This window comes from Eumetopias jubatus, unplaced genomic scaffold, assembly GCF_037043125.1.
Source record: "Eumetopias jubatus isolate StellerSeaLion01/CBP00866 unplaced genomic scaffold, mEumJub1_p1.0 scaffold_6, whole genome shotgun sequence".
Classification (NCBI taxonomy): domain Eukaryota; kingdom Metazoa; phylum Chordata; class Mammalia; order Carnivora; family Otariidae; genus Eumetopias; species Eumetopias jubatus.
Window position 1 is genome coordinate 119,742,162 of NW_028274812.1, and position 72,089 is coordinate 119,814,250.

Here is a 72,089-nt window from a genome sequence, read left to right on the forward strand (position 1 = left end):
AGATGAAAATATAAGAAAGTTACAAAAAGAAGTGACAGAACTGAAAAATACAATACCTGAACTGAAAAATACACTAGAGGGGTTCAAAAGCAGACTAGGTGAAGCAGAATAAAGAATCAGTGTCTCAAAGACAGGGCAGTGGAATTCATCCCATCACGGCATTAAAAAGAAAAAAAGAATGAAAAAAAAATATATATATATATTTGGATTTAATTTCTTAATCTAGTCTGAAAATACTTTCATTTAATAAGAATATTTAGACCATTTGCATCCAGTGTAATTGCTCATATATTTGTATTTTTAAAAATAATGTTACTAATCGGGACGCCTGTGTGGCTCAGTTGGTTAAGCGACTGCCTTCGGCTCAGGTCATGATCCTGGAGTCCCGGGATCGAGTCCCACATCGGGCTTCCTGCTCTGCAGGGAGTCTGCTTCTCCCTCTGACCCTCTTCCCTCTCGTGCTTTCTCTCTCTCATTCTCTCTCTCAAATAAATAAATAAAATCTTTAAAAAATAAATAAATAAATAATAAAAAATAAAAAAATAATGTTACTAATCAGTTTGCTAATTCTTATCTTTTTATGTCTTCTGCATGTGGCTGTCCAATTTTCCAACACCATTTGTTGAAGAGGCTGTCTTTTTTCCATTGGACATTCTTTCCTGCTTTGTCAAAGATGAGTTGACCGGACAGTTGAGGGTCCATTTCTGGGTTCTCGATTCTGTTCCATTGATCTATGTGTCTGTTATTCTGCCAGTACCATACTGTCTTGATGATGACAGCTTTGTAATAGAGCTGGGAGTCCGGAATTGTGATGCCACCAGCTTTGCTTTTCTTTTACAACATTCCTCTGGCTATTCGGGGTCTTTTCTGGTTCCATACAAATTTTAGGATTATTTGTTCCATTTCTTTGAAAAAAGTGGTTGGTATTTTGATGGGGATTGCATTGAATGTGTAGATTGCTCTAGGTAGCACTGACATCTTCACAATGTTTGTTCTTCCAATCCATGAGCATGGAAATTTTTTCCATTTCTTTCTGTCTTCTTCAATTTCTTTCATGAGTATTTTATAGTTTTCTGAGTACAGATCTTTTGCCTCTTTGGTTAAATTTATTCCTAGGTATCTTATGGTTTTGGGTGCAGTTGTAAATGGGATCGACTCCTTGATTTGTCTCACTTCTGTCTTGTTGTTGGTGTATAGGAATGCCACTGATTTCTGTGCATTGATGTTATATCCTGCCACTTTACTGAATGCCTGTATGAGTTCTAGCAGTTTTGGGGTAGAGTCTTTTGGGTTTCCCACATACAGTATCATATCATCTGCAAAGAGTGAGAGTTTGACTTCCGCTTTGCCGATTTGGATGCCTTTGATTTCTTTTTATTGTCTGATTGCTGTGGCTAGGACTTCTAATACTATGTTGAATAGCAGCGGTGAGAGTGGACATCCCTGCCGCGTTCCTGACCTTAGGGGAAAAGCTCTCAGCTATTTCCCATTGAGAATGATATTTGCTGTAGGTTTTTCATCAATGGCTTTTATGATTTTGAGGTATGTACCCTCTATCCCTATACTCTGAAGAGTTTTGATCAAGAAAGGATGCTGAACTTTGTCAAATGCTTTTTCTGCATCTATTGAGAGGATCATATGATTCTTGTTCTTTCTTTTGTTAATGTATTGTATCACGTTGATTGATTTGCAGATGTTGAACCTAGGGATAAATTCCACTTGGTCGTGGTGAATAATCCTTTCAATCTACTGTTGGATCCTATTGGCTAGTATTTTGGTGAGAATTTTTGCATCCATGTTCATCAAGGATATTGGTCTGTCATTCTCCTCTTTGATGGGGTCTTTGTCTGGTTTGGGGATCAAGGTAATGGTGGCTTCATAAAATGAGTTTGGAACTTTCCCTTCCATTTCTATTTTTTGGAACAGTTTCAGGAGAATAGGTATTAATTCTTGTTGAAATGTCTGATAGAATTCCCCTGGGAAGCCATCTGGCCCCGGGCTTTTGTTTCTTGGGAGATTTTTGATGACTGCTTCAATTTCCTTAGTGGTTATAGGTCTATTCAGGTTTTCTATTTCTTCCTGGTTCAATTTTGGTAGTTGTACATCTCTAGAAATGCACCCATTTCTTCCAGGTTATCTAATGTGCTGGCATAGAGTTGCTCATAATATGTTCTTATAATTGTTTGTATTTCTTTGGTGTTGTTTGTGATCTCTCCTCTTTCATTCATGATTTTGTTGATTTGGGTCATTTCTCTTTTCTTTTGGATAAGTCTGGCCGGGGGTTTATCAATCTTGTTAATTCTTTCAAAGAACCAGCTCCTAGTTTCATTGATCTGTTCTACTGTTCTTTTGGTTTCTAGTTCATTGATTTCTGCTCTGATCTTTATTATTTCTCTTCTCCTGCTGGGTTTAGGCTTTATTTGCTGTTCTTTCTCCTGCTCCTTTAGGAGTAGGGTTAGGTTGTGTATTTGGGACCTTTCTTGTTTCTTGAGAAAGGCTTGTATTGCTATATACTTTCCTCTCAGGACTGCCTTTGCTGTATCCCAAAGATTTTGAACAGTTGTGTTTTCATTTTCATTGGTTTCCATGATTTGTGACCTAGGACGTGATCAATTCTGGAGAATATTCCATGGGCACTAGAGAAGAATGTGTATTCCGTTGCTTTGGGATGGAATGTTCTGAATATGTCTGTGAAGTCCATTTGGTCCAGTGTGTTATTTAAAGTCTTTATTTCCTTGGTGATCTTTTGCTTTGATGATCTGTCCAATTCCATCAGGGGGGTATTAAAGTCCCCCACTATTATTGTATTCTTGTCAATGTGTTTCTTTGCTTTTGTTATTAATTGCCTTATATAATTGGCTGCTCCCATGTTAGGAGCATAGATATTTACAATTGTTAGATCTTCTTGTTGGATAGACCCTTTAAGTAGGATATAGTGTCCTTCCTCATCTCTTATTACAGTCTTTGTTTTAAAATCTAATTTGTCTGATATAAGGATTGCCACCCCAGCTTTCTTTTGGTGTCCATTAGCATGGTAAATGGTTTTCCACCCCCTCACTTTCAATCTGGGGTGTCTTTGGGTCTAAAATGAGTCTCTTGCAGACAGCATATTGATGGGTCTTGTTTTTTAATCCAATCTGATAGCCTGTGTCTTTTGATTGGGGCATTGAGCCCATTTACATTCAGGGTAACTATTGAAAGATAGGAATTTAGTGCCATTGTATTGCCTGTAAGGTGACTGTTACTGTATATTGTCTGTGTTCCTTTCTGATCTATGCTGCTTTTAGGCTCTCTCTTTGCTTAGAGGACCCCTTTCAATATTTCTTGGAGGGCTGGTTTCATGTTTGCAAATTCCTTTAGTTTTTGTTTGTCCTGGAAGCTTTTAATCTCTCCTTCTATTTTCAATGACAGCCTAGCTGGATATAGTATTCTTGGCTGCATATTTTTCTCGTTTAGTGCTCTGAAGATATCATGCCAGTCCTTTCTGGCCTGCCAGGTCTCTGTGGATAGGTCTGTTGCCAATCTAATGTTTCTACCATTGTAGGTTACATATCTCTTCTCCCGAGCTGCTTTCAGGATTTTCTCTTTGTCTCTGAGACTCATAAGTTTTACCATTAGATGTCAGGGTGTTGACCTATTTTTATTGATTTTGAGAGGGGTTCTCTGTGCCTCCTGGATTTTGATGCCTGTTTCCTTCTCCACATTAGGGAAGTTCTCTGCTATAATTTGCTCCAATATACCTTCTGCCCCTCTCTCTCTTTCTTCTTCTTCTGGGATCCCAATTATTCTAATGTTGTTTTATCTTATCATATCGCTTATCTCTTGAATTCTGCCCTCATGATCCTGTAGTTGTTTATCTCTCTTTTTCTCAGCCTCTTTATTTTCCATCATTTGGTCTTCTATATTGCTGATTCTCTCTTCTGCCTCATTTATCCTAGCAGTTAGTGCCCCCATTTTTATTGCACCTCACTAATAGCCTTTTTGATTTTGACTTGGTTAGATTTTAGTTCTTTTAGTTCTCCAGAAAAGGTGTCTCTAATAACTTCCATGTTTTTTTCAAGCCCAGCTAGTATCTTTAAAGTCATGATTCTGAACTCTAGGTCTGACATCGTACTAATGTCCATAGTGAGTAGGTCCCTGGCAGACGGTACTACCTCTTGTTCTTTTTGCTGAGGTGATTTTTTTCATCTTGTCATTTTGTCCAGAGGAGAATAGATGAATGAGAGAACAAAATGCTAACAAGTTAACAACGTCTACAGCAAATATACTATACAAATCAGAAAAAAACCTGAAACCAGGGGAAAAGAAAGGGAGAGAAAGAAAAAAGAAATAGAAAAAGAAAAAATAGAAAAAAAGATAAAAACAAACAAAAACAGAACAAAACAAAAAAACCCAGAATATGATCAAATATGATCAGACTAGTGTATAGATCAGGGCCACACACTAGATTTTGGGCGTATTTTGGTCTTTTAGAAGAAAGTGCCTCCTAATATTTTAAAGGAAGAAAGACTTATATATGTACAAAATAAGGGTTGATAGAATGAAGGGATGGAAGATGACTGTAAAGATGAAAATTATAAAAGATTTTATAAAAGGAATTGATAAGAAGTTGTTTGAAAAAGGAAAGAAGAAGATTAAAAAGCAAAGAAGAAAAGAAAAAAAGAAAAGGGAGAGAATGTGATCAGGCAGGAGACTAGAACAAACCCATACACTAGTGATTTAGGGTATATTTTGATCTGTTAGAAGAAACTGTATCTCAAAATTTTAAAGAGAGAACAACTTATATATATATATATATGTCAAAAATAAGGGTAACTACTATGAAGGGATAAAATATGACTCTAAAAAATGAAAAATAAAAAAAATTTTTTAAAAAAGGGATTGATAAGATGTTGGTTGAAAAAGGGAAAAAGAAAAATTCAAAAAAGGAAAAAACAGTTAAAAAATCAACTTTGAAAAACTAATGAATCATGGTAAAAAAGCCATGAATTCTATGTGCAGTATTCCCCTAGCGCTGGAGTTCTCCCGTTCTCCTTGATCGGTAAACTTGGCCTTGGCTGGCTGTTCGTGCTGATCTTCTGGAGGAGGGGCCTGTTGCCGTGGTTCCCAAATGTCTTTGCCAGAGGCGGAATTGCCCCGCCCTTGTCGGTCCAGGCTAAGCAGTCTGCTCAGGTTTGCTCTCCAGTGCTTTGGTTCCCTCCAAGCTCTCGGTACAACTTTGGAGGACCAGAGTGAAAATGGTGGCCTCCCAATCTCCGCCCACAGGAGCTGAGAACTTGGGGCCCCGCTCCTCAGTGCGCCCCCAGAGAAAAGCAGTCACACCCGTGTGCCCGGTCTCCGGCCGCACTCCATGCTCACCCAGCCTGTGACCGAAAGTTTCTATCTCCGGCACCGGACCCCGTGTGGAGTCTCCAAACCAAGCAGATCCCTGCAGTGCGCTCCCGCGCCGCTCCTCCTGGGGAAGGAAGGGGAGTCTCCCCAGCTCTGCCGCTTGTTGGGTCACTGTTGGAGGAGCAATGGCCCGACTGGGCTGCAGATCACAGTTTATGGCAACCCGGAGCTGAGAGCCCGCACCTCCGGTCCATCTCTGCAGCTGGCTTCCCGGGTCCGATACCTGGGAGCTCCACCTCACTCAGGCACCCCCGGTCTTTCTGTGACCCCGAGGGTCCTGAGACCACACTGTCCCGCGAGGGTTCCACCTCCCGCTTAGCCCCTGGAGTGATGTCCTTCAGTGGAGCCAACTTCTAAAAGTTCCGATTTTGTGCTCGCGGCTCTATCACTTGCCAGAAGCCGCCGACGAAGGCCCCCTCCCCCGCCGTCTATCCTCCTGAATATCGCCTCGGATTCACTTCTCCCCACCTTCCAGTAAGGGGTTGCTTTTCTGATCAGAGAGTTGTTGCCATTCTTCTCTTCGATCTCATGTTGAGTTCGTAGGTGTTCAGAATGGTTTGATCCCTATTCAGCTGAATTCCTGAGACCAGAGGAAACCCAGGTCTCCTACTCCTCCGCCATCTTCAGTTTCCCCTTTTTTAATATTGTCTCTGCTCTAGGTGTTTATTCTCAGATACCATGAGGGTTATACAAACTGTCTCTTAGATTAAATAGTACTATTTCTGCTGTTGCCAACATATCATTATTTGCCTACAGAGCTGCTATCCATTTCCTACTCCTTTTTTATATTTTTGCTGTCACAAATTATCTCTTTTCTTGGTGTGGGTTTGTTACCAATTGTATTAGCTAGAGTTATTTTTAATAACTTTAACCTCATGATATCACGAAGTGCTTAACACCTTTTCTAAAATAGAGTTACAGTTTCTGACTCTTTCAGCTTACTCAGCGTTCTCTGTATGTTCCTCTTTTCATTTCAGTATAAAAGCTCCTTTCAACATGTCTTGTAAGGCAGAATTAGTGCTAGGGAAATCATTCAACTTTTGTTTCTCTGGGAAAGCCCTTCTTTCTCCTTATATCTGAAAGGTAACTCCTGGATACAGTATTCTTGACTGGCAATTTTTATTTTTCAATGCTATGACTATGTTATTCCACTCTCTCCTGGCCTGCAGAGTTTCTGCTGAGAAATCTGCTGATGGTCTTTCTCATGGGGTCTCATTTGTAGATTACTTTCATTTTCCCTGGCTGCCTTTAAGATTCTTTATCATTCACTTTTGACAGTTTCTTTGTAATGTGTCTTGAAGGTCTTTCTGTATTAAGATAATAAGGTGATCTATTAACTTCACAGACTGCTATGTCCAATTCTTTCCCCAAGATTGGGAAGTTCTCATCTAATATCTTGTTAATAATGACTGTGTTCCCTCTCCTCTTCTCCTGGTATACCCATTCTTATGTGGGCTCTCCTAATGAGGACTGGTAGCTCTCACAGGGTTCTTCACATTTTCTAAGCACTTTTGAAGTAAACTCTACACCCAAGGTGGGGCTTGAACGCACGACCCAGAGATCAAGAGTCAGATGCTCCACTGACTGAAACAGCCATGTGCCCCAGGGTTTCTTCACTTAAAAAAAAAAAAATCTTACTTCTCTCCACTTCCACCTGAATCGCTTCTTGATTCCATAGTTCAGATCATGTATTCTCTCTTCCACCTGATCTGCTCTCTTTCCAGTACATTCTTCTTGAGTTCTTCAGCTCCAGAATTTCTGTCTAGGGGTTTTTGTTTGTTTGTTTGATTGTTTGTTACTGTTTGTTTGTTTGTTAGAACTTCAGTCTCTTTGGTAAAGTACTCCTTACATCCATTAATTTTATTTCCGAGTTCACTGAATTGCCCAATTTTCTTATATCTTGTTGAATTCTGTCATGACAGCTATTTTGAATTCTCTATTAGTTAGACCATAATTTTCTGTATATTTAGGTTTGGTTGCTAGAGAATCATCATTTTATTTTAGCAAAACCATGTTACCATGATTTTTCATGCTCTTTAATGAGATTTTCCTCTGCCAGATCATTTGAAGTAGTAAACACTTTTTGCATGTACGTAAAGACATGTTAACTTTAACAGTTCACAAGTGGGCAATTAGAGGCCCTTCTTTTGTATTATAGCAGGTAGCAGAATAGCACAAGTTTTTGGTTTCTCTTGCCAGAGCTGCTTTGGTGGCTATTTAAGACCAGGCTCAACAGGAAAGTGGGAGGCTGGCAACCAAGTACAGGCACGATGTACTAATCCCTTGGGCTTTGGGGGTGCCCCACAGTCCAAGAGGGGGATCCTCAAGTTCAGGAGTCCTGGTGGGGCTGGGTGTTCTCTTGCTGAATTCCCATGGCAGATGGGGCATAAACTGTTTCATCTTGTCTGCCTCCTTCTGTTGAATTTTCCTTCCGTACACCACCCCTACCCAGTCACAGATGCTTTGCCTCAGAGGACCTGCTCTGCAGGTTAACAGCTCTGGAGTCTTCCAGATGGAGCCCACAGGGTCAGGTAGCTCTTCACTCACCCCTTTCCACCCCCACCCTCTCTGCCAAAGGGTCACAGATGTTGCCACCAGTGTAGAACTCAGGGTAATAGGCCCCACCGCTGCTGCCTGGGCTCTGGTCTCCATGAGGCCCAATCCACACCCCTTCAGATGTAAACATGGATGGATCTCTTTGGCATCTGGGTGTGCTACGCAGATGAACCTCTGTTGGGGTTTGGATGTCCTACTAATTGTAAATCAAAGGGGAGAAGCAAATGGAAGGACTCATGCTGCCATGATGCTGACCCCACTCCTCACAAGAGTGATGATTTTAATTATTCTTTCTGGAATTACATGGACAGTTTGTCCACTTGTTTCAAAAGATTCCTCTTATGTGTGTGGATAATTCATATCACATCCATACTCTCTTCCCTCTCCATTTCAAGGAAAATGTGCCCATACCCATCCAAAAATAATCAGTGTCATAAAGCCACAAGGTATATGGAAGGGGAAGAAAACATGTCAGATAATGTATTAACATATAGAGTATTTAAAATATATTTAAAAAGGTCCCACAGAGTACATCTATGACTTTATTGTTGGGGTGAACCATTTTAAGAAATTTGAAAATTCCTCCACTACCCTCCCCACATACTGCAAGCAGTCCGGTGCCCTCCTCCAAGATACAGTTCAGTTTAGATGTTCGTATCAGTCAGTGTCCAGTCAGGAGGCAGAAATCACATCAGTCATTTTGACAGGGAAAATCTGATATAAAGAATTATTAACTAGCAAAACGTGTTTAACTATGAAGAGGTAAAAGAAAGCTCTAAAGAAACCAGAAATGGGAGATACAGGAAGCAGACACTACATCTAAGGCTGAGGTAGAGCACCCAAAGAAGGAAGACATTTGGAAGAGGTAAGACAGAGATTCTGTTTATTGGAGAAGGTGGGACCAGGGTCCCCAGGAAGGGAAAGGAGTTTGCCATCATGCCACAGGTCAAGCCTGTTTGGCAGGAAAAATCCCACTAGCGAATTGGCAAGACTCCCCGGGAAGCAGCCTCCTCTAGTATACAGCCTGTTCCAATGCCATACTCATTCACCAAAAGGTGAGAGAAGCTAGGTCTTCTCCAGGCCACTAGCAGTAGTATTGTAGCATCAAGAAAAAAAGCTCCAGAACAAGAAGAGCTTTTTCCTCTGCTATTTCTTGCTGTGTCCTTCTGGTGCACTGTACTGACAATGGCTAACATTCTTCTGAATAGCAAGAAAGAAACTATTCTGGGTTTCTGCTTCATGATCAGTAAGTTGGGCAAATACAGGGTAGATATGAACCCAAAGGCAATAAACTGATAATGGGCACAGACCACAACTTTAGTTACTCAGCTTCCATATACACCAATTTGCCCACATTGGAAGTTCCATTTAACAACACACCTCCATATTTTCACCCATCTACAAAGCTACATTTACACATGAAGTTCTCAGTCTTTCCCCAAAATGAAATACACAGGCAGTCCCAGCCATTGAATCCAACAATTTTATATTATTTAATCCTCAAGCTTAGTCACAATCCCCTTGGCTATTCTGTTACCTAGAGACTATTTTTTATCTCCTTTCAGTTGAGCTGTTCACTTTATTCAATAATTAGTTTAATAAAGAAGAACAGGACCTAGCAATGCCCAGAGATTTTCTCCATTCCCTCCCACAATACACTCAAGCAATCCTAAAGTAGTTTTTAAAGTAAAAACAAGTATTGCTTCAGGAATATTGAAATCCATGTTAACAAAATTACAAGATACATTTATTTACCTTATTGAAGAATTTCTTCTCCAACCTAAATTCTATTTAGTTGACATACAGTTCAAAATTGGTTTTAGGAGTAGTGTTCAGTGGTTTATCATTTACGTATAATGCCCAGTGCTCATCACAACAAGTGCCCTCCTTAAAAGCCATCACCAATCTATCCCATTCCCCACCCACCTCCCTCCATCAACCCTCAGCTTCTTTTCTATAGTTAAGAGTCTCTCATTGAGATGGCGGGGGGGGGGGGATCCCTAGGTGGCTCAGTCAGTTAAGTTTCAGCCTTCGGCTCAGGTCATGTTCCCAGGTTCCTGGGATCCAGCCCCATGTCCTCCTGCTCCCTGCTCAACAGGGAGTCTGTTTCTCCTTCTCCCACTGCCTCTCTCCACTCCACTCATGTTCTCTGTCTCTCTCTCTCTCAAATAAATAGATGAAATCTTTAACAAAAATAAGTCTGTCATCATTTGTTTCCCTCTCTCTTTTACCCCTTCTGAATGTTCACCCGTTTTGTTTCTCACATTCCACATATGAGTGAAATCATATGGAATTTGTCTTTCTCTGATTGCCTTCTTTTAATTACCATAATACACTCTAGCTCCATCCATGTCATTGCAAAAGGCAGGGTTTCATTCTTTTGGATGGCTGAATAGTACTCCATTGTGTGTGTGTGTGTGTGTGTGTCTGTGTATGCATGTGTGTGTATACCACTTTTTTTTTAATTCATTCAACATTCCAAGGGCATTTGGGCTCTTCCCATAGTAGACTACCGTTGATAATGCTGCTATAAACATAGGTGTGCATGTACTCCTTCAAATGTGTATTTCTGTGTGCTTTGGGTAAATACCTAGTACTGTAATTGCTGGATCATGCAGTAGATCCATTTTTCCTTTTTTGGAACTACCATACTTTTCTCCAGAGTGGCTGTATCAGTTTGCATTCCCACCAACAGTGCAAGAGAATTCGCCTTCCTGCACATCCTCACCAACACCTATTGTCTCCGGTGTCATTAATTTTAGCCATTCTGAACTATGTGAGGTGGTATCTCATTGTGGTTTTGATTTGTATTTCCCTGATGTGAATGATGTTGAGCACCTTTTCATGTGTCTGTTAGCCATCTGGATGTCTTTTTGAAAAAAATGTCTAACTTCTACCCCTTTCTTACCTGGATTGTTTGGTTTGTGGTTGTTGAGTTTAATATGTTCTTTATAGATTTTGGATAGCACCCTTTAGTAAGTATATCATTTCCAAATAGCTTCTCCCATTCTGTACCCTGCTTTTTAGTCTTGTTGATTGTTTCCTTTGCTGTGCCAAAACTTCTTATCTGGGTGAAGTCCCAATAGTTCATTTTTGCTTTTGTTCCCCTTGCTTCTGAGACATGTCTAGTACCAAGTTGCTGTGGCCAAGGTCAAAGACTATTCTGCCTGTGTTCTCCTCTAGAATTTTGATGGTTTCCTATAGAGGCTCTATTTTAAATATAACCATCAACAACTTGAATAAAATCATAAAGGTTAGAAGAGAGAGGAAGAAAATAGATCATAAATACAAATAAACACATCTATATGACAAGAAAGAAAAAATATGCAAAGCTACTACAGTCCTTTTTCTCTGCCTGGTCACAGGCAGGAACTGATATCCGTGACTCCCTTCTTCCATTTCCAATTCTGTGTCTTCTCATCTCTCCCAGAAGCACAGCAGGTCAGAATTCTCTACCTGTGGAGTGAATACACCTTCATGCCTGAAGGTCTGAGCCCTAAATAGTCTGGTGTCTTTTTATTTTCTGTGGTTGATACCTTATTCATTGGACTTGGAAGTACTGAGAGGCAGTACATAGATCCTGGAACTGTGCTCATGATCAATGCTTTCTTCAATTCACCGGGCATCTGAAAACTCTCTTCACCATTCACATCTTTGTTCTGGTAGCAATTCTGTTCTTTCCAACTGGTGTTGACACAAAAGGGGAACCCAGATCCTCATCCTTAATTCCCTGATTTAACACAGCATTAGTTTTTCAAATAACAGAAATTTACTAAGATATCATAAGTGTGTTTCATCCATTGCAGAATAGGAAATTTATACAATAGAATATTAGACTCATCTCTTCTTAAAGTCCATCAGCCATCCATTTCTCCAGAAATTTTTGGATGGCCAATGTCTCTGGTCAGAGTGTAGATTTCCCAAAATAGAGCTGATGACCCACCTGTAGCCTCTGGGTTTATCTGCACAACTCAAGCTAGATAAAACAAACACCATGTAATCCCGCAGAGTCATTCAGCCCTCATCTCCTTTCATATCCAAAGAATATAAAGACTCCATGAAATAATTTTCATTACCAAAAGAAACATAACTTCCAATAGTAAAATTCAGCCTGCTCCAAACCAGCACAAACAGTCAACTTTTAACTTTTCTCACCTGAGCATAAGGCGTGAACTGACTGTTCTCATAACCACACCCTAGGAAGTCTTCATCCAGAGCAGGAAGGCAAGACACCAGGTCATCCAGGGCTAACCCCAGAGGCTTTTGCCCCAGGGAGTCTGCAGCTCCAGGAAGAGCCATCATGAGGAGTCTGGGACAGTGTTGGGGCTCTATGGGGACATAGCCTCAGGGCTGCAGGGGAGTAATGGACATTCAGCACCATCAACACCAGAGACTGAGTTGAACCCCACCCCTGAGAGGCTCACAGGCTCCTCCAAAGAAGAAGGAAGATTGTTAAGGGTCACTGGGGTCTCTGCAGGCCCACCCACCACAGAGCAGATGGTCAGGGACACATCTCCTGACCTCAACATGAAATATGGAAACAGAGCCCCAGAGGAGGAAGCTAGAGGGAAGGAGAACATGTGGGAGCCATCAGTCATGTTGTAGAAGGAGACATCCCCTTCCTTGAGGTCCAAGAAAACCCCAACCCTGTGGGGAGCTTGCCTACAGGATAGTGGAATCACAGAGTTGGAATATGCACAATAATTTTGCAAATATACTCCCACAGCCCAGAACCCCCTTTCTGGGCACTCTTGGTAGCAGTATGTCCTCTCCACATCTCTTCTACAGATACCCAGACACCACTCACTTCTGTCTCCATTCCTGATCTCCACCACCCAGTAACAGTGTCCTGATGTGACGCCCTCCTGACCTAAGATGCTACAGTGTTTTCCTGGGTCCTTAGTTGTATTCTTCCAGGTCACACTAGACTTTTCATCAGAAACAGCAAGGTTTGGATGTGCAGACTCTAGATCCAGAGTAACAGACACTGCAGAGAGAGTTGCCAATTATTTGAGGTCTCCCCTTGACCCATAACAAGGCACACATCAACCACCCCCTCTCCCAGACATCTAGATGCATGTGGGTAGGGCTAAGCCTCCTGAGATGAGTCTTGTGACTCAAGTACAGACCTTTCCAACCAGGATAAGTAACCAAGAGACTGATCTGGGGGTTTGACATGTCACAGGCATTTGAGGAGCAGACTGGACTCCAACACTGAAGGGTATCTCTTTAGCATCTGCTATCATCCACACCCACCAATCCAAGCTATGTGACTTTCACCGCCCCATCTGAACCCACCACCATTGATGGGGCCAACATCTATTCACCACAGCAGGCTGAGGAGATGTCAGCAGCCATGGGGGGGGGCAGAAAGAACTCAAAGTAACTCACAGGGCTGGAACTTCTCCTTCCGCCAATCTACAAAAGAACCATATGTTTCATGTTAAGGCTTTGAGAAGTCTGAACACATTGGTGTTTATATCTAGTCTTCTAAAATACAGTGATGCAAGAGTTACAGGGAAATATCTTTTGCAAACATTCCCTGATGCATTTATTTCTTACATACACACAGACACACACACAGCCATCATGCTACAGCCTTCCCATGAGAGCCACACCATAAAGCTTCACACTACTGAGAGGCTGGAAAACAACCTGAAAAGAAGAATCTATGCCCAGATTTCACTTTCAAATTATGTTTTCTCAATTCCTAACCACATATCCATCATGAAAGCTAGGTTTTCTTGAAAAGAATGGGGGAGATCAAAATACTAGTACACAAGGCATACTTGTGTCTGCACTCTAGTGGCACATGGATGGCTCAGTCAGTTAAGCATCTGGCTCTTGATTTTCGCTCAGGTCATGATCTCAGGGTGGTTGGATCCAGCCCCCCATCAGGCTCCACACTCAGCATGGAATCTGCTTGAGATTCTCTCTCTCCTGCTGCCCTTCCACCCACTCCAATGGCTCTCAAATAAATAAATAAACAAATAAAATCTTTTTTTAAGATTTGATTTTTTTGAGAGAGAGAGACAGAGATAGGGAGAGAGAGCAAGAGCAGGGAGAAGAAGGAGAAGCAGGTTCTGATGTGGAGCTCAATCCCAGGAGTCTGGGATCATGACCTGACCCAAAGGCAGCCGCCTAACCAACTGAGCCACCCGGGTGCCCCTAAAATCTTTTTTTTTTATTAAAAAAATAGCCGAACTGTGGAAGGAGCCAAGACACCCTTCAACAGATGAATGGATAAAGAAGATGTGGTCCATATATACAATGGAATATTACTCAGCCATCAGAAAGGATGAATACCCACCATTTATATCGACATGAATGGAACTGGAGGGGATTATGCTAAGTGAAATAAGTCAAACAGAGAAAGTCATTTATCATATGGTTTCACTCATATTTGGAACATAAGGAATAGCACAGTAGACATCAGGGGCAGGAATGGAAAACTGAAGGGGGGGGGAATCAGAAGTGGAGACGAACCATGAGAGACTATGGACTCCAGGAAAAAATCTGAGGGTTTCAGAGGGGAGGGCGTGGGGGGATGGGGTAGCCTGGTGATGAGTATTAAGGAGAGCACATGTTGTGATGAGCACTGGGTTTTTTTAAATTTTTTATTGTTATGTTAATCACCATACAGTACATCATTAGTTTTGTTGTACTGTATGGTGACTAACATAATATAATAAAAATATATTTTTAAAATAATGAGTAAATAGGGCACCTGGGTGGCTCAGTTGGTTAAGCAACTGCCTTCAGCTCAGGTCATGATCCTGGAGTCCCGGGATCAAGTCCCACATCAGGCTCCCTGCTCAGCAGGGAGTCTGCTTCTCCCTCTGACCCTCTTCCCTCTCATGCTCTCTAGCTCTCATTCTCTCTCTCTCTCAAATAAATAAATAAAATCTTTAAAAAAATAAAATAATCAATAAATAATCAATAAACAAATAAATCATGCACATCAATTCAGCAGGGAAGGGGGAGATGCTAAAGATGATTATTTCATCATCATTTTTCACATAAATCCCAATAATCACTGAGGTTCTCTAAGGAGACTCACACATCTGGACCCCCAGCCTCCTTCACCTCTGGCTTCCCCTTCTCTGCTCTCACAGTCTATATCCCTGATCATAAATAGAAACAGCCAAAAAGAAAAAGCACATATTACACAGGTTCAAAGGGCACAGACTCTTAACTCCTCCAAGTACTAAGGATCCCTTGGATAACTTTTCATTGCTTTAGGATCCCCCAGACCACACTTCCATCCCAATGCTGCTAGAAGATCAAGATGATCTCATTATCAGAGGCAAACTTGGTTACATGATTACTTCCAAACTGCTTAAAATAAATATAAGTCCTTTCAGAAATCTCTCAAACAGGTGTCAGGAGTTTATTACCTTTCATACATGCAAATAACTTGCACACCCTCTGTGTATGTCCCACTCAAACCAACACGGCTATGATTTGTGGTGTCTCTTCTACCACTCTTATCTGCCCAAAATCTCTCCAAAGGAATCTCAGGCTCTCTACTTTCCTTCTCATCCCCTGCTCTTCTCCTAACACATTTTTTCTTTCCTGATTTGAACCTCACTTTTTCTGGTAAAGAATTTAACTCCTCTAGGTTTCTCCTTTTGCAATCTTCACGCATTGCCTCTAATAAACCTGACCAAGTTCAAGCCCATCAGGTAAGTGCAATGTTCTCCTAAAAGGAAGGATAATATTTGTGAAAAAATATTAGTAGCTGTTTTTAAAAATACATATATATCATAAATCATGTTAAATATTTAATATACAATACATATTAAATAATATATGATTATAATATATATGTTATTGCTCTTGTTACACAAAAATATACAAAAGATGTTGTATATAATTGCAGGTGGCTCACAGACCCCACCCCCCAGAAATCCATAAATTTTCTGGTGGCTCTGGATCTCAGATTCAGAACACCTGCTCTAAAGTATTTAATTCCTCAGCAACTAAGCACATTTAAAGGAAGAAACCCAGTTTGGACAGGGAGTCAGAGTATGAGGAAGCAAAATGAAGACCAACATGCCAGAGGTTTGCAAGAAACAGGAAAACCAAAACCACAGCCAAAAAAGTAGGAATTTCAGGGAGAAATGGATTCAGAACCAAAGACCCACTTATGAAGACCTGAGTCCCAAGCAGGAAAGCTTGATTTCTGAAATCCTCTACAAACAACAGTTTCTGAATTATACAGTCACTATCCTGTTCCAGACTCTTCTTATAAATGACCTCTCTGTTGTCAACGCACCAATTAAAATTATGAGTTGAACAAAGTATGTTCAGAGTTCAGTGTTGCTAACCCTAACAGTGACCTGCAGTAAAGGATGGGTCAGAATGGAGGCAGATCTGTGTTCCCAAGGACAGTCTTTGCAGTCTTCAGAGGAAGAAGACAAAAGTGGCAAGGGGAGCAGGGACACCAACCCCAACCTGGTGTGGGGTCCATGACATAGAAGGGGGCTGAGTTGAGCCAGGGGAGGTAAGGTAACGGGAAACTGAGTAACATACCTGCATACAGCTGTGCCTTGCTCCAGGCTGAAAAGGAACACACCCTGGTGAGACCTCAGTCAGAGCAAGCCTGCTCAGCATTGATCTACTGACCCTTGCCTGCCCTCTGGAATATAGGTGACACTAGCTGCAGAGTGGGGAGAGGCTGGAGAGGAGAAGACCTCCTGCCATGTGCTGATATATATTGTATGAAAAGATTATATGGATTAAATATATAAAATTCCATAACTATAAAAAAAATCATTAGTACACCCAGTGATTTTGAGCACAGAGATATTTGAGAAATAACCCAAAAGGAGAGGTGATTTCAGGCAGGGGTGTGAGATGAACTCTAGGGTAAAAGTGGCCAATCTTTCTGAGATAACACAATCGTTATTTGGGCACACTGACAGCTCATTCCACCACATTCTCATACATAGTCTGTCCAGACCTCTACCCATCACTTCGTGATCACAACTTCCAGGAACTGGAGAGAACACACTCTCCCTAGTTGGTATTATATAGCTGAGGTCACACTCTTAACCTTAATGACCACATTAATTTATATAATTCCTTTACTAAAATCTCAGAGCAGCTGGCTTTTGGATTCCAAGTGCTGACAGAACTAGTTGCACTGAAGGCTAAAAAGTTAGCAATATGGCAGGTAGGTCAGCACTGGAATAAACCCAAGATGCACGGCAGACTCCAGGGACCACCATCACCCCCAGGTTCTCAAGCACTGGGTGGGAAACAGTGGCCCAGATTGAGGAAAGCTCAAGCAACAGGGTTCTGCTTCCCACCAGCTTCCACTTCTGCCCCAGGGAAGGGTCTTCAGTCCCTGCCTGAAACAAGGAGAGGGGACGCCTTGACTTAGGTAGAACAAGAGACCCAAGGACATCTGGATAGTCACTCACCAGCCAGGTAAACAGATTTCCTCCAGTCTGAAAGGCAACACAGGAAACAGGTGAGCTAAGAACCAGAATTCTCCTACAAAGAAGACACAGAAAGTTCTAGAGGAAAAGCAGAACTTACCAAGATCTGCTTGGAGTTCATCTGAAAGAGAGTGAGAAGTAAACATGAACTCCCATCTCTAAGAACAGCCAAGATTGCACATGACAAACACACAAATGCGCATCTCAGTACCCTAGAAGTTATAGCTCCAGATCCATCGAGCCTCCACAGCTCCAGCTGTCCTCTCTGGACCTCATCAGCCACCCAGTCCAGGGCAAGGGCCCTCTGTCCACTTTTCCTCTGCACCAGCTGCCACACTCACAGGCCTTGGCCACTGTCCTGCCTTACCTCTGGCCTTCAGTGCCTCCTCCTTTGCCCACTGGTCCTCCTCCTTTTCCCTGTGGAGTTTCTCCCATTCCTGCATCTCCTGGCACTTTGCAGTATGTTCTCTCTTGGTGTAGTAGGCAGTCCCAAGGAGTAAGAGCATCATCAAGGTCAGGATCCCCATGAAAGCTGACATCCAGGGAGAAGTCTGGGGAAAGAAGTCCTCTGTGTCTGGTCAAACACACAGTCAGGGTCACAGCCCAGGACAGCACACCCAGCACACCCAGGGACTCCTACCCCCTCCCTATGGCCCTACTGGGAGAGGGAAACAGCACAGACCTGGGATGAAAATGGCCATCGCCTTCTCCTGGCTCAGGATTGGGTTGAGGAAGGAGCAGGTCACAGTCCTTGAAGACCTGTGTTTCACCACCAGAGCAGCCTCCACACTGAACAGCCCTTCAGCATTTTGGACATGGGTCTCAGAGAACATCAGGAACTTCTCTTCACTGAGGGCTCTCCACTGCACCTGGGGCTTTGGGAACCACCCTGATGCCTTACACACCACTCGGACCCCGTCCTCCTCTGGCCCTGTGATGTGCATTTCAGGGCCAGAGCCCACACCTGCAAGAGAGAAGCTAGGGAGCACAGGGAGGCCGCCCAGAACCCAGGGATGCAAGCAGAGCCTTCCCATGCACAACTCCAAGGGCAGCATTGCTTTCTGGAGGCCTCATTGAGGAGTGAGGAGTGAGGAGTGAACACAGCAGGGAGCAAAACATGGGTCCTGCCACAGAAAATAGAAGGAAGGAGCATGGGGACCTGAGCAGATACAGAGGGCAGGACTCTTCTCCCCAACCATGAGGGTGGGAAATCCATCCCCCAGAGTGACAGAAAGAGGAATTTGGTCTCAGGATCCATCCTTCTCTGCTCTTCTCACCTCACACACTCTCCAGGGCATTTGCTTGTGCACACACTGCCACTTGGTACATCACTTCCACCTTCACCAACCCCACCTACATCCTGAGCTCCCTCCCTAATATCCACATCCCTGGGTTAGCTCTGCCAGAGTTGCTCACGGATGTTCCAAACTCAAATCCTGAACTAATTCATGTTTGGCCCCATCTGTGATAGGCTGATGATGAAAATATTCCCAAATCCTTCAGCCTTTTTTACATCCAGCTCACCCTCTGCCACATATTCTTAGTGACTTCACACTCTGCTTCTGGGCTCCATCCCGTCACTTGACTCAGCCACTGCTAGTTCAGGGAATGTGACTCTAGGAGAGGTTGGAAACTGCTTGTGCCATTGCCTCACCTTCTGCCATGGGAGGGACATGCTCAGGCTAGCACAGCCTTTCCAGGTGCAGCTGTCCTAGCCCAGCCAACAGCCAGATGAACAACAGCTCTGTGAGCAAACCCAGCCAAGGTCCACTGTCAGAGCAAAATATATTAAAAGTAAGGGGCTTATTGTCCCTGTTGAAAATAAGGAAAGAGAGCCCCTTCCTATCCTTTTCTTTTAGCATTTACTTGAGGAAACATGTGATTGTGGGTGCTTTCTCCCCCTCTTTGAAATGTATATAAATCCATTGAAAAACACAGATAGGCCCTTAGCCAGCTTTGTGATCCAAGAATGTATTTCCCAAGGACCTGGGAATCTTCCCTTTGAACTGCTCACACCAAGGAAGACAGCACACCTCTCTCCCCCTTCCTGTGCCAGGGTAGGAGCCTAACCTCAGTGGGCACCAGGATCCACATGTAAGACCACCTCCTGTCATGAAGACTGGAAAATGCATTTTTTTCAGGATGAAGCCAATTAGCTAACATGTATTGTCACCCAAATTACCAAGTAAATTGAGGGTGATCTGTTTGTGACAGTTGATGCTGTCATGTTCACTTACTTGAGAGCTAGTAACTGTCTACCCTGAGAACACGTGTGTTCAGTTGTGTCTGCATGGCTATGAAAAAGGGTGATTTTCTTTGTCTTTGCATCTCTTCAAAGATTGTCTATGATACACATCACATTATGGTAAATCTTATTCTATAATAAAAGAGTTTTCTTTCCTGTTATTTTTGTGAAGAAGATTTCTCAGAGATTTCCTTTTAATTATATTTCCCCAACATGACCAAAGATGTATGAGCAAACCCAGGTAAGAGTAGCCAAATACTGCTATCAATGGCTAACAGACACATGAAAAAATGTTCAACATCTTTAGCCATCAGGGAAATTCAAATCAAAACCACATTGAGATACCACTTTACACTGGTTAGAATGGCAAAGATTAGCAAGGCAAGAAACAACAAATGTTGGTAAGGATGTGGAGAAAGGGGAACCCTCTTACACTGTTGGTGGGATTGCAAGCTGGTACAGCCCCTTTGGAAAACAGTATAGAGGTTCCTCAAGACATTAAAAATAGAGCTACCCTATGACCCAGCAATTGCCCTACTGGGTATTTACCCCAAAGATACAGATGTTGTGGAAAGAAGGGGCACATGCATCCCAATGCTCATAGCAGCAATGTCCACAATAGCCAAACTGCAGAAGAAGCCAAGATACTCTTCAATAGATGAATGCATAAAGATGTGGTTCATATATACAATGGAATATTACTCAGCCATCAGAAAGGATGAATACCCACCATTTACACTGACATGGATGGAACTGGAGGGGATTATGCTAAGTGAAATAAGTCAAGCAGAGAAAGTCAATTATCATATAGTTTCACTCATATTTGGAACATAAGGAATAGCACGGAGGACATTAGGAGAAGGAAGAGAAAACTGAAGGGGGGGAATCAGAGGTGGAGACAAACCATGAGAGACTATGGACTCCAGGAAACAATCTGAGGGTTTCAGAGGGGAGGGGGTGGGAGGATGGGGTAGCCCAGTGATGGGTATTAAGGAGAGCATGTGTTGTGATGAGCACTGGGTGTTTTTTATATGCAAATAATGAATCATCAAATACTACATCAAAACTAATGATGTACTATATATGGTGACTAACAACATAACATAAGGAATAGTATGGAGGACATTAGGAGAAGGAAGGGAAAAAGTGAAGAGGAGGGGGAATCGGAGGGAGAGATGAACCATGAGAGACTATGGACTCTGAGAAACAAACAGGGTTTTAAAGGGGAAGGGGGGTGAGGGATGGGTTAGCCCAGTGATGGGTATTAAGGAGGGCACGTATTGCATGGAGCACTGGGTGTTATACAAAAACAATGAATCATGGATCACTACATCAAAAACTAATGATGTATGGTGACTAACATAAAAAAATTAAATTTAATTTAAAAAAAAGAATAGCCAACTACATGATCACTGGGTGTTATTTACAATTGATGAATTATTGAACTCTACATCTGCAATTAATGATGTGCTATATGTTAGCTAATTGAATTTAAATAAAAAAATAAAACTGGAAAAATGAAGAAAAAAAGAAGAGTAGCCAAATATAGCCTAGATTAGCTAAATTCCCTTAATGCCCAAATTAAATAAATGGCTATATGCCACTGAGATTTCTTACAGTGTGTTACACAGCATCATGACAACTGGGAAATAACATATAATTATCAATATTTCTACTACAATTAAACAAATGGCAAAAGAGAAACCCTAGGACTCTCCGTAGTCCCCACTTCCCCCTTCACACTGTCCCCAAATCTACTGACTCATTTGTGTCTAGTTTCTAAACCTCTCTGAAGCCAAATGTCTCCCACCTCACAGCCCCCACATGAAGTCAGACAGCCAAACTTCCTCTGTGTAACTACATTCATGCCTTCAGTCTCCTCTCCTTCTATCCATCCTCCCTCACACTGTCAAAGCAAACCCCCCATCCTACACCATTCTGTTTAAAATTTCCTCACCTCTACATCCAAACTCCGTTACCCAGCTCAAAAAGCCTTCTATACTGTCCCATCTGTCTCTCCACCACAAAGCAGCTGTCCATTCCTCCCCAATTCCCACTCCTGCACACCCCTGGGTACACACATTCTAGCCCCAGGACTATTTGGTTAACTGCTCATAATCACAATCACCATGTTCTCTGTGCCCCTCATGGTCCAGAACACAAACCAGAAAGGCCCTTTGGAAGAGTCTGGTGATCCCAAGTACCTGCTCAAGTGTGTGCTACTCATGAACTTTTCCTGATCAATATCTTCTCTGTGGACCTGGTCCAGGAAAACCTCTGTATTCCAGGATTCTCACCTCTCACCACCCTACTATTCACCTCTCTCACCAACCATGTGGCCTGTCTGTGTGCCCAAACACACCTGCCACACTCCTACCTCAATTACTTCACATGGGTATTCTGCTTGGAACTCTCACCCCAAGATAGCCACTTCTCTCAATGCCTACTCATCACCATCTAACATCCTCTATAACCCATCTGTTTACATCTGTATTGCTTTTTAGAGAATAAACTCTGGTCTGGGACGAGCAAGATGTCAGAGGAGCAGGAGACCTAAATTTCGTCTGGTCCCAGGAATTCAGCTGGATAGGGATCAAACCACTCTGAACACCTACAAATTCAACAGGAGATCAAAGAAAAGAATAGCAGCAACTCTCTGAAAAGAAAAGCGACCACTTTCTGGAAGGTAGGACGTGAGGAGAAGTGAATCCAAGGTGATATTTGGGAAGATAGACAGTGGGGGAGGAGGCCTCCGTCAGCCATTACCGGCAAGTGATAGAGAGCGGAGCACAAAATCGGAACTTTTAAAAGTGGGCTCTGCTGACGGATGTCGCTCCAGTGGCTAAGCGGGGGGTGGAACCCTCGCGGGACAGTGTGGTCTCAGGAACCTCGGGAGCACAGAAAGACTGGGGATGCCTGAGTGTGGCACAGCTCCCAGGTGTTGGAGCAGGGAAGCTGGCTGCAGAGATGGAGCTGAGGAGAGGGCTCTCATCTCGGGGTTGCCATAAACTGTGACCCACCGCACAGTTGGACAACTGCTCCTCCAGCAGGGACCCAACAAGAGGCAGATCCGGGGAGACTCCCCTTCCTCCCCTAGGAGGAGAGGTATGGGAGCGCACCGCAGGGATCTGCTGGGTTTGCAGACTCCACATGGGGTCACGTGCCAGAGTTAGAAATGCTCGGTCACAGGCCGGGTGAGCATGGAGTGCAGCCAAAGACAGGGGAGATGGGAGTGATTGACTGCTTTTCTCTGGGGGCTCGCTGAGGAGTGGGGCCCCAAGTTCTTGGCTCCTCTGGGGCGGAGAGTGGGAGGCCGCCATTTTCACTCTCATCCTCCAAAGCTGTATGGAAAGCTTGTCGGGAACAAAAGCTCCCAAGAGCAAACCCGAGCAGATTACTTAGCCAGACCTGGCAAGGGCAGGGCAATTCCGCCTCCGGCAGACATTTGGGAACCACAGCAACAGGCCCCTCCTCCAGAAGATCAGCAAGAACAGCCAGCCAAGACCAAGTTTACCGATCAATTAGAACAGCAGAACTCCATCGCTAGGGGAATACTGCACATAGAATTCATGGCTTTTTTCCCTAGATTCTTTAGTCTTTCAAAGTTAATTTTTTTAAACTTTATTTTTCTTTTCTTTTTTTCTTAATTTTAGTTTTTCCCTTTTCAACCAACATCTTATCAAACCGTTTTTTAAAAATTATTTTTTATTTTTATTTTTAGAGTCATATTCTATCCCCTCAGAGTAGCAAACCTTATTTTTGGTATATATATAAGTTGTTCCCTCTTTAAAATTTTGGGGTACAATTTCGTCTAAAAGATCAAAATATACCCTATCTCTAGTGTATGGCTTTGTTCTAGTCCCCTGCCTGATCACATTCTCTCCCTTTTTTTTTAAATCCTCTTCCTTCTTTTTTCAACCAACTTTTATCTTATCAATTCCTCTTATAAAATCTTTTATACTTTCCATCTTTACAGTCATATTCCATCCCTTCATCATATTTACCCTTATTTTTGTACATATATAAGTTTTTCTTTCTTTAAAATTTTGGGAGGCACTTTCTTCTAAGAGACCAAAATACGCCCAAAATCTAGTGTGTGGCACTGATCTATGCACCTGCCTGATCATATTTGATCATATTCTGTATTTTTTTGTTTTGTTCTGTTTTTGTTTGTTTTTATCTTTTTCTTTTTTTTCTCTCTCTTTCTTTTTTCTTTCTTTCCCTTTCTTTTCCCCTGGTTTCAGGTCTTTTCTGATTTGATTAGAGTATATTTTCTGGGGACATTGTTAACCTGTTAGCATTTTGTTCTCTCATTCATCTATTCTCCTCTGGACAAAATGATAAGATGAAAAAAATCACCTCAGCAAAAAGAACAAGAGGTAGTACCGTCTGCCAGGGACCTACTCCATATGGACAGTAGTGCGATGTCAGACCTAGAGTTCAGAATCATGACTTTAAAGATACTAGCTGGGCTTGAAAAAAGCGTGGAAGTTATTAGAGAAACCCTTTCTGGAGAAATAAAAGAACTAAAATCTAACCAAGTTGAAATCAAAAAGGCTATTAATGAGGTGCAATCAAAAATGGGGGCACTAACTGCTAGGTTAAATGAGGCAGAAGAGAGAATCAGCGATACAGAAGACCAAATGATGGAAAATAAAGAAGCTGAGAAAAAGAGAGATAAACAACTACTGGATCATGAAGGCAGAATTCGAGAGATAAGCGATACCATAAGACGAAACAACATTAGAATAATTGGGATCCCAGAAGAAGAAAAAAGAGAGAGAGGGGCAGAAGGTATATTCAATCAAATTATAGCAGAGAACTTCCCTAATGTGGGGAAGGAAACAGGCATCAAAATCCAGGAGGCACAGAGAACCCCTCTCAAAATCAATAAAAATAGGTCAACACCTCGACATCTAATAGTAAAACTTACAAGTCTCAGAGACAAAGAGAAAATCCTGAAAGCAGCTCGGGAGAAGAGATACGTAAACTACAATGGTAGAAATATTAGATTGGCAACAGACCTATCCACAGAGACCTGGCAGGCCAAAAAGGACTGGCAAGATATCTTCAGAGCACTAAACGAGAAAAATATGCAGCCAAGAATACTATATCCAGCTAGGCTGTCATTGAAAATAGAAGGAGAGATTAAAAGCTTCCAGGACAAACAAAAACTAAAGGAATTTGCAAACATGAAACCAGCCCTCCAAGAAATATTGAAAGGGGTCCTCTAAGCAAAGAGAGAGCCTAAAAGCAGCATAGACCAGAAAGGAATACAGACGATATACAGTAACAGTCACTTTACAGGCAATACAATGGCACTAAATTCATATCTTTCAACAGTTACCCTGAATGTAAATGGGCTCAATGCCCCAATCAAAAGACACAGGCTATCAGATTGGATTAAAAAACAAGACCCATCAATATGCTGCCTGCAAGAGATTGATTTTAGAACCAAAGACACCCCCGCATTGAAAGTGAAGGGGTGGAAAATCATTTACCATGGTAAAGGACACCAAAAAAAAGCTGGGGTGGCAATCCTTATATCAGACAAATTAGATTTTAAAACAAAGACTGTAATAAGTGATGAGGAAGGAGACTATATCCTACTTAAAGGGTCTATCCAACAAGAAGATCTAACAATTGTAAATATCTATACCCCTAACATGGGAGCAGCCAATTTTATAAGGCAATTAATAACAAAAGCAAAGAAACACATTGACAACAATACAATAATAGTGGGGGACTTTAACACCCCCCTGACTGAAATGGACAGATCATCTAAGCAAAAGATCAACAAGGAAATAAAGACTTTAAATGACACACTGGACCAAATGGACTTCACAGATATATTCACAACATCCCAACCCAAAGCAATGGAATACACATTCTTCTCTAGTGCCCATGAACAGTCTCCAGAATAGATCACATCCTAGGTCAAAAATCAGGGCTCAACCGGTACCAAAGGATTGGGATTATTCCCTGTATATTTTCAGACCACAGTGCTTGGAAACTAGAACTCAATCACAAGAGGAAAGTCAGAAAGAACTCAAATACATGGAGGCTAAAGAGCATCCTACTAAAGAATGAATGGGTCAACCAGGAAATTAAAGAAGAATTAAAAAAATTCATGGAAACCAATGAAAATTAAAACACAACTGTTCAAAATCTTTGGGATACAGCAAAGGCAGTCCTGAGAGGAAAGGATATAGCAATACAAGCCTTTCTCAAGAAACAAGGAAGGTCTCAAATACGCAACCTAACCCTACACCTAAAGGAGCTAGAGAAAAAAACAGCAAATAAAGCCTAAACCCAGCAGGAGAAGAGAAATCATAAAGATCAGAGCAGAAATCAATGAAATAGAAACCAAAAGAACAGTAGAACAGATCAACGAAACTAGGAGTTGGTTCTTTGAAAGAATTAGCAAGATTGATAAACCCCTGGGCAGACTTATCAAAAAGAAAAGAGAAATGACCCAAATCAACAAAATCATGAATGAAAGAGGAGAGATCACAACCAACACCAAAGACATACAAACAATTATAAGAACATATTATGAGCAACCCTATGCCACCAAATTAGAAAACCTGGAAGAAATGGATGCATTCCTAGAGATATATGAACTACCAAAATTGACCCAGGAAGAAATAGAAAACCTGAACAGACTTATAACCACTAAGGAAATTGAAGCAGTCATCAAAAATCTCCCAACACACAAAAGCCCAGGGCCAGATGGCTTCCCAGGGGAATTCTACCAAACATTTAAAGAAGAATTAATACCTATTCTCCTGAAACTGTTCCAAAAAACAGAAATGGAAGGAAAACTTCCAAACTCATTTTATGAGGCCACTATTACCTTGATCCCAAAACCAGACAAAGATCCCATCAAAAAGGAGAATGACAGACCAATATCCTTGATGAACATGGATGCAAAAATTCTCACCAAAATACTAGCCAATAGGATCCAACAGTACATTAAAAGGATTATTCACCACAACCAAGTGGGATTTATCCCTGGCCTGCAAGGTTGGTTCAACATCCACGAATCAATCAACATGATACAATATATTAACAAAAGAAAGAACAACAATCATATGATCCTCTCAATAGCTGCAGAGAAAGCATTTGACAAAGTACAGCATCCTTTCTTGATCAAAACTCTTCAGAGTATAGGGATAGAGGGTACATACCTCAATATCATAAAAGCCATCTATGAAAAACCTACAGTGAATATCATTCTCAATGGGGAAAAGCTGAGAGCTTTCCCCTTAAGGTCAGGAATGCGGCAGGGATGCCCACTATGACCACTGCTATTCAACATAGTATTAGAAGTCCTAGCCATAGCAATCAGACAACAAAAAGAAATCAAAGGCATCCAAATCGGCAAGGAAGAAGTCAAACTCTCACTCTTCGCAGATGATATGATACTGTATGTGGAAAATTCAAAAGACTCCACCCTAAAACTGCTAGAACTCATACAGGAATTCAGTAAAGAGGCAGGATATAAAATCAGTGCACAGAAATCAGTGGCATTCTTATACACCAACAACAAGACAGAAGAGAGACAAATTAAGGAGTTGATCCCATTTACAATTGCACCCAAAACCATAAGATAGCTAGGAATAAATCGAACCAAAGAGGCAAAGGATCTGGACTCAGAAAACTATAAAATACTCATGAAAGAAATTGAGGAAGACACAAAAAAATGGAAAAACGTTCCACGCTCATGGATTGGAAGAACAAACACTGTGAAGATGTCAATGCTACCTAGAGCAATCTACACATTCAATGCAATCCCCATCAAAATACCATACACTTTTTTCCAAGAAATAGAACAAATAATCCTAAAATTTGTATGGAACCAGAAAAGACCCCGAATAGCCAGAGGAATGTTGAAAAAGAAAAGCAAAGCTGGCGGCATCACAATTTCGGACTTCTAGCACTATTACAAAGCTGTCATCATCAAGACAGTAAGGTACTGGCACAAAAACAGACACATAGATCAATGGAACAGAATAGAGAGCCCAGAAATGGACCCTCAACTCTACGGTCAATTCATCTTTGACAAAGCAGGAAAGAAAGTCCAATGGAAAAAAGACAGTCTCTTCAACAAATGGTGTTGGGAAAATTGGACAGCCACATGCAGAAGAATGAAACTGGACCATTTCCTTACACCACACACAAAAATAGATTCCAAATGGTTGAAAGACCTCAACGTGAGATAGGAGTCCATCAACATCCTAAAGGAGCACACAGGCAGCAACTTCTTCGACCTCAGCCGCAGCAACTTCTTCCTAGAAACATCACCAAAGGCAAGGGAAGCCAGGGCAAAAATGAACTATTGGGATTTCATCAAGATAAAAAGCTTTTGCACAGCAAAAGAAACAGTCCACAAAACTGAAAGACAACCGACAAAATGGGAGAAAATATTTGCAAATGACATATCAGATAAAGGGCTAGTATCCAAAATCTATAAAGTTATCAAACTCAACACCTAAAGAACAAATAATCCAATCAAGAAATGGGCAGAAGACCTGAGCAGACATTTTTCCAAAGAAGACATCCAAATGGCCAACAGACACATGAAAAAGTGCTCAACCATCACTCGGCATCAGGGAAATCCAAATCAAAACCTCAGTGAGATACCACCTCACACCAGTCAGAATGGCAAAAATTAACAAGTCAGGAAATGACAGATGTTGGCGGGGATGCAGAGAAAGGGGAACCCTTCTACACTGTTAGTGGGAATGCAAGCCCGTGCAACCACTCTGGAAAACAGTATGGAGGTTCCTCAAAAAGTTGAAAATAGAGCTACCATACAATCCAGCAATGGCACTACTGGGTATTTACCCCAAAGATTCAAATGTAGGGATCTGAAGGGGGTACATGCACCCCAATGTTTATAGCAGCAATGTCCACAATAGCCAAACTGGAAAGAGCCAAGATGTCCATCAACAGGTGAATGGATAAAGATGTGGTATATATACACAATGGAATATTATGCAGCCATCAAAAGGAATGAGATCTTGCCATTTGCAACGACGTGGATGGAACTGGAGGGTGTTATGCTGAGTGAAATAAATCAATCTGAGAAAGACATGTGTCCTATGACCTCACTGATATGAGGAATTCTTAATCTCAGGAAACAAACTGAGGGTTGCTGGAGTGGGGGGGGAGGGATGGGGTGGCTGGATGATAGACATTGGGTAGGGTATGTACTATGGTGAGTGCTGTGAATTGTGCAAGACTGTTGAATCACAGATCTGTATCTCTGAAACAAATAATGCAATATATGTTAAGAAAAAAAAAAAGAAGAAGATAGCAGGAGAGGAAGAATGAAGGGGGGGAAATCAGAGGGGAAATGAACCATGAGAAATGATGGACTCTGAGAAACAAACTGAGAGTTCTAGAGGGGAGGGGCTGGGGGGATGGGTTAGCCCGGTGATGGGTATTAAAGAGGGCACGTTCTGCATGGAGCACTGGGTATTATGCACAAACAATGAATCATGGAACACTACATTAAAAACTAATGATGTAATGTATGGTGATTAACATAACAATAAAAATTTAAAAAAATAATAAAGTGAAGGGGTAGAAAACAATTTATCTTGCTAATGGACATCAAAATAAAGCTGGGGTGGCAATCTTTATATCAGACAAATTAGATTTTAAAACAAAGACTGTAATAAGAGATGAGGAAGGACACTATATCCTACTAAAAGGGTCTATCCAACAAAAAGATCTAACAATTGTAAATATCTATACCCCTAACATGGGAGCAGCCAATTATATAAGCCAATTAATAACAAAAGCAAAGAAACACATCGACAACAATACAATAATAGTGAGGGACTTTAACACCCCCCTCACTGAAATCCAAATCAAAACCTCAATGAGATACCACCTCACACCTCTCAGAATGGTGAAAATTAAGACGTCAGGAAATGACAGATGTTGGTGGGGATGCGGAGAGAGGGGAACCCTCCTACACTGTTGGTGGGAATGCAAGCTGGTGCAACCACTCTGGAAAACAGTATGGAGGTTCCTCAAACAATTGAAAATAGAGCTACCATACGACCTAGAAATTGCACTACTGGGTGCAGTAAGATACAAATGGAGTGATCCGAAGGGGACATGCACCCCGATGTTTATAGCAGCAATGTCCACAATAGCCAAACTGTGGAAAGAGTCAAGATGTCCATCGACAGATGAATGGATAAAGATGTGGTATATATATGTATGTATGTGTATACACACACACACACACACACACACAATGGAATATTATGCAGCCATCAAAAGGAATGAAATCTTGCCATTTGCAACAACGTGGATGGAACTGGAGGGTATTATGCCGAGTGAAATAAGTCAATCAGAGAAAGACATGTATCATATGACCCACTGATGAGGAATTCTTTTTTTTTAATTTTTTTAATTTTTTATTGTTATGTTAATCACCATATATTACATCATTAGTTCTTGATGTAGTGTTCCATGATTCATTGTTTGTGCATAACACCCAGTGCTCCATGCAGAATGTGCCCTCTTTAATACCCATCACCAGGCTAACCCATCCCCCTACCCTCCTCCCCTCTAGAACCCTCAGTTCGTTTTTCAGGGTCCATCGTCTCTCATGGTTCGTCTCCCCCCCCGTCCGACTTACTCCCCTTCATTCTACCAATAGACATTGGGTAGGGTATGTGCTATGGTGAGCGCTGTGATTTGTGTAAGACTGTTGAATCACAGACCTGTACCTCTGAAACAAATAATACATTATATGTTAAAAAAAAAAAAAAAAAGAAGAAGAAGATAGCAGGAAGGGAAAAATGAAGGGGAGGAAATCAGAGGGGGAGAGGAACCATTAGAGACTATGGACTCTGAGAACAAACTGAGGGTTCTAGAGGGGAGAGGGGTGGGGGGATGTGTTAGCCTGGTGATGGGTATTAAAGAGGGCATGTACTGCATGGAGCACTGGGTGTTATACACAAACAATGAATCATGGAACACTACATCAAAAACTAATGATGTAATGTATGGTGAAAACATAACATAATAAATTTTTTTAAAAATTAACCACCAAGAAAAAAAAGAAGAAGAAAAGAAACTCTGCATGGCAAGGCTCATGTTTTGATTCAATGATGTCTCCAGGTGCCCAGAGGGGATCTTGTACTTAGTAGCAATTCTATATATTCACACTGAATTAATGAATAAGGGAAGACCCTCCTTTCCCTAATCTGTAAAATGAGGGGCTGATTTACTTGGCCCTGAGTTTGTTCCCAACTCCAATACTACAGCACCCTAAATAGAGTTCAACAACCCACCTGCCACCTTCAGTTCCAAACTGGCAGATTCATAGAAGCTTCCCTTTCTGAAGAAACAGGTATATAGGCCATTGTCAAAAGCCTGGACATTGTGGATGTGCAGGATGGCCTCCCCCCAGGTGAGGAATTCCTTCACCAGTGAGGTGCGCCCTGTGTACTGGGCCAACTGCTCCTCTCTCTGCTCCTGCTGGTTTTGATAGATGAACACTGCTTCTGAGAAATTGGAGTGGAACCACCGCAGCTCCATGTTCTCCACATTCATGGCCGGAAACACACGACATGGCAGCGTGATGTTCCCACCCAGCACTGCCACAATGGGGTCCGAGGAGCCAATCACCACGAACTCCTCTGTGGACACAGACATAGGAGTGAGAAAGCTGGAGAGATGAAGGACAGGGGCAGGGAACACACTGTCAGGTGGGAGGCCCTGATCTGAGGGACTCAGCTGTGACCACTCTGAATCAGGGCAAGTTTGTGCTTTAACAACTTAGAGACCCAGCAATGATGTCAAAGAGACTCCCTCAGCAGCCTGTGCTCCTGGCTCCAGGTCTTCCATGGAGGACTCTCTAACTCAGTGGTTCTAACCTTCCACAGGCATCACAATCACCAGGAAGGCTTGAGAAACACAGATTTCTGGGCTCCACCCCCAGAGCATCTGGTTCAGCAGTTTTGGGGTGGGTCTAAGAATGTGTATTTCTAGGGGTGATAGGGATTCTGTTACAAATATTCCAGGGACCACACTCTGACATCCACAGCTCTGACCTGCCTCCTCTTAGGACAAGACTGAAAACTGACCAAAAAGAACCTGTGGCCTAGGTGGGACTCTGCTTCTTCAGCCACACTCAGGAACTTACCCAGAGCTGCTCCTAAGTTAAATATTTGTCCCCATATCTTAGTACTTTGCTGAATTACGTGTGCACTAATAACTAGAGCCCACAGCTATTTCTGTTAAAACCTGCCCCCACTCCATCAATCACAGGACCCAAATCACTACTTGTTACAAAGGAAGGTTCACTTCAGTGTCACACCCCTCACAGGCCTTGGTCTTCTGAGAACTGATGGACATGTCACGACAGGACACTTCTGCAGAAAGACCCCAGCTGGACCTCAGAAGAGTGACTTCTCACCTCCTGTGCTACTCAACTTCGGCTGAGTCACTGTATGTCTCACCTGCGGGATGTCAGTGACTAGGCTCCCTGTGACTATTCTCTCCCCAACTATTCTTTTTCAACCTGTAAGCAAAACCATGTCCCTCCTCTGCTCAAAGCCCTACAATGGCTCCACAGTTCTCCCACGTGGCCCACAGGCCCTATAGGGATGACCCCCCCCACTGCTCTCTGACCCCCAATGCTTGCTTCTCTCCCTCTCGCTCACCCTGCTCCAGCCAACACTTACCTCCTTGGCTCCTTGAACACCCAAGCACACTGCCGGCTTTGCTCTGGCTGCTCCACGTGATAGAAAGCCTCAATCCAGGGGGATCCTCACAGGATGACACACCACCTCCACCAAGTTTCATTCCCATCTCACTGCCTACACTGACCACCTTATGAAGCACCTTGTGGAGCCTGCCTACAGCCCTCCTGCACCCCTCACTTCCACACCCTGCTCTACTTCCTCGTCCCATGCTCTCCACTCCTCTAACAGACGTAGATCGTATGGGGTTGTGGTATTTACTGCTCCCTGTCTCCTGCCAAAATGAGCTGTGTGAAGACAGATACTCTCTCATTTTGTACATAGAGTAGCACCTAACACGCATTGGACACCCTGTCAGTATCTGTGGGTGTAATGAAATAATCACAGTATAAGTGGTTAGATACCAATAGAGCCAGGAAACAAGAAATGAGGGGAAATTCATTTTCACACTTTTCATAGTTTTTACTTTATAAGACATAAACTCATTGTTAGACAACTGTTATGATCCCATGTCTTTATTTTATGGCTTAGGAACTCTTCTTAAATGTTTAATTATAATTAGCAGTTGGAGGATCACCAGAATCTCTCTAGAGCCACGGCCTCCACCAAAAGCCATCCATCCTGATGGAGACACCAGCAGAGCTCCCCGGGGGCTCTCACCCACCCCAGGGAGACCCAGGAAGGGGGAGGGGACACACTCACCTGCAGAACCCCCAGTGGGCAGCTGGAAGAGGAGAAGCAGGGAGGGGAGATGAAAGAGCAAAGAGCCCCTGCAGCAATCCTTCATTTCCTCACAGCTGGGGAGACACAGGGCAGGAGGCAGGTGAACATCAATGGAAAGGAGGCAGGACCAGCCCACAGCTCTGGGCCTCAGAGCAGACAGCGAGGCTCAAGGCTGGCAACAGTCCCCAGCAGGAGCAGAGCCTTTCTTACTGCCCATTATGCTGGTGGGGTGGGGGCCTCCACAGCCCTGATACCAAGAAATCCTTCCCAGCCCTTTGGAAATTTTCCCAGCCTGCTCTGCCGACAGGACCAGAACCTTCCTGCCTCAGCACAGGGGCCTCCTCCATGTCTGCATGAGTCACAGGCCACCACAGGGACACAGGGCCCAGACTCAGGGCCCTCCCCATGAAGGACACACCAGCTCCTGCGTGCTGTTCCTCTGCTGCCCCCTAATTATGACCAGGGAATGACTGAGAAGCATGAGAGTCAGACTTGGTCCACCTCAAGGACACCGTGGCTCTACCACAGGCACCCTGTCCTCGGGTCTTTTGCTTGTTGAGTTCACCTGAATTTCATGCCCCTCCCCCCAGCCCTTTGCTGCTTGGGACAAAGGACCTGGCCTTCCACACAGCCAATGCCCAGTCAGTACCCCATGATAAGATAATAATCTTCATCTTCTCTATCTCTGAGGAGTTTCTGCCTCAGGAAAAAGGGTCCCAGAGAGACAGAGTGGCAGAGGATAAAATGAGTCCTGGTCAGAAAAAGGGCTTCAAACTACTTATACATGGGGGGCAGCCAATGGTCCTGGGAAGGAAAGAAACTGAGGTTGACTGCTGACGTCTCCTCCACACTCAGCCACTTTCTGTGTGACTTTCTTAGGCAAGTTTCTTGACCTGCTCTGCCTCAGTTCCTCATGTGCAAAACGGGGATAGTAAGAGCATAAGTTATACCCCAAGGTATAAGGAGAATCTTACGAATTTATGTATGGAGAGTCACTGCCTGTCATTAGAACAGTGCCTGGTCCTAGGATTGCTACAGAAATGTCATTAAATAAGTGAAAAAAGTGCAGCCCTCACTGTAATTATCCTGGGTCTTCTCAGAACCTCATTATTATCCAGCACCACCACCCCAGCCCCACCACGATCTCAGCCTCCTCCTCCCAGCCAGCTGCTCCCAGCTTTCCTCCTCTTGTCCAACAAGTGTCTTCAGAACCCACTCACCTACTTGAAAATCCGGGACTTCATAAATATCTCTAACTTAGCAGTGCAAGATCTCAGCCGACCCCAAATCTGTTTTCAGAAATTGCGTCTGCAGTTCACTGCCCGAGTCCCACACCCTGACTCCAGATCCAACCCTGGTGCTACAGGCTCCTCTTGTCTGAGAGGCAAGTGGTTCCCAGGAGAGCAGAGAAGCAGAGCCTGGGACAGGTTGCAGGGGCCTGTTCTGAAACAAGGAGCTGGGGCACTCAGCACTCCCAGAGAGAAGACTCCACCTTGTGCTGACTTCTTCCACCATTTGAAAGTGAAAGCTTACAACAAGAAATTGCAGCAGACTCTGCCCTGCCCTCTGGATGGTGCACCCTAGTTATCAGGAAGGAAACAGCATGATCAGAGCCATGAAACAGGGCAGGGACAGGTACACTGACCCACTCCGCAGGAGGACACACAAGACACAGACTCAGCAACAATTTACTGAACAACTACTACTCTTCAGGTTGCCCGACTGTTCACTACTAAGATGATACCATGTCTGTGGGTGTCTCTCAGGCACAAGAGCCTTTGTGGAGCCACCAGCATAGCTGCTTTGCTTTTCTTCAGCAGGAGACCAACCACATCATCCCACAACCTGGAATGGACAGTTTAATACTGGGCATCAGGATCTTTCAGGACCAGCTCCAGGAACCTGTCCCTGCAGAAGCAAATGCACAGTGCTGTGTGGCTTCTTAATACTTTACTATCACCCCCGCATGGCCTGGGTACACCTTTCAGCCCCTCCCTTCCAGGCCACAGTGTGCACCAGGAAATGTGGACTCTATGGTCTCTGAAGGAAAAACATGGAGCACTAGGGCTTCTCTAGCCCTTCCCTTCCTGCAGTTCCCCATCTCAGTAAAGGACACCTGCGTTCACCCAGTTATGTCTGCCAGAAACTTGAAGCACATTCCTCACACTCCACATTCTTAGTCTACTTCCAATGTAGTAGAAAGTTTGAGTTTCTCAAATCCATATTCACTGTCAGCTTCTACCTACAATACATCCTTAACATAACAAAAAATTAAAAAATAATAACAAAAAATAAAAAACAAAAAAACTCTGGGCAGAACCAGGACTTCTTTTTTTTTTCATTTTTTATTGTTATGTTAATCACCATACATTACATCATTAGTTCTTGATGTAGTGTTCCATGATTCATTGTTTGTGCATAACACCCAGTGCTCCATGCAGAATGTGCCGTCTTTAATACCCATCACCAGGCTAACCCATCCCCCCACCCTCGTCCCCTCTAGAACCCTCAGTTTGTTTTTCAGAGTCCATCATCTCTCATGGTTCGTCTCCCCCTCCGACTTACTCCCCTTCATTCTTCCCCTCCTGCTATCTTCTTCTTTTTCTTTTTTCTTAACATATGTTGCATTATTTGTTTCAGAAGTACAGATCTGTGATTCAACAGTCTTGCACAATTCACAGCGCTCACCATAGCACATACCCTCCCCAATGTCTATCACCCAGCCACCCCATCCCTCCCACCCCCCACCACTCCAGCAACACTCAGTTTGTTTCCTGAGATTAAGAATTCCTCATATCAGTGAGGTCATAGGATACATGTCTTTCTCTGATTGACTTATTTCACTCAGCATAACACCCTCCAGTTCCATCCACGTCGTTGCAAATGGCAAGATCTCATTCCTTTTGATGGCTGCATAATATTCTATTGTGTATATATACCACCTCTTCTTTATCCAGTCATCTGTCGATGGACATCTTGGCTCTTTCCACAGTTTGGCTATTGTGGACATTGCTGCTATAAACTTTGAGGTGCACGTACCCCTTCGGATCCCTACATTTGTATCTTTGTGGTAAACACCCAATAGTGCAATTGCTGGATTGTATGGGAGCTCTATTTTCAACTGTTTGAGGAACCTCCATACTGTTTTCCAGAGTGGTTGCACCAGCTTGCATTTCCACCAACAGTGTAGGAGGGTTCCCCTTTCTCCGCATCCCCGCCAACATCTGTCGTTTCCTGACTTGTTAATTTTAGCCATTCTGACTGGTGTAAGGTGGTATCTCATTGAGGTTTTGATTTGGATTTCCCTGATGCCGAGCAATGTTGAGCACTTTTTCATGTGTCTGTTGGCCATTTGGATGTCTTCTTTGGAAAAATGTCTAGAACCAGGACTTCTGGAAATATCTGAACACATCCCATGTTGTCATCCCCAAACATCCATTCTGCCAATATCCACTTAGACTCAGGAATATTGGGGGAATCCAGATCCATCCCCCACTGCCCCACCACACCCTGCCCCACAGGGAGACTCCTCAAGGCCTGAGAGACATTAGGGGAATATTTTAAAAGACACAGGGAATGGGCGCCTGGGTGGCTCAGTTGGTTAAGTGTCTGCCTTCAGCTCAGGTCATGATCCCAGGGTCCTGGGACCAAGTCCCACATCAGGCTCCCTGCTCAGCAGAAAGCCTGCTTCTCCCTCTCCCTCTGCCTGCCTCTCTGCCTACTTGAGCTCTCTGTCAATTAAATAAATAAAATCTTTTTTAAAAAAAATTCTCCTATATATAAAAAAAGACAGGGAACAAAGTCAAATTTTATTGAGTATCTCCTAAGTGCCAGGAACTAAGCTACACAAGTTGTATTCATGAATCATCATTCTCACACATGCAAACAGAAATGAAGATGTGAGCCCTGCCATCTAGTAACCTTTCATCAAGGAACTTCCTAGAAGAGGGACACCTGGAGCTGCAGGTGTCCCGCACATCCAAGTCCTCAAGCCCCCACATCCCGCACACCCCAGTCCTCAAGCCCAGCCCAGCCCCCAACTCCACACAACTCAGGGTGAAAGAGGACCAGGAAGGGGACCTTGGACCCAGCAATGATGCAGATGACATGGCCCGAAAGCTTATCTCCCCTAAATGTCAGCCCTTGGATCCCATGTTGAGAAGGGAGAGGAAGGAATGACAAAGCACAGGGAAGATTTTCCTGAAGGACACTGGAAGGACATCTGAAGACACTGACAGACTCATTGCAAACAGCAAACTTCACTGCATTCCCCAGCTCATCAGGCTCACGTTCCGGCTGCTATATCTACAAACACTTGTTCACTGACCATGAATGACTTTTCTTGCTTGAAATATATTTATTCTGATGCTAATCGAGTTAATATTCTACTTTCTACTTTAACAGACATATAATACCTCTTTATTTTAATTCAATTATTGACATATGGTGTATTATTAATTTCAGAGGTAGTTTAGTGATTCATCAATTGCATATAACCCCCAGTGCTCATTACTTCAAGTGCTACCCTTAATGCCCATCACCCTCTTACCTCTTCCCCCCATTCTTCTCCCCTCCAGCAACCTTCAGTTTGTTTCCCTTAGTTAAGAGTCTCTTATGGTTTGTCCCCCTCTCTGATATTTAGTTGCTTCAAGTGCTTTTGAAGCAGCTCCAGAGAAATATGAAAGCCATAAAACTAGGGCTAAGATAAAATGAATTGTGATTTTATAATGTGCCAGTTGGTGGAAAGGATTAAACCCACTTATTGAAAACATTAAATAAAGCTTAATTTATTTTAAATTTTTTGTGAATTTTTTTATTTGAGTATACTTGACAATGATACATTTGTTTCAGGTGTACAACATAGTGATTCCACAAGTTAAACATTATGCTATGCCCACCACACATGCACCTACCATCTAACTGGGAGCCTATCTCCCACACTCTTCATCCATTTTGCCCCCCCACCCCACCTCCCTTCTGGCAACCATGGGTTTGTTTTCTGTGTTTATAGATCTGATTCTGCTTTTTGTTTCTTGTTTATTCATTTGTTTGGTGTTTTGGATGCCACATATGAGTAAAATCGTATGATATTTGTCTTCCCCAGTCTGACTTCTTTCACTTAGCCTAATACCTTCTAGGTCCATCCATGTTGTCACAAACAGCAGGATCTCATCCTTTTTCCTGGTTGCATACATAATATTCCATTGGATATATACCTCCTCCTCCTTATCCATTCATCTATCAGTGGACTCCTAGGTTGCTTCCACATCTTGGCTATTGTAAATAATGCTGCAGTACACATAGGGGTGCATATGTCTTTTCAAATTAGTGTTATCATCTCCTTTGGGTAAATACCTGATGAGAGAAAACAGAACAAAGGCTGGACTTTGCTGCAACCTGTAGTCTCCAGGCTTACAGATGGTAACACTCCTACAGCTCCCTCAAGGACTTCCTTTCATGTTTTACCACTATAGCTTTGTTCTTGTTAGTGTTGTTTCCCTATGATAACCGAAAACACTCCCGCAAGATATATGCTAGCAATCATCCTTCAAACATATGGCCCACTGATATACATCTGAAGGGTCTCAGGACTAATGTTTTACTACACAGTAGTAAATAACCTTATCTTAACAGCAGCTAGCCCTGCAAGGTCTTGGAAGACTTGCTTCCAAATTCCTTAGAGACTTAACACTATTCATAACCACCACTAAATAAATAATATATAATCAGTTGCACCTCACAATACCCACACAGCTCTTTCTGCCCATGGGTCCCTTCCCTGTGCTAAAATAAAAGCATCTTTTGCACCAAAAACATTTCGAGAATTATTTCTTGCCTATTTGCTCACTGGCCCCACAACAATATCCATGGTAATATTATTGGATCACATGCTCTTTCTATTGTTAATTTTTTGAGAAATCTCCATACTGTTTTCCACACTGGCTGTACCAATTTACAATCCCATCACCAGTGTACAATGGTTCCTTTTTCTCCTTATCCTCACCAACACTTCTTATTTCCTGTCGTGTTGGTTTTTGCCATTCTAACATGTGTGAGGTGATATGTTATTGTGGTTTTGATTTGTATTTCCCTGATGATGAGTGATGTTGAGCATCTTTTCATGTGACTACTGGTGATCTATATGTCTTCTTTGGTAAATATCTGTTTAGGTCCTCTGCCCATTGGTTAATTGGATTGACTGAGGGTTTTGGGGGTTTGACTTGTATAGGTTCTTTTTTATCATGGATATTAACACCTTATGGGATATATCATTTCCAGATATCTTCTCTCAATCACTAGGTTACCTTTTGTTTTGTTGATGGTTTCCTTCACTCTGCAAAAGCATTTTATTTTCACGTATTCCCAAAAGTTTATATTTCTTACCCTATCCCTTGTCTGAGGAGACATATCTAGAAATATGTTCCTATGGCTGATGTCAGAGAAATTATTCTCTATGTTTTCTTTTTTTATTTATTTACTTGAGAGAGAGAGAAAGCAGAGACAGAGCACAAGTGGAGGAGGAGGGGCTGAGGGAGAGGGAGAAGCAGACTTCCCGCCAATTGTAAATGGAATTGTTTTCTTAATTTTTCTTTTTGCTACTTGTTATTAGTGTGACAGAAACACTACTGAATTGTGGGTATTTTGTATCCTGCAACTTTACTGAACTCATTTCTTATTTCTAGTAGCTTTTTGGTGGAGTTGTTAGAGTTTTCTACATATACTATCATGCCATCTGCAAATAGTGACAGTTTAACTTCTTTTTTAACTATGTGGATGCCTCTAATTTCTTTTTCTTGTTGGATTGCTGTACCAGGACTTTCAGTATTCTGTTGAATAAAAGTGGAGAGAGTGATCATCCTTGTCTTATTCCTGATCCGAGAGGAAAACCTCTCAATTTTTCTCCATTAAGATGTTATTTGTGGGTTTCTTATAGATGGTCTTTGTTATGTTGAGGTACAATCACTCTAAACCCACTTCGTTGAGGGTTTTTATCAAAATGGACTTCGAGGGGCACCTGGGTGGCTCAGTCAGTTAAGCATCTGCCTTCGGCTCAGGTCGTGATCCCAGGCACCTGGGATGGAGCCCCGAATTGGGCTCCCTGCTCAGTGGGGAGTCCGCTTCTCCCTCTCCCACTCTCCCTGCTTGTACTTTCTCTCTCTCTCTCTCTCTCTCTCTGTCAAATAAATAAATAAATAATTTTTTAAAAATAAGAGAATAAATGGATGTTGAATTTTGTCAAATGAGTTTTTTTCTACATCTATTGACATGATCATACAATGTTTTCCTTCATTTTGTGGATGAAATTTATCACATTGATTGACTTGAAATATTGAACTATCCTTGCATCCCCAAAATAAATTCCACTTTATAATGGTGAATGGTCCTTTTAATGTATTGTTAAATGTGGTTTGCTAATATTTTTTTTGAGGATTTGCATCTATGTTCATGTGGGATATTGGCCTGTAGTGTTCTTTTTTATGATGGTTTTCCCTGGTTTCAATATCAGATTAATTTTGCCCTCATAGAATTTATTTGGAGTTTCCTTCCTCTTCTGTTATTTGGAATAATTTGAGGAGAATAGTTGATAACTCTCTTGTAAATGTTTGGCAGAATTCACCCATGAAGCTACCTGTCCTGGACTCTTGGTTTTTTTGGTAGTTTTTTTTATTACTATTTCAATTTCAATTGTAATAGGTCTGTTCAAATTTTCTATTTCCTCCTGGTTCTGTTTTGGAAGATTGCATGTTTCTAGGAATTTATCCATCTCTTCTAGATTGTTCCAACTTGTTGGCATAGAGCTTGTCATAGTGTTCCCTCATAGTCCTCTGCATTCTGTGCTGTCAAGTGTTTCTTCTCTCTCATTTCTGATGTTACTTATTTGGGTCCTTTTTCTTTTTTTCTTGAGGAGTCTGGCTAACAGATTTTTCAATTTTTGTGTATCTCTTCAGAGAACCAGCTCTTGGTTTCATTGATTTTTAGTCTATGCCATTTATTTCTGCTTTGATCTTTATTAATTCCTTCCTTCTAGTCACCTTGAGCTTCATGTTTACTTCTTTATCTAGTTCCTTTATGTGAATGGTTGGATTATTAGAGCTTTTTCTTGTTTTTTTTTAAGATTTTATTTATTTATTTGACAGAGAGAGAGAGAGTGAGCGTGAGCACAAGCAGGGGGAGCAGGAGAGGGAGAAGCAGGCTCCCCATTGAGCAGGGAGCCCAATGCAGGTCTCCATCCCAGGACCCTGGGATCATGACCCGGGCCAAAGGCAGCCGTTTAACTGACTGAGACACTCAGGCGCCCAAGAAACAAGTTCCTTGAGGTAGGCCTGTATCCGTCAATTTTCTCACTGAAGCTTTCCCTGTTTCAAAGATATTTACTATTGTGTTTTTATTTTCATTTGTTTCCATGTATTTTTTTCTTCTTTGATTTCTTTCTTGACCCACTAGCTGTTGTGTATCATGTTGTTTTGCTTCCACAAGTTTCTTTATTTTCCAGTTTTTTTTCTTGTGATTAAATTCTAGTTTCATATATTTAGAGTAAATATATATCAAATATTATCAATATATATCAAAAAAAACTTGCATGGAATACTTTCAATCATTTTATTTTATTTTATTTTATTTTATTTTATTTTATTATTATTTTTAGAGAGAGAGTGCATGAGCAGGGAGGGGTGGGGGGCAGAACAGATAGAGAGGGAGACAGAGAATCCCAGGCAGACTCCTTGCCCATTGCAGAGATGAAATGGGACTCAATATAACGACCCTCAGATCATGACTTGGGCCGAAATAAAGAATTGGTAACAACAGACTGAGGCACTCAGGTGCCCCACTTTCAATCTTTTTAAATTAATTAAGGCTTATTTTGTGCCCTAACAAGTGATATGGTCTAGACAATGTTGCATATGTGCTTGAAAATACTGTGTATCCTGTTGTTGTGGGCTGGACAATTCTCTATACATCTGTTATGTCCACCTGGTCTAATTTGTCATTCAAAGACACTATTTCCTTATTGATTTTCTGCCTTGATGATCTATCCATTGATGTATGTGGGGGATTAAAGTCCCCTACTATTGTTGTGTTATATCACTTTGCCTCCTTATGTCTGTTAATATTTGCTTTATGTATTTAGGTGCTTCATTGTTGGGTGAGTAGATATTTAGAATTGTTATGTCCTCTTGTTGGATTGATCCCTTTGTACTATGTAATGTCTTTCTTTGTCTCTTGTTACTATCTTTGTTTTACACTCTATTTTGTCTGATTTAAGTATTCCTACTCCAGGTTGTTTGTTTGTTTGATTGATTGCTTCCAATTGCATGGCATGTTTTCCATCCCTTAACTTTTAGTCTGTATGTGTCTCTACAACTGAGATGAGTCTCTTATAGACCCCATATAGATTGATCCTGCTTATTTATCCATTCTCAACATTATGTCATTTGATTGCAACATTTAGGCCATTTACATTTAAAGTAATTAATGACAGGCATGTATTTACTGCCATTTTGTTGTTTTGAGGTTGTTTTCGTAGTTCTTCTCTGTTCTTTCTCTGTATCCTCCTCTCTTTCTTCATACTTGATAGATGAGTTTTTATAGAGTTATGTTTGGCTTTCTCTTTCTTTAATTTTGTCTATCCATTACAGGTTTTAGGTTTGTAGTTACCATGAGGTTTTTGGCTTTTTTAATTTTATTATGTTATGTTAGTCACCGTACAATACATCATTAGTTTTTGATGTGGTGATCCACGATCCATTGTTTTCGTATAACACTGCTCCATGCAGTATGTGCCCTCCTTAATACCCATCACCAGGCTAACCAATCCCCCCTCCCTTCTCCCCTCTAGAACCCTGTTTGTCTCTCAGAGTCCATAGTCTCTCATGGTTCATCTCTCCCTCCAATTCCCCCCGCCTCATTTTTCCCTTCCTTCCCCTAATGTCCTCCATGTTATTCCTTATGGTTTTATATAATATCCTGAGTTACAGCAGTCTATATTAATTGGGTGGTCACTTCAGTCTAAACACAGTCTTTAAAAAAAACTTGTTTTTTTTAATCTTTCCCTCATGTTTTGTGTATATGCTATTGTATTTTACATCATTTCTCTGTATTTTACATCCCTTTATCATTATACTTACCTCAATTTATGAACATCTGTTTTCCACTAAAAAAAAGTCCCTTTAACATTTATTGTAAGGCTGGTTTGTTGGTGATAGACTCCTTTTTCTTTTGTTTCTCTAGGAAAATATTTATATCTCTCTCAAATCCAAATGATAATCTTACTGGGTAGATTATTCTTGATTGTGGTTTTTGTTCCTTTCAGCACTGTGTATATATTATGCCACTTGCTTCTGACTTGCAAAGAACTTAATTTATTTTGACACTGTTAAAATGAAGGATTCACTGGATTATCTTCCACTTCAGGGGAATGTTTAAAGAACTGTTTTCTGCTTGTTAGCTATCTGGAAACAAGTGGAATATGACAGGATACACACACACAGTGGTAGTATTTGTTTAGACATTCAGATTTATCCTCCTCTTTTAACCAGCATGACCCTGGTTAGTGAGCTGAATTCTGCCCTCTCAGCCTGCTAAGGATAAGCCCAAGGGCACAACTGGAATGATCACCATCCTCTGAGCCCACACATCTGTCCCTCTGGTGTGCACAGTCACTCCCAACAGCGACTGTCATCTCATAACTGAAATAACCAACCTAAGGTGCCTTTGAGAATTCCTTAAGATCCTTATCACTCCCAAGGGTTGGGGCCTGCCCAGCCCAACCTAGAGATAGGCTGTAGGTGCACATGGCCAGGGGCTCCTGCCCCAGCACTCTCTGAGTGGGCAATCCACTGTGCTTCCAAAGTCTCAGTTTCCAGAGGAGGTGAAAAGAAAACATTCCCACTCAAGCCCTGGGTATTATAAAGGCAAAGGACTTAGGCCAAGGGAAAAGACAGTCCTATAGAAACTTTAATAGATTTTATTATACTCATTAGTTGGCAATAGGTAGATAAGAATTTAAAAGAAAAGGAAGCAGAGGGAAAGATGATGTAAGAATGGAAAGAGCAAGAAGGAAGGAGGAAGGGAGGGAATGGAGGGATTGATGGAAAATGGAGGGAGGGAGAAAGAGAGAACAGAGGGATGGAGGGGGGAAGAGGGAAAAAGGAAATAGCAAGTTCCTCCTTGCATTCATCCCTGATATATCTGGGGACTAGACACCTGGATTGGACTCAGGTCTGCTCAAGTGTCTCAAGCACATTCCCCAGGCACTGCGACATCAGTAAATGATTTGCAGACAGTGGGTGCATTTATTGCCCATGTGGGTGACCCAGTCAGTGACCTGGAATGAATTTACTCACTCTCCCTTGCTGACGGCTGAAACAGGCAAAACCTGGTGGGGAGGGATGTGAGTGCCAAGTTATAGGAAAGGGCCTGGAGGCCTAGCACTTTGGTCTCTCACCTTGAAATAATCAGAGGGAGGCCTCGGGCAGAAAAGTCAGGAGAGACCCTGACCAACCCTGAGAGGCTGATACTAACAGTCCCCAGGATACCCAACATCCTGTTCTTCCATGTCAGGGAGACTTGTCTCCACAGACTGAGCTGTAGGTAAAGCTCTGAGACCAGACTCCTGCTTGCTACTGACCTTCACCAAATATTCAGGCCCACCATATGCCAGTGCTATTTCACTCTGAACATTAGGTACTTTATTTCAGCAAATGACTTCCTCAAATCCTGAGAGAAGAATTTCTGCTCATTTGAAAACTGTGAGACAGAAGCTCAACAATAAGAGGGGACTTGCCCAAAGTCACAAGATAATGTGGCCAAAAACTACAGGAACCAGGTCCATGCCACAGCACAGCTGAGCTCTAATCAAATGGCACCAGATGGGGGGCACAAGCACTAGGGGTGCTCCAGAGATCTGGGGGTCAGGAGGATAGAAAGAAATCATATTAGAACTTCTATTATACAAGCTTTTAATCTTATCTCTTTTAACATGTTGGTTGTGTTTCTTCTTATAATCTGTATAATGTTATAACAAATATGTTTGTTAGTCCCTTCCTTATGTTTTATGTGTATGCTATTGTATTTTATCTCTTTTCCAAAGGAATGCGTGATCCAAAGAGGTCATTGTTCTACTTGTGTTTTTCTAGTTTTCCCAGCACCATTTCTTGAAGAGACTATCCTTTTCCCATTGGGTATTCTTGGCTTCTTTATCCAATATTGGTTGGCCATATATGTTGGGATTTAATTCTGGACTCTATTCTGTTTTATTGGTTGATATGTCTCTTTCTGTGCCACTACCATACTGTATTTTGTTACTATGATTTTGGAGTGCAGCTTGAAATCAGAAAGTAGGATACCTCCAGCTTTGTTCCCTTTTTTGCAGGATTGCTTTGGCTCTTGGGGTCTCCTGTGGTTCCACACAAATTTCAGAATTATTTTTCTATTTCTATCAAGAATGCCTTTGGTTTTTGGATTGAGATCACATTGACTCTGTAAATGGCTTTGCGTAATATCGTCATTTTAACAATATAATTTCTTTCAATCCAAAACATGAGATGTCTTTCCATTTGCTTGTGGCTTCGACTTCTTTTTCCAAAGTCTTGTGGTTTTCATTGTACATATCTTTGAGCTCCTTGGTTACATATATTCCTAAGGATGGTATTGTTTTGAGGCTATTATGAGTAGAATAGTTTTCTCTATTTCTTTTTCTGATGCTCCATCATTAGTGTAAAGGAATGCCACTGATTCGTGTAAGTTGATTTTGTAACATTTCACTTTATGGAATCACTGATTACAATAGAATTTGATTGACTTTCTTTTCTATATTCAAAATGGCATCATATGCAAAAAGTGACAATTTTACTTCCTCCTTCCTGATATGGATTTTTTTTATTTCTTTCTCCTGCCTAATTGCTCTAGCTAGGACTTCCACTACTATATTGAATAGGGTGCTGAGAATAGCCTTCCTTGTTATGTTCCTGTTCCTTGAGGAAATGTTTTCAGTTTTTCTTCATTGAGTATAATGTCAGCTGTAGATTTCTCATAGATGGTCTTTATTATGATGAGGTAAAGTCTTTTTTTAATTTTATTTAAATTCAATTAACATATAATGTATTATTTATTGGTTTCAGAGGTAGAGGTCAGTGATTCATCAGTCTTATATAATACCCAGTGCTCATTACATCACCTGCCCTCACTTTCGATAACCAATCTATTAAGAGTTTTTATCAAGAAAGAATTGTGTATTTTGTCAAGTTTCCTTGGGGATCTATTGAGAGGATCAAGTGATTTTTATCTCTCATTTTATTGGCCAATTGAATTACATTTATTGATTTTGTATGTTGAACTATCTTGGCATCCCATGGATAAATCCCATTTGGTCACTGTGTACAGTCCTTTTAATGTGTTTGAATTTGGTTTGCTAACATTTTGCTGAGAATTATTGCATCTATAGTTATCAGAAATATTGATTTAAAGTTTTCTTTTTTGTAGTATCATTATCTGCTTTACTTCACTTTACTACAGATAGTAAAGTATACCTTTACTATCAAGGTAATACTGATTTTGTGGAATGGTTTCAAAGCATTGCCTCTTCCTCAATATCTTGGAAGAGTTTGAGTATTGGTATTAATTTTTCATGAAAAGTTTATTTGATGCTCAAGGAGGAAACTACAAAGTATTTTAAGCAGTGGAACACAAAGTCAGAACTTTTAGAAGCCTGCTACAGTGACTGGGAACGTCCGTGGCTTAAAGGTGTTCAGGTCAAGGAAACTGGTGAAATCCCAAGTGGGACAGTGTGGCCTCAGGATCCCTGGGGTTACAACAAGAACAGGGGTGCCTGAGTGCAGCAGAGTTCCCAGGCATCAGAGCAGGGAAGACAACTGAAAACAGCAAGTCTAGGCACTGGCTTTCTGCTTGGTGTTGCCATAAACTGCAAACTGCTATATGGTCACACCACTGCTTTCTGGGCAGGGGCCCAACAAAAGGCAGAAGTGTGCCAAGACGCCCCTCCCTCCCCTGAGAGGAACAGCACAGGTCTGCATCACAGGAGCCTGTAAAGTTGGAGACTTAAAATGGGATTTCATGCCTGATATAAAAATGCTCAGTCACAGGCTGGGTAAACACAAAGCTTGGAAGGAAATCAAGGAGACAAAATGACTGACTGCTCATCTGTGAGGGCTCACTGAAGAGTGGAGGGGGGGTGAACTTTCAGCTCCAGGGATAGAGATCGGGGCACCATCATATCCATCCCCCACCTTGGTGCTGAAAGACTTCAGGGAGCAAAACAGTGCCATATACTGCAGTCTGGAGCCACTGGCACTGAGTCTAGCCCCGTGGCAAGGGAGGGGCAATTCCTCCCCAAGAAGGACACACTGAGGATCAACACAACAGGCTTCTCCCTGAGAAGACCAGCAGGAACATCCAGCTAACAACAAGTTTATGGATCATAGAGAACTGCAAAACTTCAGCTCTGAGAGAAAACAGTTTATAGCATCTGTGGGTATTTTATTATTATTATTATTATTCTGTAGTCTCTCGGGTTTTTTTCAGCTATTTTCTTATTTTATCAATTCTTTTTTTCAATTCTTTTTTAAATTTTTATTTTATATATACTATATGTATATGTAATTTTTCATTTCCTCTCACTGTATTTTATTTTGTTTCTTTCTTTCCTAATTTTGGATCTAGTTTCTTTTAACAAACCCACCAAAACACCCAGGATCTAGTTTATTGTTTTTTCTGTTTTACTTCTTATATGTTTCTTTCTTATTTTGTTTTGTTTCTGTTTTCTTCTGTTTTGTTTTGTTTGTATTTTTCTGGTGTTGTTGTTGCTATTTTTGTCTTTTCTCTGTCTTTCATCTATTCTTTTCTGAACATAATGACTAGACAGAGAAATTCACACCAAAAGAAAGATTGGGAGGCAGTACTCACTGCCAGGGATTTAATCAATATGGATATAAATAAGATGTCAGAACTAGAATCAAAACAACAATTATAAAGATACTAGCTGGGCTTGAAAAAGCATAGAAGACAGTAGAGAATCCCTTACTGGAGAAATAAAACAACAAAAATATAATCAGACTGAAATTTTAAAAAGTTATTACTGAGATGTAGTCAGAAATGGAGGCTCTAACTGTTAGGGTAAGTGAGGCAGAAGAGTCACTGATATAGAAGACAAAATAATGGAGAATACAGGAGCTGAGAAAAGGAGAGAAAAACAACTGCTGGATCAAAAAGGGAGAATTTGAAAGGTCAGTGATACCGTAAAGTGAAATAATATCCAAATAATAGGGGTCCCAGAAGAGGGGGGTGGGGAGAAGCTTTATTTGAACAAATTATTGCTGAGAACTTCCTTATCCGGGAAAGGAAGACAGGCATTCAAGACTGGGAGGCACAGAGAATGCCCCTCAAAACTAATAAAAATAGGTCAACACCTCAGTATATAATAGTGAAGCTTGCAAATTTCAAAGATAAAGAGAAAATCCTGAAAGTAGCAAGAGAAAAGAGGTCCTTATCCTACAAAGGTAGACACATAAGGCTGGCAGCAGACCTGTCCACAGAGACTTGGCAGGACAGAAAGGACCGGCATGATATATTCAAGGTGCTAAATGGGAACAATATGCAGCCAAGAATAATTTATGCAGCAAGTCTGTCAGTCAGACTAAAAGGAGAGATAAAGAGTTTCCAGGAAAAAGAAAGAAAGAAAGGAAAAGAATAAAAAAGAAAGAAAAAAGAGAAACTAAAGGAATTCATGAACACTAAGCCAGTCCTGCAAGAAATATTAAAGGGGAAGCTTTGACTGAAGAGATAGCCTAAAATTAACAATGACCAGAAATGAACAGAGACAATCTACAGAAATAGCAACTTTACATGTAATACAGTGGCACTAAATTAATATTTTTTAATAATTACTCTGAATGTAAATGGACTAAATGCTCCAATCAAAAGACACAGGGTATTAGAATGAATAAAATAAAAAGACACATCTATATGCTGTCTATAAGAGACTGATACAAAGACACCTCCAGATTTAAAGTGAGGGGGTGAAAAGCCATTTATCATGCTAATGGTAATCAAAAAAAGCTGGAATAGTAATCCTTATATCAGGAAAACTATATGCTGGCTAATTGAACATAATAAAAAATCAAACTAAAAAAAAGAAAAACTAGATTTTAAAACAAAGACTTTAATAAGAGATGAAGAAGGACACTATATCATAGTAAGAGGGTCCATCCAAAGAACTAACAACTGTAAATATCTATTCCCCTAACACAGGCACAGCTAATTATATAAACCAATTAAAGAAACACATTGACAATAATACACTAATAGTAGGGGACTTTAACACCCCACTCAAAACAATGGACAGATCATCAAAGCAGAGGATCAAGAAGGAAACAGGGGCTTTGAATGACACCCTGGACCAGATGGGCTTCACAGATATATTCAGAGCATTTCATCCTAAAGCAACAGAAGACAAATTCTTTCCAAGTACACATGGCACATTATCCAGAATAAATCACATACTGGGTCACAAATCAGGTCTCAATGGGTACCAAAAGATTGGGATTATTCCCTGCATATTTTCAGACCACAACGTTTTGAAACTTGAACACAATCACAAGAGAAACTTTGGAAGGAATACAAATACATGGAGGTTAAAGAGAATCCTACTAAAGAATGAATGGGTAGGGGCGCCTGGGTGGCTCAGTCGGTTGGACATCTGCCTTCGGCTCAGGTTGTGATCCCGGGGTCCTGGGATCGAGCCCCGCATCAGGCTCCCTGCTCGGCGGAGAGCCTGCTTCTCCCTCTCTCTCTGCCTGCCGCTCTGCCTACTTGTGCTCTCTCTCTCCATCAAATGGGTGAATAAAATCTTTTTAAAAAATGAGGGGGGGAGAACCTGGGTGGTTCAGTCGTTAAGCGTCTGCTTTCGGCTCGGGTCATGATCCCAGGTTCCTGGGATCAAGTCCCGCATCGGGCTCCCTGCTCGGTGGGCAGTCTGCTTCTCCTTCTCCCTCTGCCTCTGCTTGTGTGCTCTCTCTCTCCTTCTCTGTCAAATAAATAAATAAAATCTTTAAAAAAGACATTCTGCTAGGAAAAAAAGAAAGAATGGGTAAACCAGGAAATTAAAGAAGAATTTTTTAAAAAATCATGGAGGGCACTTGGGTGGCTCAGTCATTAAGCATCTGCTTTTGGCTCAGGTCATGACCCCAGGATCTTGGGATTAAGCCCCACATCAGGCTCCCTGCTCAGCAGGATGCCTGCTTCTCCCTCTCCCACTCCCCCTGCTTGTGTTCCCTCTCTTGCTGTATCTCTGTCAAATAAATAAAATAAATAAATAAATAATCTTTAAAAAATAATAAAAATCATGGAAACATGGAGCACTGGGTGTTACACACAAACAATGAATCATGGAACTACATCAAAAACTAATGATGTAATAATGTATGGTGACTAACATAACATAATAAAATAAAATTTAAAAAATAAAATAAAATAAAAATAGGTGATCAGGATTAAGGAGGGCACTTGTGGTGATGAGTACTGGGTGATGGAGGGAAGTGTTGAATCACTCTATTGTACACCTGAAACTAATATTACACTGTGTGTTGGCCAAATAGTATTTAAATAAAATCTTTAAAAAATCATGGAAACAAATGAAAATGAAAACACAACAGTTCAGAATCTTTGAGATGCAACAAAGGCAGTCCTAAGAGGGAAGAATATAGGCCTTTCTCAAGAAACAAGAAAAGTCTCAAATACACAAGCTAACTTTACATCTAAAGGAACTGGAGAAAGAACAACAAATAAAGCATAAATCTAGTAGGAGAAGAAAAACGATAAAGATTAGATTAGAAATCAATGAAAGAAATCAAAAGAACAGAACAGAAAAACGAAACTAGGAGCTGGTTTTTTGAAAGAATTAATAAGATCGAGGGGCACTTGAGTGGCTCAGTCGTTAGGCATCTGCCTTCAGCTGAGGTCATGATCCCAGGGTCCTGGGATCAAGCCCCGCATTGGGCTCCCTGCTTGGCAGGAAGCCTGCTTCTCCCTCTCCCATTCCCCCTGCTTGTGTTCCTGCTCTCACTGTCTCTCTCTCTGTCAAATAAATAAATAAAATCTTTTTAAAAAAGAATTAATAAGATCAATAAACCCCTAGCTAGATTTATCAAAAAGAAAAGAGAAAGGACCCAAATAAATAAAATCCTGAATGAAAGAGGACAGATCACAAGCAACATCACAGAAATGCAAACAATTATAAGAGAATATTTTGAGCAGTTATATGCCAACAAATTAGGCAACCTGGAAGAAATGGTTGCATTTCAAGAGATGTATAAACTACCAAAACTGAAACAGGAAGAAATAGAAACTCTGAACAGACCCATAACCAGCAAAATAATTGAAAGAGTAATCAAACTCTCCCAACAAACAAGAGGCCATGGCCAGATGAACCCAGAAGAATTCTACCAAACATTTTTTTTAAAGATTTTATTTATTTATTTGACAGAGAGACACAACTAGAGAGGGAACATAAGCAGGGGGAGTGAGAGAGGGAGAAGCAGGCTTCCCACTGAGCAGGGAGCCTGATGCAGGGCTCGATCCCAGGACCCTGGAATCATGACCTGAGCCAAAGGCAGACGCTTAACGACTGAGCCACCCAGGCGCCCCTCTACCAAACATTTAAAGAAGAATTAATACTTATTCTTCTGAAACTGTTTAAAAAAATAAAAATGGAAGGAAAATTTCCAAAGTCATTCTATGAGGCCAGCATTACCTTGATCCTCAAACCAGACAAAGAGCCCACCAAAAAGAATTACAGACCAATATCCCGGATGAATATGATGCAAAAATTCTCATCAAGAGACTAGCCAATAGGATCCAACAGTACTTTAAAAGGATTATTCACCACAGCCAATTGGGATTTATTCCTGGGCTACAAGGGTGGTCCAACATCTACAAATCAATCAATGTGATATACCACATTAATAAAAGAAAGGGCAAGAACCATATGATCCTCTCAATAGATGCAGAAAAAGCATTTGACAAAACACAGCATCCTTTCTTGATTAAAACTCTCCACAGTGTAGGGATAGAGGGAACATACCTCAATATCATAAAAGCCATCTAGAAAAATCCACAGCAAATATCATTCTTAATGGGAAAAACTCAGAGCTTTTCCCTTAAGGTCAGGAACATGACAGATGTGTCCACTTTCACCACTTGTTGAACATAGTATTGGAAGTCCTAGCCTCAACAATCTGACAACAAAAAGAAATAAAAGGCATCCAAATCAGCAAATAAGAAGTCAAACTCTCATTCTTCACAGATGACATGATACTCTATGTGGAAAACCCAAAGGACTCCACCCCAAAATCTCTACAACTCATACAGCAAGTCAGCAATGTGGCAGGATATAAAATCAATGCATAGAAGTCAGTTGCACTTCTATGCACTAACAATGAGAAATAAGAAAGAGAAATCAAGGAATCAATCCCATTTACAATTGCACCAAAAACCATAAGTTACCTAGGAATTAACCTAACCAAAGTGGTAAAGAATCTGTACTCTGAAAATGATAGAACTCTTATGAAAGAAATTGAGAGTGACACCAAAAAATGGAAAAACATTCCATGTTCATGAATTGGGAGAACAAGTATTGTTAATATGTCTATGCTACCCAAAGCAATCTACATATTCAATGCAATCCTTATCAAAAATACCATCAACATTTTTCACAGAACTGGAACAGATAATCCTAAAATTTGTAGGGAACCAGAAAAGAACCCAAATAGCCAAATGAATGTTGAAAAAGAAAACCAAAGCTGGTTTTCTTACAACTCCGTACTTCAAGCTGTATTACAAAGTTGTAATCATCAAGACAGTATGGTATTAGCACAAAAACGGACACATAGACCAATGGAACAGAACAGAGACCCCAGAAATGGACCCTCAACTCTATGGCAACTAACCTTCAACAAAGCAGGAAGGAATATCCAATAGAAAAAGGATGGTCTCTTCAGTAAATGATGCTGGGAAAATTGGACAGCTGCATGTGGAAGAATGAAACTGGATGATTTTCTTACACCATACAAAAAAATAAACACAAAATGGATGACAGTGCTAAATGTAAGAGAGTATTCCATAAAAATCCTAGAGGAGAACACAGGCAGGATCCTCTTTAACCTTGACCACAGCAACATCTTGCTAGGTACATCTTCAAAGGCAAGGGAAACAAAAGCAAAAATAAACTATTGGGACTTCATCAAGACAAAAGTCTTTTGCACAGCAAAGGAAACAGTTGAGAAAACTAAAAGACAGCCTACAGAAATGGGAGAAGATATTTGCAAATGTCTTATCAGATAAAGGGCTAGTATCCAAAATCCATAAAGAACTTACCAAACTCAACACCCCAAAAACAAAAAATCCAGTCAAGAAATGGGCAGAAGACATGAACAGACATTTCTCCAAAGAAGACATACAAATGGCTAACAAACACATGAAAAAATGCTCCACATCCTTTGGCATCAGGGAAATACAAATCAAAACCACAATGAGCTACCACCTTACACCAGTCAGAATGACTACAATTAACAACTCAGAAAACAATGGATGTTGGTGAGGATGCAGAGAAAGGGGAACCCTCTTACACTGTTGGTGGCAATGCAAATTAGTACACCCACTCTGGAAAACAGTATGGAGGTTCCTCAAAAAGTTAAAAATATAGCTACCCTGTGACCCAGAAGTTGTACTACTAGGTATTTACCCAAAGGATACAAACATAGTGATTCAAAGGGGCACATGTACCCTAATGTTTATAGCAGCAATGTCCACAATAGCCAAACTATAGAAAGAGCCCAGATGTCCATCAACAGATGAATGGATAAAGAAGAGGTGGTATAGATATAGAATAGAATATTACTCAGCCATCAAAAAGAATGAAATCTTGCCATTTGCAATGACATGGATGGAACTAGAGGGTATTGTGAAATAAGTCGGAGAAAGACAAATACCATATGATTTCAATCATATGAGTAACTTAAGAATCAAAAAAGATGAACATAGGGGAAGGGAAGGAAAAATAAAATAAGACAAAATCAGAGATGGAGACAAACCATAAGAGACTCTTAACTCTAGGAAACAAACTGAGGGTGGTTGGAGGCGAAGTGGGGGGGGGGATGGGATAATTGGGTGTTGGGCATTAAGGAGGGCACTTGATATAATGAGCACTGGGTGTCATATGCAACTGATGGATCACTAAACTCTACCTCTGAAACTAATAATACACTATATATATATTAACTGATTTTAAATAAAAAATAAAATAAAACTATTGTTCTTATTAAAAATATATTAAACAGAAATAAATGTTTGTTAGAAGTCACTAGTGAAGCCATCTGACTATGAGGTTTTCTGTTGTGAGTTTTTTGATTACTGACTCAAATCTTGAGTTACAAGTTACAAGTGCATTAGGCCCTCCCTTGAGCTCCCCAGACCCACCCCTTGTGTGGAATTTAGGGGCCACCTGGACAAACTCCTTGCTTGTTCTCATTCTTGGGATCCCTCGTTCATGTTAGAAAGAGGATCTGGGGGCAGAGTGGAGTCTCTACTGGCTAGGGGGAAGGGAGGAAAGAAACACTGATGGGGCAGGTCCAAGAAGAGGGATGCTGATAAACCCTCACTGCAGCCACTCACTGCAGAATGAATCCTACACAGCAGGATCACACAGCAGGGCACAAGGTTAGCTCAGCATGTGAAGCCTATCCAGGCCCAGTGGTTCCATGTCCAGCTCCTCCTCCAGTCCCAACCCCAACCCCAGCCAGGCTGTTGACAGCTCATGTCAGGCATTCCAGCCAAGTCTGCCACAATCTCCTTAGAGAAACCTGGGGAGGACTCTCCTAGGAGGATCATGCTGAGCCCTGAGGCATGGCAGGAACAGTGGGACAAGCTCTGGTGATTGAGGGCATAAGGGCCCTGAAGGTCACTCACTGGCCCCTCGCCACCTAAAAATCCAGGGCCTTCAGAAAAGCTGGGGGATCCAGCACCACGCAGGTTGATGGGCTCCCTTGCTGGACTGCTCCAGCTGCTGGGACAGAGCTTGTACATGCCAGGAAAAGAATGAGTCAAAGCAGCAGTCATCAAAGAGCATGCTGTGAGGAGACAGTCCCCAGGCTGAAGTCACTCATTGGCCGGTGGTAAGATTGGAGGTAGGTGGGTACAGTGTCCCATAGTGGGGTGTCTGCCAAGGGGCTGCCCACATGAAAGCTGCATTGAGCAGGCTTAAGAAGAGAGCCCTGGCTCAAAAATGAACTATTGGGATTTCATCAAGATAAAAAGCTTTTGCACAGCAAAAGAAACAGTCAACAAAACCAAAAGACAACCGACAGAATGGGAGAAGATATTTGCAAATGACATATCAGATAAAGGGCTAGTATTCAAAATCTATAAAGAACTTATTAAACTCAACACCCAAAGAACAAATAATCCAATCAAGAAATGGGCAGAAGACATGAACAGACATTTTTCCAAAGAAGATATCCAAATAGCCAACAGACACATGAAAAAGTGCTCAACATCGCTCGACATCAGGGAAATTCAAATCAAAACCTCAACGAGATACCACCTCACACCAGTCAGAATGGCTAAAATTAACAAGTCAGGAAATGACAGATGTTGGCGGGGATGCGGAGAAAGGGGAAACCTCCTACACTGTTGGTGGGAATGCAAGCTGGTGCAATCACTCTGGAAAACAGTATGGAGGTTCCTCAAACAGTTGAAAATAGAGCTCCCATACAATCCAGCAATTGCACTACTGGGTATTTACCCCAAAGATACAAATGGAGGGCTCCAAAGTGGTATGTGCACCCCAATGTTTATAGCAGCAATGTCCACAATAACCAAACTGTGGAAAGAGCCAAGATGTCCATCGACAGATGAATGGGTAAAGAAGATGTGGTATATATATGCAATGGAATATTATGCAGCCATCAAAAGGAATGAGATCTTGCCATTTGCAACGACGTGGATGGAACTGGAGGGTGTTATGCTGAATGAAATAAGTCAATCAGAGAAAGACATGTATCCTATTACCTCACCGATATGAGGAATTCTTAATCTCAGGAAACAAACTGAGGGTTGCTGGAGTGGGGGTGGGGTGGGAGGGATGGGGTGACTGGGTGATAGACATTGGGGAGGGTATGTGCTATGGTGAGCGCTGTGAATTGTGCAAGACTGTTGACTCACAGATCTGTACCTCTGAAACAAATAATGCAATATATGTTAAGAAAAAAAAAAAGAAGATAGCAGGAGGGGAAGAATGAAGGGGGGGAATCGGAGGGGGAGACGAACCATGAGAGATGATGGACTCTGAAAAACAAACTGAGGGTTCTAGAGGGGAGGGGGGTGGGGGGATGGGTTAGCCTAATGATGGGTATTAAAGAGGGCACGTTCTGCGTGGAGCACTGGGTGTTATGCACAAACAATGAATCATGGAACACTACATCAAAAACTAATGATGTAATATATGGGGATTAACATAACAATAAAAAATTTAAAAAAATAATAAAATAAATTCTGGCAAAGAGGTTCTGAGAAAACGCTTTGAGACAACAGTGGTTAACACACTGTTCTGCCCGAAAACACAGCAGAAACAGATGCTAGAGATCTGTGACAGCTGCATTTGGGAGGAGATCGTCAGGGAAGTGAGAGACTCCCATTTCTTTTCCATTACCACTGATGACGTAGTGGACATAGCAGGGGAAGAACACTTGCCTGTGTTGGCAAGGTTTGTTGTTGAATCTCATAACCTGAGAGAGGAATTTGTGGGCTTCTTGCCTTATGAAGCTGATGCAGAAATTTTGGCTGTGAAATTTCACACTACGATAACTGAGAAGTGGGGGTTAAACATGGAGTATTGTCGTGGCCAGGCTTACACTGTGTCCAGTGGATTTTCTTCCAAAATGAAAGTCATTGCTTCTAGACTTTTAGAGAAATATCCCCAAGCTGTCTACCACTTTGCTCTTCCTGTGCCTTAAATGTGTGGTTGGTAAAATCAGTGCTTGTTGTAGGAGTATCTGTTGCATTAGGAAAAATTGAGGAAGTTTCTTCTTTCTTCCATCGATCTCCACAACAGCTTTTAGAGCTTGACAATGTAATTTCTGTCCTCTTTCAGACAGTGAGGAAAAGGGTAAAGAACTGAAGGAAATCTGCCATTCTCAGTGGACAGGCAGGCATGATGCTTTTGAAATTTTAGTGGACCTCCTATAAGCACTTAACATGTTTAGATGGTATAAATAGTGATACAAATATTAGACGGAATAACTATGTAGCTGGTCGAACTTTTGTACTCTGTAGTGAAGTAACAAATTTTGATTTCATCGTTACCATTGTTTTTCTTAAAAATGGCCTATCTTTTACAAGAGCTTTTGGGAAAAATCTCCAAGGGCAAACCTCTGATATCTTCTTTGCAGCCAGTAGTTTGACTGCAGTGCTGTATTCACTAAATGAAGTGATGGAAAACATTGAAGTTTATCATGAATTTTGGTTTGAAGAAGCCACAAATTTGGCAACTAAACTTGATATTCAGATGAAACTCCCTGGGAAATTCCGCAGAGCCCAGCAAGGTAACCAGGAATCTCAGCTCACCTCTGAGAGTTACTATAAAGAAACTCTAAGTGTTCCAACAGTGGAACACTTTATTCAGGAACTGAAAGATATATTCTCAGAACAGCACCTCAAAGCTCTTAAATGCTTATCTCTTGTACCTTCTGTCATGGGACAGCTCAAATTTAATACATCAGAGGAGCACCATGCTGACATGTACAGAAGTGATTTGCCCAATCCCAACACACTCTCAGCTGAGCTGCATTCCTAGAGAATCAAGTGGAAACACAGAGGGAAAGATATAGAGCTTCCATCTACCATTTATGAAGCCCTGCATCTACCAGACATCAAGTTTTTTCCTAATGTTTATGCATTGCTGAAAGTCCTATGTATTCTTCCTGTGATGAAGGTTGAGAATGAACGCTATGAAAGTGGGCGAAAGCGTCTCAAAGCATACCTAAGGAACACTTTGACCCACCAAAGGTCAAGTAACTTGGCTTTGCTTAACATAAATTCTGATATAAAACATGATCTGGATTTAATGCTGGACACATATATCAAACTCTATACAACTAAGTCAGAACTTCCTACAGATAACTCAGAAACCATTGAAATACCTGAGACTTTTAAAGTAGGCTTTCTCTTACGTTTGATATTTGGAAAAATCTGTAAGAAATTTGAAAACATCTTACAGAAAAGCTGTCAGGTGTATGTAGGCCACTTAATCATTGAATATCTTGACTTATCGACCTCTCATTGAGTACATTAGCCATTGATAATCTGCCTATTTAAATGGCCGCTGTTTAAACTCTCATGCTTTGGAGACATACCTGTTCTTCAAGAAGATAGCATTGAAAGTGCCACATTACACTTCTATGGGATCTCTGCTAATGACACTGGGGAATTGTTTTAGTTAAGTCATTTTAGACCTAACATTTATTATCACTGGATCCAGTTGTCGAGTATTGAGTTATCAGTTCTTAGAAGATAAAGATTTTGAAGAGGTATGGGAGGAAGGAATACATTTTTTTATTTTTTTATTTTTTTTATTTTTTTTATTTTTATTGTTATGTCAATCACCATACATTACATCATTAGTTTTTGATGTAGTGTTCCATGATTCATTGTTTGTGCATAACACCCAGTACTCCACGCAGAGTGTGCCCTCTTTAATACCCATCACCAGGCTAACCCTTCCCCCCACCCCGCTCCCTTCTAGAACCCTCAGTTTGTTTTTCAGAGTCCATTGTCTCTCATGGTAGGAAGGAATACATTTTATAAAATGTTACAAGAAGCTCACAAGTGACCTTTGAATGGTAGGAATGTTAGTATGTTAAAAATCTGTAATGGACAGTTAAGAGATTTACTAGACAGAGAGAGAGAGAGAGAAACAGGTGAGCTTGCCAAGCAAGGATTGCAGTAGAGATTTTGTCTTTATCAAATGAACTTAAAGGAACAAGTTTACAGTTAAAGTTCGAATGGGAGAACCTGCCATTGTTGTTCCACATTGGGTTGTTGCTGTTTACATTCCTTTGTTGAGCCTACAGCTTCACAAGCTCTTTAGCAAGTGTATGTTGCACACCTACGTCTTCATAAGCTTTTTAGCAGGTATATGTTGAACACCTGTATTCATGGTCAAGACAGGATCAGAGGCCATGGATACTGACAACTGATTTGTCTGTTTTCCTCTGTCTTTTTCCATGACTATATCTACTGCCTCGTCTTGATTTACAAACAAAACCTGGAAAACCTACAAAAATAAGTGTTTTGTGGTTTATCTAGGAATCATACAGAAAATATTGCTGTTATTTTTGGTGAAGAAAATCAATTTTGTATAGTTTATTTCAACCTAAATAAAATGTGAATTTTGTTTAAAAAAAAAAATAGCACAGACTTTTGAGTCCACTTCACCATTCAGAAAATCTCCGGTCTCTCTTCCTGCAGATCCGGTCCTGAGTACGAGCAATGGCGCCCTTCAGGGTTAAGACCCAGCCCGGACCCCACAGCCCAGGAGCCAGCAAGAAGTGTTCCCTTTCCAGGAGTTGGCTCCTTATGCACACTCAGCAGTCCTGGTGTAAGTTTAAGCACTTTCTGAAGCCATCAGTGCTTCACGTAGAGGCACGTCTGCTGGAAAAGATTTTCGGTCCAAACAGAGTCCTCCTCCCGGGATTCGAGCGGGATTTCAAAGTCCTGCTCCAAATGAGAAAGCGCAACTCCGAGGGCAAGATTGAAATCTTCATCATGGGGAGACGCCGGTACCGCAAGCGTGCCAAAAGGCTGATTCGCTTTTTGGCCGTGAAGCCGCGAAGGAAGCCGTGCGAAGGCACAATGATGCTCAGCCTGGAAACCATGAAGTCTCTTGAAAAAGAGAATGTTCATTCCAGTGCTTTCCTCTCCACCACAGTGATGAGCAGCCTGGATGAAGCCATGCAGTCACTGGAAATAAGTCAGGAGACTGTCCAGGAACCTGTTACCAAAACAGTGTGATTTTTGTGATTAGAATCTTAGTGCAAGGGGTTCAGTCTGGGTCAGGAGCCTTACCCTTAGAGCCCATTCTGTACTCTGCCTATGTTCCTGTGGCTAAGGGGAAATAAGTATTGTTAGTGGTCTACACACCTTTTTCCTTGCTAAACAAATAGACAGTTGTTTAAAGATTCAAACGTGAGTTATAATAAAAAATAAACTTTAAAAAACATATATAGATAGAGATTGGTATTGTCAAGAAAGGCAGTCTTGCTTTGCATGCTCCAAGAAGGGAAAGAGCTAAGAATTAACAAATGGTTGGTTCTGCTTTTTCACAGTGTTTCGTACTAGGTGGGTATAGCTAGGACCTTTAATGTTCCAGGGAGCTTTTGTAGATAAGGAAGAACTTTACTGTTTATTCTTTCATTAATGCTAATTTTGAAAAAAAATGTTACATTGATATTAAACAAGCTTTATAAACCCCCCAAAAAAAAAGAAAAAGAAAAGAAAATCTCCAGGGTGGCTGGGCAGGTGCAGAGAGGGGCTGGGCCTGGGTAAGTGTTCTGAGGGCTGGTTTTGTCACACTGGTGTGAAGGGCAGAGTGACAGGATTCCTGTTCAACAGTGCAGAGGGTAGTCAAAATAACAGATCCTCCTCTGTAGGTAAATTACCCCAGGGCACCATCCTTCACCAGCTGCACTCCAGGGGAAGAGACAAAGAGGCGAGACCACAGGAAGAGCTGCCATCGTGGTGGGGGTAGGAGGGGAGGGGGGACACCGTTCTTTGGGGATCTTGCTGCGCCTGTTTCACAGCCCTGGTGCCCAGTGCTCCATGATGAATCCAGCGGCAAGTGGAGGGGGCTCTGGAACTCACCCAGGCCACAGCCAATCTGGTTATCACTGGGCAGAGAACTGCAATAACCAGAGCTCCTTGTGTATGCCAGTCACAATTTGGGGGCCTGTAGGCCCCCACGTGTTCCACAACCCTGGGCTCTCTGGTGTCTCCGCCTCCCTCAGCAAGCCTGTCCTCCTGCCCCTCAGCTTCCACCTGCACCTCCCAGATGATGGGACTGGTCTGTTCTGGTTTTGTATGTCTTCCTAACAGTCTTGGTTGGTGCATGTTTTTAGGAATGTACCCATTTCCTTTAGGTATGTAATTTGTTGTATGTAATTGTTCATAGTCTCCTATGATTCTATATATTTCTGTCTTATCAATTTTAATAGCTCCCTTTTATTTTGAATTTCATTTATTTGAGTCTTTTTTTTCTTAGACTAGGTAAAGTTTTGCCATTTTCTTCACCTTTTTGATGAACCAGCTTTGGGTTTCATTAATCCTTCCTATTATTTTTCTGGTCTCTATTTCTTTTACTTCCACTCTGATTATTATTATTATTATTATCATTATTATTATTATATTTCCTTCCTTTTGTTAAGTTGGGCTTATTTTGCTCCTCTTTTTCTAATTACTTGAGTTGTAAAGTTAAATTCTTTATTTGAGATCTTTCTAATTTTTATTGCCATAAACATCCTCTCAGAACTGCTTTTGCTGAAACCCACGAAATTTGATATGTTGTATTTTCATTTTCACTTCCTTGAGATAATTATTTATTTCCCTTTTGTTTATTTTTTATTATGTTATGTTAGTCACGATACAGTACATCATTAGTTTTTGATGTAGTGTTCAGTGATTCATTATTTGCATATAACACCCAGTGCTCATTACAACACGTGCCCTCCTTAATACCCATCACCCGGCTACCTCTTTGACCTACTAGTTGTGTTACAAACTCAGACTATCCAAGCACCCAACGCCCAGTAAGCCAATGTCTGAGACACTGGTTCTGAAGCAAAGAAAGCTTCCTTATCAAAAGGACAGCCCAATGAGAAGGCTGGGGATCATTCCCAAAGCTGCCTTGCCTGTGTAGCCAAGGGACAGACAGTTTCTATATCTTTGGAGAAGGAGATGAATACATGAGAGGTGTGTGAGGTGTTTCTAGAAACCTTGGGAGGGTAAGTCTTGAAACATCTGGAGCTCTGTGTTTTTCTGGAAAATGAGGCACCTTCAGGACCTGGTATGATTAGGTATGTCAGATAGTTTCAAGACAAATGTTTCCCTCTGGTTCCCATTTAGTTTCTATAATCAATAAGTAAATGAGAGCAGAGGTAAAAAAGCAAAGTTAATGATTGATCTTCTGTAAGGTTGAGAGGCACATAAAACGTAATTAAGAACAGAATAAAACACAATGTGCAGCTAAGGTAATAATGTAACTAATACAACTATAGTTCTGCATGTGCTTACAAAACAGGTCCAGGAACCATAGGTCCATGCTCAGTTGTTTAGAATCGTGTCGTTTATTTTCCACATATTTTTAGGTCTACTCACTTTCCTCTTGTTCATTTCTACTTTCATACCATCATAGTCATAGAAGTTGGTTGATATGATTTCAATCTTCTTAACTTTGCTATGATTTCTGTGCTCCATCATATAATCTATCCTGGAGAAAGTTTCATGTGCATGTGAGAGGAATATACATGTGTTGTTGGACAGAATGTTCTGTAAATGTCTGTCTTTTGTTCTAAAGTGTGGTTTCATTCCAATGTTTCCTTGTTGGTTTTTTGTCTGGACGATCCATCCACTGTTGACAGTGGGGTATTGAGGGCCCCTACTATCACTGAATTATTGTCTAATTCTTCCTTAAGATCTGAATTTGTTTAGGGGAGCCTGGGTGGCTCAGTTGTTAAGCATCTGCCTTCGGCTCAGGTCATGGTCCCAGCGTCCTGGGATCGAGGCCCGCATCAGGCTCCCTGCTCAGCAGGAAGCCTGCTTCTCCCTCTCCCACTCCCCCTGTTTGTGTTCCCTCTCTCGCTATGTCTCTGTCAAATAAATAAAATCTTTAAAAATTTTTTTTAATTTTTTTAAAAAGGTCGGAATTTATTTAATATATTTCAACAGTCGGGTGTTGGGAGCATAGTATTTATGACTGTTATATCTTCTTAATGAATTGACCCGGTTATTAGTATACAGTAATCTTTTTTGTATTTTGTCATTATTTTTGGCTTTAAGTCTATCTTGTCTGATAATAAGTGTGGCTACACCTGCTCTCTTTACATTACCTTTTGCTTGGGTATCATCACACACTCCTTCAGTTTGAACCTACATATGTCCTTAGAGCTGGAATGAGTTTTCTTAAGTAAACATATACTTACATCTATGTTTTCAATAATGTAGCCACTCTGTGCCTTTTAATTGTGAAACTCACTCCATTTACATTCAGGTAGTTATTGATACATAAGGACTTACTATTACCATTTTATCTTTTGTTTTCTCATTGTTTTGTATCTCTATTATTTCTTTTTCTTTGTGTTTCTGTCCACTTTGTTAAGTTGGTGGTTATCCATGATGATTCACTCCAGTTTTCCCTTTTTTAATGTTGTCTCTGCTCTAAATGTGTGTTTTGGCTTACCATGAGGTTTGTATAAACTGTCTCATAGATTAAGTGGTGCTTTCTCTTGTGTTGGCAACTTACCTTCATTTGTCTATACAGCTTCCGTCATTTATCTTCCCCTTTTATATTTCTGTTGTCACAAATTCTTTCTTTTTATATTGTGGGTTTGTTACCAAATTGTACCAGCTATCATTATTTTTATTAACTTCACCTATTATGCTATCATGAAGTGTTTAATACCCTATTCTAAAATAGGATTACAGTTTCTGACTCTATCAGCTTACTCAGAGTCTTTGTACCTTCACCTTCATTTCTATATAAAAGTTCCTTTCAACAATTCTTGTAAGGCAGGTCTCGTGGTGGTGAAATCCCTCAGCTTTTGTTTGTCTGGGAAAGTCTTTTTTTTTTTTTTTACTGTGAAATTTTGATCTCTCTTTTATTTTTTAAATTTATTTTTTATTATGTTATGTTTATTTCTCCTTCATATCTGAAAGTTAACCCTCTGGGTACAGTATTCTTGATTAGAAATTTTTATTTTTCAATACTATGAATATGTCATTCCACTCTCTCTTGGCCTTCCAGAGTTTCTACTGAAAGATCTGCCTATCTCATGGGTGCTCCTCTGTAGATTACTTTCGTTTTCCTGACTGCCTTTAAGGTTCTTTCTTTATCTTTCACATTTTTAAGTTTTAAGTTTTTTGGTTTGATTTTTTTTAAGTAATCTCTGCACCTAACGTGGAGGTCAAACTCATGAACCAGAGATCAAGAGTCAGATGCTCTACTAACTGAACCAGCCAGGTACCCCACGGTTTCTTCAATTTTCTATTTTTTTTTTTATTATGTCATGTTAGTCACCATACAATACATCATTAGTTTTTGATGGTGATCCATGATCCATTGTTTTCGTATAACACCCAGTGCTCCATGCAGAACGTGCCCTCCTTAATACCCATCACCGGGCTAACCCATCCCCCCTCCCCCCTCCCCTCTAAAACCGTTTGTTTCTCAGAGTCCATAGTCTCTCATGGTTCATCTCTCCCTCCGATTCCCCGCCCCTCATTTTTCCCTTCCTTCTCCTAATGTCCTCCATGCTATTCCTTAGGTTCCACAAATAAGTGAAACCATATGATAATTGACTTTCTCTGCTTGACTTATTTCACTCAGCATAATCTCCTCCATTCCCAAAAATCTCAATTCTCTCCACTTCCACCTGAATTATTTCTGGATTCCATATCTCAGGTCATGTATTCTCTCTTCCATCTGAAGATTAAAGGATTCATGCTGCCATGATGCTGACCTCACTCCTCCCAAGAGTGACGATTTTAATCATTCTTTCTGGAATTACATGGGCAGCTGGTCCACTTGTTTCAAAAGATTCCTCTCATTTATGTGGATAATTCATACCACATCCATACCTTCCTTTCCTATCTATTTCAAAGGAAATATGCCCATAACCCATCCAAAAGTAATCCAATGTCATAATGCCACGAGCTATATGGAAGAGGGTGATGAGCATGTCAGAAAATATATTGACATATAGTGTACTTAAAATATATACAAAGATCCCAAAGAGTATATTTATGACTTTATTGTTGGGGTGAACCATTTTAAGAACTTTGAAAATTCCTCCACTACTCTTTCCCACATACTGTGTACAACACAGTGTTGTATTCCAAGATACAGTCAGTTTAGATGTTCATATCAGACACTGTCCAGTCAGGAGGCAGAAATCACATCAGTCATTTTAACAGGGAAAATTTGTTCTAAAGAATTATTGACAAGAAAACGGTGTTTAACTAGGAAAGAAGTAAAAGAAAGCTCTAAGGAAACCAGAAGTAGGTGATACAGGAAGCAGACTCTACCTCTAGGGCTGAGGTAAAGCACTCCAAGAAGGAAGACATTTGGGAGAGGACAAGATTGACATCCTGTTTGTTGGAGAAGGTGGGACCAGGGTCTGCAGGAAGGGAAAGAAGTTTACCAACATTTCCACAGTCCAAGCCTGCTGGGCAGGAAAACTCCCACTAGAGAACTGGCAAGATCCCTGGGAAGCAGCCCTCTAGAAAACACCCTCTGCAATGCCATACTCATTCACCCAAAGATGAGAGAAGCTCTGCCTTCTCCAGGCCACTGGCAGTAGCATCATAGGATCAAGAAAAAAAGCACCAGAAGAAGAAGAAAGCTTTTTCCTCTGCTATGTCTTGCTGTGTCCCCTCTGGTGCACTGTACTGACAAAGGCTAACAGTGTCCCACATGGCAAAAAAGATATTTTTATGGGACCTAGCACCAGTATCAACAAGTAGGGCAAATACAGGATAGATTTGAATCTAAAAGGCAATAAATTGATAATGGACACAGTTCACACCTTTAGTTACTCAGCTTCCATATACACCATTTTACCCACATTGGAAGTTTCATATAACAACACAACAAATCCACATTTTCACCCATCTACAAAGCTACACTTACAAGTGAAGAAGTGCTCACTCTTTCCCCAAAATGAAACACACAAGCAGTCCCAGTCATTGAATCCAACACTGTTATACTATTTATTCCTCAAGTTCAGTCAGATTCCCTTTGACTCTTCTGTTACTTAGAGACAATTATTTTAAATATCACTACCAGCAACCTGAATAAATCACATGCATAAGAAGAAGAGACAGGAAGAAAGTAGATAATAAAAACAAATAACACAACTACATGATAAGAAAGAGAAAATATGCAAAGCTCCTACAGTCCTTTTTCTGTTATTGGTTACATGCGGGAACTGGTATCTGTGACTTCCACCTTCCACTTCTAATCCTGTGTCTTCTCATTTCTCCCAGAACCACAGCAGGTTAGGGTTCTCCACCTTGGAAGTGAACACACCTTCATTCCTGAAGGTCTGAGTCCTCAATAGTCTGGTTTCCTTTTGTTTGCTGTAGTTTTCTATCCACCTTTACCATTGGAGCTGGAAGTAGTGAGAGGCAGTACATAGATCCTGGAACAGTGCTCATGGTCAAAGATTTCTGCAATTCACCGGGAGTCTAAAAATTCTCTTCTTCATTCACATCTTAATTCTTGTAGCAGTTCTGTTCTCTCCAGCTGGTGTTGGCACACCAGGGGACTCAGACCCACATCCTTCATTCCCTGAAGTAACTAGCACAAGTTTCACAAGTAACAGATATTTACTAAGATTCAGAAAGGTAAGTGTGTTTCACCCATCCCAGCATAGTAAGTATATAAAGTAGAATATTAGACTGCTCACCTCTTAAAGACCCATCAGCCATCATTTCTCCAGAAATTTCTGGATGCCTAATGTCTCTGGTCAGAGTGCACATTTCCCAAAATAGAGGTGGTGACCCACCCATAGCCTCTGGGTCCTCTGCACACCTCAAGCTGCATTTAATTTGCAGAGTCATTCAGCCCTCATCTCCTTTATATCCAGACAGTATAAAGACTCCATGAAAAAACAAACACACACACACTAAGAAAACAAACAAAGAAAAAAAGAGATAAACAAAAAGGACTCTTAACTATAGAGAACAAACTCATGGTTGATGGGTGAGGGATAGGTGAAATAGGTGAAGGGAATTATGGGGTACACTTATCATGATGAGAACTGAGACATGTATAGAATTGTTGAATCACTAGATTGTATACCTGAAACTAATCTAACCCTGTATGTAAACTATACTGGAACTTAGAAAATAATTTTTAAAATTTATAAATAAATAAATAAGAAACTCTAGGACACTTTATAAATTCAATTTTCACTGAATTATATAGGGACATTGATAATATAAATGAAATATAAATAATGATAAAAATTTTTAAAAATAATTTTTATTACCAAAAGAAACATGACTCCCTAATAGTAAAATTCAGCCTACCCGAAACCAGCTCAAACAAGAGTCAACTTTTATCTTCTACTACCTGAGCATAAGGCATGAACTAACTATTCTCATAACCACACCAGCAGTCTGCATCCAGAGCAAGAGGGCAAGACACCAGCTCACCCAGGACCAATCTCAACACTTTTGCTTCAGGGTGTCTGCAGGTTCAAGAAGAGCCACCATGAGGAGTCTGGGACAGTGTTGGGGCCCTTATGGGGATATAGCCTTAGGGCTACAAGGGAGCAATGGATATTTGGCTCCTGGGGAGCACCATCAACACCAGAGGCTGGGCTGAACCCCTGCCCTGAGAGGCTCACAGTCTCTTCCAAAGAAGGAGGAAGCACAGGGTCCTCCCCGGACCCATTCACCACAGAGCAGATGGTCGGGGACTCTCATCTCCTGACCTAAACATAATGTATAGAAACAGACATCAGGGGAGGAAGCTAAAGGGAAGGAGCCATCAGTTATGTTATAGAAGGAGATATCACCTTTGTTGAGGTCCAGGAAAATCCCTACCCTTGTGGGGAAGTTGCCCAAGGATTAGTTGAGTCACAGGGATGGGACAGGCCCTGTAAATATTGGCAGATTGTCCACAGCCCAGAACCCCTTTTCTGGGGACTCTTGTACCAGTCCTTCCTCTTCACATCTCCCCTACAGACCCCCAAAGCCCACTCATTTCTGTTTCCATTCCTGATCTCCACCTCCCAGTAACAGCACCCTGATGTGATGCCATCATGACCCAAGACGCTATAGGTATCTCCTGTGCTGTCAGATGTCTCCTTCCAGGTCACACTAGTCTTTTCCTCAGAGACAGCAAGGTCGGGATGGGCAGACTCTGGATTCAGAGTGACAGGCACTGCAGAGAGAGTTTCCAATCATGCAAGGCCTTTCCCTGCCCCATAACAAAGCACACAACCACCACCATCACCCAAGACACCTAGCTGCATGCAGGGAGGGCTAAGCCTTCAGAGAGAAGAGTCTTGTGACTCAAGCCCATAGCCCTCCAAACAAGAGAAGGAACTATAAGAGTGATTTGGGAGTTAGATATGTCACAGGGCACTTGAGGATCAGACTGGACTCCAAGACTGAAGGATATCTCTTTAGCATCCAATATCAGTCACACCCATCAATCCCAGCTAGGTGACGTTCACTGCCCCATCCAAGCCCACCCACCACCATTGACGGGGCCAGCATCTGTATCATCACAGCAAGCTGAAGGAGATGTCAGCAGCCATGGGGCAGCAGTAGAAGCACCCAGAAAGAACTCAAAGTAACTCACAGGCCTGGAACTTCTCCTTCTGTCAATCTACAAGGGAACCACATTTCCCAAATGTGAACAAAAACTAGAGATTTGAGGAGACTGTACACATCAATGTCAATATCTTCTGAAATACACTGATAAAAGAGTTATAGGGAAATATACTTTGGAAACATTCACCTGATGAATTTATGTATACACACACACACACACACACACACAAACACAATCACACACACAGAGAGCCATCATGCTGCAGCCTTCCCATGAAAGCCAAGCCATAAAGCTTAACACCAATGAGAAGCTGGATAACAATCTGAAAATAAGACTCTACTCCCCAGATTTCACTATCAAATTATGCTTTCTTAATCCCTAGCCACACATTCATCCTGAAAGCTAGGTTTTCTTGAGAAAGAATGGGAGAGATCAAAATTTCTGAGGCCTCTGGGGCACTTGGGTGGCTCAGTCAGTTAAGCATCTGACTCCTGATTTCAGCTCAGGTCATGATCTCAGGGTCATGGGATGGAGCCCTGTGTCTGGCTCTGCACTTTGTGGGGAGTCTGCTTGAGGATTCTCTCTCTCTGTCTACCTCTGCCCCTCCTCCCATTCATTCTATCTCTCTAAAATAAATAAATAAATCTTTTTAAAAAATTCCTGAGGCCTCCATTTATTTATATTAAAAAATGATTGAACTGAACTTGTAGGTTGACTCAAAGCCATGGTAGAGATAATGCAACTTGGCAGAGCTGCACTTGGATGATGACTATCAGCTATGGGTGAGGAGAACTCAGGATAAGGCACCAGAGAAATCTTGCCCAGTCAAGAGGCAATGGAAAGGTTTCAAGGGAGGGAGAGAAAAGTTCAAAGCAGGAAAGACATACATCCAGTGAGAGGACAGACACTAATGAATTTGCTTCCCTTTTTCATGGGGTATTGGGAGGAAGATCATCACTATATGTAAGGGGAAACCCAAAAATATTGGGTCTACTCATCTATTTCTCCCTATAATAACCCACAGAGATCAAAAGCACCAGGAGACATGTTATGTGGTAGGTCCCAAATATGACCATGTCCTATGCCCCAGAAAGTATGAAATTGTTGTGGCAGAGAGAACATTACAGATGTGATTAAGATTAAGGAACTTAAGATGGGGTCAGGATAGGGGGAGACAATGCCCCCAAACATCTAGATGGAACCCCAAACACAAGTATCCTAAGGACCAGATCAGCTACCCTCTGTAGGCTGAGGCCCTGAAATGAGCAAGAGGAGAGCACAGGGACCTCCTGCCCCAGTGGCCCAAGGACACATAAACTCCTTCAACCTTCATACTTCCTTTTGGGAAGAAGAAAGGAAGCTAAATGATCAAAGCAAAGCTTACCTATGTCACAAGACTGTGAAATGTCTGCAGTGGGAGAGCTGTTATCTCCAATAGGGCAGAGACTCCGGAACAAAACTAGAACATTCATAAAAATAAGGAAATGACATTTTCTTGACCATTTGGGATGTAATTTTGTGACCACCATTCCCACTTATACAGATGTATTCAGATAAATGGGCTTTTCTGTCTGTGTTGATTTGCTTGATGGAAACATCACATAAAATAGACTGAACCCTGTGACCCTTTGAGAAAAGGAAACTTCAATCTACTTGTTCTTCACCAAGACATTAGTTGACGGCCTACTACACATTTCTATATAAATACTGACAGATTAGCAAAGAAGAGGAAACAGGAGGAGGAGGAGAAAGGGAGTTGGCATTCCATTCTGAGACTCTACAATGCATCCAGAGCTATGCTATGCACTTCAGTGGTTCAACTACATTCCTCATTTCATTTCCACAGCAGGTCGCATGAATAAGATGAGATCACCTCACACTATGAGCCCATAAATGTGAAAATATTAATTCTACTGTAAGGGTGTCTGTCCTGACAAAATAAACAGGTATACAAGGTTCACATTATTTTCCCCCCATAGATTTCTTTTTCTTTTCCTTTTTTTAAGATTTTATTTATTTATTTGACAGAGAGACAGAGAGAGAGCACAAGTAGGCAGAGCAGCAGGCAGAGAGAGAGGGAGAAGCAGGCTTTCCCCTGAGCAGGGAGCCGGACGTGGGGCTCGATCCCAGGACCTGGGGATCATGACCTGAGCCAAAGGCAGCGTCTTAACTGACTGAGCCACCCAGGCACCGCGGCTTCTTTTTCTTTCCAAGTTTTCATTTAAATTCCAGTTAGTTACCATACAGTGTAATATTAGTTTCATATGTAGGATTTAGTGACTCATCACTTACATACAACATCCAGTGTTCATCACAAGTGCCCTCCTTAATCCCTGTCACCAATCTAGCCCATCCCCCACCCACACCCCTCCAGTAATCCTCAATTTCTTCTCTATAGTTAAGAGTCTATTACAAGGTATACTTTAAAACACATGCACTTCAGTTCAAAAGAGAAAGGGGAGATGCTAAAAGAAGAATATTTGATCCCCATTTTTAATAAATAAATCCCAAGAATCGGTGAGGCTCTCTAAAGGGGTTTCCTCATACATCTGGCCCCCTGGCCTCCTTCACTCATGGCTCCCCCTTCTCTGCTGTCACAGTCATTATCCCCAATTATGAACACAAACAGCCAAACACAAAAGAGCACATGTTACACAGGTTCAGAGGGCTCAGATCTTAACCCACCCCATTGCTAAAGGATGCTCTGGATAAACTTTCATTGCATTATTATCCCCTGGATCACACTCCTGTCCCAATTCTACTGGAAGGTTGAAACGGTTTCATTATCAGAGGCAAACTCAATTAGATGATTACTTCAAAACAGCTTAAAATAAATATGTTTTTTTAGAAATGTCTCAGGCGTCAGGAGTTTATTACTTTTTGTACATCCAAATACCTTGCACACCCTCTATGTATTTCCCACTGTAACCACTGTGACTGTGATTTCTGATCTCTCTTCCACCGCTCTGAGCCCCCCAAAATCTCTCCAAGAGGAATCACAGGCTCCTTCTCATCTTCTCCTCTCTTCCCCAACCAGCTTTTCCTTCCCTGATTTGCTCCCCACCTTTCTGTGGTAAACAATTTTCACTCCTCTAGATTTGTCTTCTTGCAAACTTCACACATTGCCCCAAATAAACCCAAACAGGGTGGAGCCCATCAGGCAAGTGCAGAATTCTCCTAAAAGGAATGATAATGCTTGGGAACAATTATTAGTGGCTGTTTTTTGAAATATATACATATCATATATCATAATGTTATATATTAAACATATACTGTATATTATGATGTAATATAACATATATGTTATTCCTCCTGTTACACAAACATATATGCAAGATTTTGTATATAATGAGGGTGGCTCACGGACCCCA

General features: G+C 41.4%; 1 protein-coding gene and 3 pseudogenes across 1 annotated transcript; 2 read left to right on the plus strand and 2 right to left on the minus strand.

Annotated features, from left to right (window-relative positions):
* Window positions 1-12,275: 12,275 nt before the first annotated feature.
* Window positions 12,276-33,159, minus strand: LOC114222186 (butyrophilin-like protein 1). Its single transcript, XM_028120593.2, has 9 exons — window positions 33,075-33,159; window positions 30,960-31,307; window positions 18,076-18,357; window positions 17,761-17,961; window positions 17,494-17,514; window positions 17,376-17,402; window positions 16,483-16,509; window positions 13,339-13,365; window positions 12,276-12,934 (listed from the first exon to the last, which is right to left on the minus strand). The coding sequence occupies exons 1-9, from the start codon at window positions 33,157-33,159 to the stop codon at window positions 12,276-12,278; spliced, it is 1,677 nt and encodes a 558-aa protein (XP_027976394.1).
* Window positions 33,160-56,653: 23,494 nt separating this feature from the next.
* Window positions 56,654-58,446, plus strand: LOC114222090 (52 kDa repressor of the inhibitor of the protein kinase pseudogene; annotated as a pseudogene).
* A 718-nt stretch (window positions 58,447-59,164) lies between these two features.
* On the plus strand, window positions 59,165-60,173 carry LOC148164140 (uncharacterized; annotated as a pseudogene).
* A 7,503-nt stretch (window positions 60,174-67,676) lies between these two features.
* LOC114222091 (butyrophilin subfamily 3 member A3-like) overlaps window positions 67,677-72,089 on the minus strand; it is a 10,389-nt pseudogene continuing 5,976 nt past the window's right edge.

Bases quoted from the DNA above. Each gene is read 5' to 3' on its own strand.
- LOC114222186 (XM_028120593.2), bottom strand. From the start codon at position 33,159: ATGAAGGATTGCTGCAGGGGCTCTTTGCTCTTTCATCTCCCCTCCCTG. The intron at 17,403-17,493 runs GTAAGTTCTGCT...GTTGCCTTTCAG, and splicing joins TGAACTCCAAGCAGATCTTG to ACTGGAGGAAATCTGTTTAC. The intron at 13,366-16,482 runs GTATGTTACTCA...GTTCTTTTGTAG, and splicing joins CAAGGCACAGCTGTATGCAG to ATTGGCGGAAGGAGAAGTTC.